Source organism: Phaethon aethereus (assembly GCF_964289735.1).
Source record: "Phaethon aethereus genome assembly, chromosome: 1".
In the NCBI taxonomy this organism is placed as follows: domain Eukaryota; kingdom Metazoa; phylum Chordata; class Aves; order Phaethontiformes; family Phaethontidae; genus Phaethon; species Phaethon aethereus.
Genome location: NC_138575.1, coordinates 64488264 through 64560175, shown reverse-complemented (window position 1 = coordinate 64560175; position 71912 = coordinate 64488264). Strand labels below are relative to the sequence as shown.

At 45.0% G+C, this 71912-nt stretch overlaps 1 protein-coding gene across 2 annotated transcripts; it reads right to left on the bottom strand.

Moving 5' to 3' along the window:
- Positions 1-24399: 24399 nt before the first annotated feature.
- AKR1D1 (aldo-keto reductase family 1 member D1) lies at positions 24400-61046 on the bottom strand (the record flags this gene model as incomplete). 2 transcript variants are annotated; one of them, XM_082003370.1, is made up of 9 exons in its annotated part: positions 60851-61046; positions 42891-43058; positions 38329-38445; positions 33731-33808; positions 31407-31529; positions 29546-29655; positions 28913-29078; positions 28057-28139; positions 24400-24442 (listed from the first exon to the last, which is right to left on the bottom strand). In XM_082003370.1, exons 1-9 carry the CDS (start codon positions 60941-60943, stop codon positions 24400-24402), a joined length of 981 nt encoding a protein of 326 aa, XP_081859496.1. In that variant the 5' UTR covers positions 60944-61046. The 2 variants fall into 2 exon arrangements, with proteins under 2 accessions (XP_081859496.1, XP_081859497.1); XM_082003371.1 differs by lacking the exon at positions 31407-31529.
- Positions 61047-71912: the final 10866 nt, after the last annotated feature.

The window sequence follows — 71912 nt, the reverse complement described above, 5'->3', positions numbered from 1 at the left end:
GTATGCTCCTTCCAGGGTGAGGGGTAAATTCGTGGCTGCTAAAATGGCCGAGGAGAGCTCAGAGGCTGCCCCCAGGAGCAGAGGCTGCTGAGCTAGCATGGCGGACTTCCTGCAGCACCCAGGCTGCCAGCTGGGTAAGTAAAGGATGGCATGAAATGTAAGGACAACCCAACCAAAACTGGTTCATGGTTTTATTAATTAGGCATAAAGTGTTAGAAGCCCTGATTTTGAGCATTAAATACAAGTTTCTTTTAGGGAAAACCCTCTGGGAGAGGGGTTGCTAGCATGTCTTGACCATAGGCCATCTGCAGAGCCAGAGCGGGGATTGTACCAGGTCTCGTAGTGTCACTTCTCTGGCAGCAAGTATAGCTTGGGAGTTCAAAAAATACTTTAAAACAATTAAAATTCCCTTTGAAATCCTTCGGGGGGGGTGGTGGGGAAAGAAAGATTCTGGTTAAGAAACCAGAATGCAAGGCAGAAAGAGAAAGAAAACTAGTGGTCTTCCCATGGATTTCCAAATTCACTTTTCACTCTTCAAATTGTCTTAATTTCTTTTTGTAAACCACACCTCAACCCCAAAGCCATACAATCAACAATTCTCCAGTCATCTGCTATAGTGAAGTGGCAGCCAGAGCAAAGTTAAGGTAATTTAATATTATCCCTTTCTGTTTTTGTTACGATTCATTATCAAATAATCTGTTGCTTAAAACAGAATTACAGCTCCAGTACATCTTTTTCTCTTGGCAGGAGTTAACTGTTCAGGTGCAACTAAGCTCCACCTATTGAGTTTTGAACTTTACATTCAAACACAATTTAAATCCATAAACATTATACAGGAAGGAGCAACACTAAAACCCCTCAACCCTCTGCCCTCTCGAAATTGCCAGAAGGTTAGAAAGCTGACCCAAATGTTGGGTTTGTCACAGAAAGCTGACTCAAGTGGAATTGCTAAAGGTCAGTTAGGCTAAAGCCTTTGTCAGGATGCCACCTGACGGAACAATACCAATTATATATGCTATCTGGTGTGCATTACTCAACTTCACATTTGCCAGTATTAAAATGCAGGTCTTGAGATGGCCATCATTGATACCACCAGTGTGGAAGGTTGTTTGAAGATAAATGCTGGATCTGCAAAATTGCAATTTACAGCAGCAAATTTTAGATTTTCAACAACACTCCCTAGTTTTCAGGAAAGCAGAAATCAAGTTTTTTCAAGTCTAAATTGAATAGAAAAAAAAGTTTTCTTGAATCACCCAGAAGCATTTACTTGCATTGTGCCTGGACACATCTGGTTCCCGTCAAAGGTTCTTGGAGGCAGCAGCTACCTGAATGTGAGCTGGACTCTGAGGACTGAGATACATCACGGACCTTTACTAGTATGTCATTGTGGCCGTTTTATACAAATTTGCTTTGCTCTCAGATAACTGTTTCTCAAATGGCATGTTGTAGTATGAGGACAAACCCCCATCTATTTCTCAGGAGGTGCAGGGGCTATAGAGACAAGCACCTAAGATAAGTTAAGCAAGACGATCTAAATGTCAATAGGTAGATTGTGGAAAATACATCTCCTTCAAATACACCAGACTCCTTCAAAACATCGAATACACCAAAGCAATGTAGTTCTTTGAAGTGCACTCCTCAGTCTCTACTGTTGGTTCATTTTTCAGAAATCCTTGAATATTCCCTGGAGCAGAGGCTGGGATTCAATCGACCATAGCACAGGAAGGAGTGCAGGTCCTATATAAATCTCAAAACCCTTTAATATACCTGGGATCTAATCATGCTTAGTTTTCTTTGGTACATACATTTGCTTTTCTTTCTTCTCCCATTGGTCCCAGTAAGCCTCTCTGTCCTTAGTGTGAATTTCCTCTGTACCTTGTTTCTTTCTTGTTACAAGTTGTTAGGTACTTGTACAGGTTACAGAGGTGTCTTCTTCACATAACTTTTACTACATTATGGTTGTTATCAGAAAAAAAGGGAAAGATATTTAAATACAAACTATTTTTTTTTTTACAAATGGCATTTGAACATATTGCAAAAATACTGCAATTTATTAAATGAACTATGAATTAATTCTAAACAAATCTTATTTGACTACATTCTGAAACTCTACATTACTTTCATAGTAGCATACATAAGCATGTACAATTCATACATGCTTACGTATTCACAGGAAATTCACAGGACAAAATACCTTTTAGCTGAAGAAATCAGTCACTGTATTTTTTTTCCCCCCATTCTTGTAACCAAGCATTTAACAACACGCAGACCTTAATAAATGACATACACAAACATCTGTCCTTAAATAGCAGCAATTCCATCTGTCAATAAAATCGTTGCTATTCCCCCACATTGGGCCTTGAGTTCACAACCCACGGGCTGGGCGAGCAGATGACAGCACACAGAAAGACTCCCATTTAGTGAGACTGGGGATTACCATCTGGTTTTCTGCTGCTGCTACAAACTGAGCCCTAATAATAGCAGAGAGGGCGTGTGTGCTCAAAACGCAGAAACAACACAATGTCCTTTCTCCAGCTGAGCAGGTCTTTTAATTTCTTTTTTTTTAAATAGTATTTTTAAATACTCAATTCATTTTAGGAGGATGTATGTTCTTTGCCTAATTAATTGCTCTTATTTTGCAAAGTTGAGTGAGAATGAGTCTATTGGCTTAGGTTACACTCAGCTGGATCCTATTTACTAATGCTCCTGGCAAACAAATTAGCAAGTGCCCCCTTACTGAATGAATTAATGAGGATTCCCAGTTCACTATACGTTTATTGAGCTAATGGCTATGTTTGCTTTGGGTTTCTTAATGTGGGCAAGGCTCCCAAAAGTGATACTGCTGATTTGAATTCTTCTGTGTGCTATTGAAACGATGCTCTGACCACTTCACTTACCGTTTGTTTCAGCTGTTTAGCAACAGCGACAATGGTCCATCAGATACTCGGTGTCTCCGAAGGGTATTGAAAACTCAGTCATTCATGCTTGATGGCCATACCAGACACACATAGTACCTGCTGGTCTTTCTAATCCCAATGTCCTTTAGAAATAAACAAGAGATTATCTTTGTGTTTCAAAAAGTCTAACCTGTAGTGCACCTAGTATATCTTCCAGGGGTGTGTTTTGGATTTTAACATCTCAGCACATTGCCGTTCCTTTTCTTTTAGATCCTCTCTGATCTCTAAAGTCAGACAGTTTCTTATCTCTCTCCCTCCTTCCCTTGCACTGTCGTTTGAATTTTTCTATTTCCTGACCGTTAAAAATATTAATTTTACTAGATTGATTCTATAACTGTGTATCTAATGGCAGGCACTCATCTTGCTGAACAGCTTTAAACTTGTATATAGATATGCACACATATGGTGTGAACGTAAGTACATATTAATGCAAACTTTTCTTTTATCCAAATGAAACCTGAGCTTTTTTGATTTGCAGTTTCATTAGCAAAAAATGCATTTATTGATATGGTGTTAGGATTTTACATTTCTGTGTGAATGAACCTGAGTGTACACGAGAACATTCATGTTCACAAGAACAACCAAGGTCAGGCTGGACGGGGCTCTGAGCAACCTGATCTAGCTGAAGATGTCCCTGCTCATTGCAGGGGGGGTGGACTAGATGGCCTTTAAAGGTCCCTGCCAACCCAAACTGTTGTATGATTCTATGATTCTATGAACTTAGGATAAGTCTTGAGATAAGGGGATAAGGCAAAACAGAGGGTAACTTATTTCCTCTAAAACCTATAAGGGATGAATGAGTATTCTAACATGAGTAAGGGGACTGTGACATTCACTTAGCCTGGTTTTGGAAACAGAAAATTTCTGCTTACAGCTTGGGATTGTCAAAGGCATATTTTCCACCCAAGGTCCTCTCTTTGCTCCTTCATCTTTCTCATAGAATGGTGGGAGAAGAAATTTGCATTTGTAACTGTGGAACAGCTCTCACAACACAGCCACATCAGCCAATTTTCTTGGTCAGAATCTGAGACCGGTCCATCGCTCTTTTTCACAGCGAAGCAGGAGCTCTGCTGCCATCCCTATCCATAGCAGTCTGCTGGTAGCAACAGGTTTCTGGAGAAAACTCAGTGGTGCAAGCGAGGCTGTCCAGGTGAAAGCAAGGCTGCCCACCCGTGAGGGTGTGAAGCCGCGTGGCAGAGGGACCTTCACTCTCCTGCCTGCCAGGGACAGCGAACGCAAGGGCCACAATTAAGGGAGGTCTCTGGGCCAGACTTTAATCTGGAAAATATACAAGTATACAAAAGAGACTGAGCCACTGTCAAACAACCCTCTGCCTTGCTTTAGGCATATTTAAAAGGCAACCCTCTAGCTGCAAGGGTCAGTTGTACATTAGCCCCTACACAGATCCCCCCCTCAGAAACGTGCCCCATGTGCTTTCTGCTGGGCCACCGCGCTGGTCCCACTGCCTGCAGGGAAGCAACCCCTCAGGCTCAGGAGCTACTTCAATGAAATAGCTGAGGAGGGCTGGTTGTTTCCATACTTTGTTGTATGGTCCAAACCCCTGCTACGCGTATCAGCGGACGGACACCCTCCCCCCCCCCCCCAGTCCTTCCTTCTGTCCCCTGCTGCATCCCCAGCCTCTCCGCAGCCGTGGGTTTGCATCCTGGAAGTGGGAAAAGAGAGTACACCGAGGGGTTGTCCTGCTGCAGCGTGTCTCTCAGCAAAAAAAGACAACGACAAACCAGACAACAATAATTGCAAAATAGCCCTGCTCTAAAATCAGGCACATTGCCAGAGAGCTCTTATGCAAAAAAAAAAAAAAAAAAAAAAAAAGGGGTGGGGGGAAGCTGGAGATTCGGCTCTCCCACGTAAACAGCTTCCTTTCAAAGTCATAGTCCAGTGCACACAGGCACACATGCATATACATGTTGCTCTTCCTCAGCAGGCTTTAGAAACCAAATGCATGCCACCCATTGAGTGTTCAGCATCGCCGTTGTCACAGTCTCGGGCAGCACCACCGAACAGCACAAGCTTGAAATTTGGCCCTGTGAGAGATCTGTTTGGTTTGGGTCATGAATTCATCTTCCCAGGTTCTGCCCCCCCCCAAGCAGGAGGAAAGGAAATGCTATCAGAAGGTGGTGCCTGCTGGAGCACAGGGTGCCCTCCGGCCCCTGGGACCTCGGCTCCACCAAACATCCCCACGCCCTCAGAACAGAAAACTCAATGTTCTGCATTCTTATGGCTTGGAACAAGCAAATATTTCATCACAGGCTGTACGTTTCTAAACTGATCTGTCTTGCACAACATCACTATGCATTCAGGCAGTTCAGTCTAATTATCACTTTATAACATTTTGCATCTGCTTCTGTTAAGGCACTGAAGTTGCTAGTATGTCTCCTTGAGTTGTTTTATTTTTAAACAAATTATTTCGGTGTCTGGCTGTCAACAGTTGCACTCTTCATTTTATGCATTTTATATGCACTCATTTTCTGCAGTGTGTTCTGAAAGTTGAACCCACAGAAATCCTTCGACAGGTTGTCCATTAGGCTTGCGGGTTATCTGCAATTTCAGGTTTTTCCCTAGACTCATGGAATTTGTTCTTGAATAACAAATAATACAATTTAAGCCCTCATAGAAGACTGGCAACTGTTAGGGGGTCTTCTACAAGGTTTTCTCCGTGTGCCTGAGAGCTCTCCAGCCTCAGCCAGAAGCAGGCTGCTACACGTGCGTGAGATGTTTGACTCCCCGGAGTTAGCTGGTATCACTCACTCCATCATTGGCCCCGGCAGCAGCAGAGCCTGCCAGCTCCGGGTGGTGCTCCAGATAACCTCGTTAACATCTAACCTCAGCCAGTGCTAGGCTTGGTGTTATCAGTAGCTCGAAGTAGGGAAACATAAACAATGAGGTGGATTGGGGTTAGAAATCACCAGACAGTGATTGAAGTGCAGGGTTCGGTATTTGATCACTTTGGTTCTTGACACAGTGTGAAAACCCAAACAACAAGTTTATTGTAGATTCCATCCCATTTGGAGTAAAATAATGAAAGACCAAAGAAAACACAGAATAAAAATATGGTACTTCAAAAAAATTGTATTCTTATAAATTTATTTTTATAATTCCAAATTAGATGCATTTTCTATGAAATGTTCAATCATTTTAAATAATAACAGTGTTAGTATCCAATGGACAAACTGTTGTCTAATAATATATCTCTGTAGCAATATCAATTAAAAACAGTGTACTGCAAAGCTTCTGATGTTAAGGCTCACAGATAGTGTTTCTTTCTTTCTGTGGTTCATCAATGCATTTTCTTAAGCGTGAATTTGTTGTTTGTAGTGGGTTTTTTTCTCTCTAAGTTGTACCAATAATAATTTAAGGTGGCACTACACCGTGTTGTGCATTGCCGCAAACCTGGGCTGGCTGGCATCCGCTAACAGTGACGTGCAGTGACTCGGGTATTAAATGGGTGAGGATGCTTGTTATGCTCTGTCATTCTTCTGTTGGTGTTTAACAACATTCAAGACAGCAATTAAGTGATTAGATATATGTCGATATTTGCTTGGTCCAGTCTTCCTGAAAAAATAGCTGGGTAGTATCAGTTTGGACAAAATTCAGAGATCTAAATACCTCAGGTGTGAAAGCTGAAGTTTGAATACCTGAAACACTGAATTTCTCCCACGTTGCTCTGTGTGGCAGCGTTACTGCTGACAATAACAGCAGTTGTTCAGCAGCAGCCAGCACAGTTACAATACTCTAAGCACCAGTCATACATACTGTATTTAATAATTTTCAGTCCCAAGCAGGACACAGGCACCTCTATTTTAAGGTTTAGATTTGGTAAAGTATCATTTTGAGACTGGAAAACAACAAAGGCATATGTTGTCACGTATAGGTGGGATTCCATGTTTTTCATGACTACGTGGGTGACAAAGTGTGCTATGTCCTCGACGGGTGTTGTGGCAGGACGGCTGTGACGGTGCGCGTCTCTGGGGCAGCGAGAGTTAAGCCGCGTAGACTGCCACTGTGAACAAAGGCTCGATTCATGTGTTTTCTTCCTTGAAGGGAGTGAGAGAAAGAAACATAAGTAAAATATAGCAAAAGCTGTTGTGAAACAAGCCTGTTGCTGTTCTCTGAAAAACAAGTATGTGAGGATTCATTTTTAGAGGCGCACTGAAGCAGCAGGGGAACCGGAGGGTGGCCACAGCCGCTCTTCCTCCAGGGGCTGTCACTGCCCTGCCAACACCAAGGACTAAAATCAGCCGGCTTCTTAGAAGAGGACGTGGTGCTGACCATGTGCCACAAAAAATATCTGCTATACAAAACCACAAGCTATTTCCCACTCCAAAGCAAAATCTTTAATAGTAGCTGTTCTTGCAGTAGTTGGAAAAGTTATTCTGATTCCCTTTTTTTTCTGAAAAAAATATCCCCAGTCGCAACTTACGCTCTTGAAGGGCAGTTTGAAAGTCAGTCTAGCTGGTCTAGAAAAACTCAAAATCCATTGGAATAAAACGTCTTCATCGATTGCTCAGCTGGAGTCAGAATAACACTGTCTATTACTGAGTGCTGATTAGTGAAAAATAGAATTAATGCAGTTGTTCTTATTTATTGCACTCAGAAATGTTGTTGGTGACTTCTGTTCCAAAGGTGTCTCTGTCACCAATGATACTAAGTGAAACAGTCCTATTAAGGCTGACATGAGGAACATTATAAACTGGTGTGACTAGACAAGAAGCACAGTGAGATATTATATCAGTAGTCAATGTGTGAATTAGACTCTTAGAAGACTTGTGCAGACTCTGCCCCTGTGCAGCAACAGATCCGCTGTCATCTGAAGTCTTATATAGTTATCCACAGCAGTGGAAAAATAAGTGTGTCTATTATATAGCTCTGACAAATTACCAGTATTACCAGCAAGCTGTGGTAGCACCTCCACAGTCCCCTGGGAAGGTGGGGTCTCTGCTGTGCTTGGCCCAAAGGGTGTGTGCAGGAGCATCCCCGCACAAATCTACGGCAGAATGGTGTCACTGCTGCAATGCAGGATGTTGGATGGTATTTGGCCAAATCATCCAGTCTCTCTGCATTCACGCTTTTGTGCACAGGACAAGTGTGAAGTTGGGCTTTGGCACTTCCTTTGACAACGTCCGTGATCGGAGGCACGAGGGACCATGCTGGAGGGCAGGAAGGATGGGGAGCACTGGCCCAACATCAGCGCTCGCTGGGGTTCGGACACTGCAGAAGAACCCCAAGCCTCCAAGTCTAGGGCGGTGAGTCTCCACAGGCTGCAAAGGTGGCAGGTGAACAAGACAGGAGGTGTAACATGGCAGTCATAGTGTTTTCCAGCAGTATCATCTTCTGTGAACCTGAGAGTGGACACAGTCAAGGCTCGGTTTGCCTAACGCTTACTTCCAGATGTGCGCTCACCTTGGAGAAATTGGGTGTGTGGACGCAAACAGAAGGTACAGGAGGTACACCGACTTGGTGGATGACTGCTCTGCAAAGAGGACTCATTCCTGCCAGCGTGTCCAGGCTTGCGGGGTTTGGGGGTTGTCTGCAATCTCAGACAGTTGGCTCTCAGGTGAACATGAACACTCATTTCATGGCCAACTGAAAGGTCAGTTTCCAGCTGAAAAAAAACTAAATTAAAAACTAAAAAAGCAAATGCATCTATAGAAAACAACGGATGATATGTTTCTGTGGTCCATAGCAGCGCTGACAAATTTTACCGCAGACAATGAGTTTCCTGATTTTGGCAACACTCCTTGACCATCAAGAAAGTAGTTATTACAGAAATTTTTGGTGTTGATCTATTAAGGGGTAGTTATTTAATATTTTGACATTTAGTAATTAAAATAATGAGAAAAGCATGGGACTGCACTTCTTGCAACTGGAGGAACAGTGTGGGATTGTAGTGTGTTGCTTATACCTGCCTACGCAGTTGTTAATGCATGCATCTTAGCATCCAGCTCCAGCAGTTTCTTGCAACTGCACCAGAATGTGCTTCTAAATGAAAGTCAAGAAGCAATAATTACAAATTTCAAATAGTCCTAGGTAAGACCACAAAAAATAATGTGGAACATACAGAGCTGTGGACTTTATGTTTTCTTATATATACATATGCATGCGTATATGTATATATATGTATGTATCATTGAAAGCTACTGAACGAAATCACACTTCACTAGGATAAATTCTGTAAGAACACGGAGGAATATATGTCCTCATATTTTGCAAAAATGTGTTTGTGAGACATCACAACTTGAAAAATGACTTTTATTCTGAAAGTGCCAAAACCCATTAACTTTTAATGAGACTTTTCAAAACAGGATTCAACCTTTTCAATCCAATTGCAACATGTTTTATTTGAATACTCACACTGAAACATAAAATGATGGCAAGAATTATTCCTGGAAGGTATTAAAAAGTTGATCTGTATGCATAAATTGAATTATGACTCTGGCAAAGGGGCATTACAAGTAAAGAGATGCAGTATAAACACTTCATGCTACTGCCAAGGTCCTCTAATCATTTAAATTGGTTCAGACTGTTGGCTGTGAGATAGCCCGCCTGTACTCGATTACATATGCACAAAAGTCAGAAGATTAAAGAAATTGTTGAGAGTACAAAAGCGATTTCTTGAAAAAGCTAGCAAGGGAAGGCCAGAAGTGAAGGTAGTGAAGACTGCACAAACTGCAGTCCCAAGGACTGGCTGTTCAAATGCCTGAGCAACACGGAGAAACCATAGGGGAGCTCAGCTGCCAAGAAGTCTACAGGCTTTTCAACAGCACATTTGTGAAGTGTAATTTTGCAAAGACTTATAAACTGACCAAACTGGTCAGGTTTTCCTGGGATTAGCAAAAGACACAGCCTTGCCATGAAAATTGCTGCTCTGCCAGACTTGACGTTCTGCTACAAAGCGTAGTTTTCCTCATGGAATAAATGTTATAATGTTCCTTGGATATCAATGTTTTTAAATAACAACAATAACCGCATGAAAGCAGCTCTCCAACATGGAAAATTTCAATATTTACACAGAGCAAAGCTAGCTGCAGTGAAGATCAAGGTGTTAGAATAGGAGGGATGAGGCAACCCAGCAGTAGTCAGTGTTATGTCCTCCACCCACCACGTGGACATAGGAGTGTGTATGTTTTGTTGCTATGCCAGCTACAGGTCAGCACTGAAAACTCACTGCCCATCTGCAACTATGTGCTTCAAGCAAATAATGACAATTTAAAAAATGAATAGGAAGGTGTAGCCAAGCAGGAGTTTCTTGGTTAATACTTCGCTGAAAAAGCAGTCAGACTGTCACCAAAAAAAGCATTTTTTTCTTACCCTCCCCATCATCTCTCCACCATAACAAGCAATAAGCATTGCTGCTCTGGTCCCACACCGATCTCGGGCTGCTGAACCGTGTGAGCAGGACCTCAGCACGTTATGGAGCTCATGTGAATGTTTCACAGAATCACAGAATCACTAAGGTTAGAAAGGACCTTTGAGATCATCAAGTCCAACCATTAATCCAGCACCACCATGTCCCCCAAACGATTTCCTGAAGTGCCACATCCACACATTTTTTGAACACTTCCAGAGATGGCGACTCCATCACCTCCCTGGCAGCCTGTTCCAATACTTGACCACCCTCTCGGTGAAGAAATTTTTCCTAATATCCAATCTAAACCTCCCCTGGCGCAACTTGAGGCCATTTCCTCTCGTCCTATCACTAGTTACTTGGGAGAAGAGACCAACACCCTCGTCGCCACAACCCCCTTTCAGGCAGTTGTAGAGAGTGATAAGGTGTCCCCTCAGCCTCCTCTTCTCCAGGCCGGACAACCCCAGTTCCCTCAGCCGCTCCTCATAAGACTTGTGCTCCAGACCCCTCACAGCTTTGTTGCCCTTCTCTGGACTTGGTCCAGCACCTCAATACTCTTCTTGTAGTGAGCGGCCCTTCTCGTAGTTTAGCTGTGGTCGTGACAGTGGGAGCTGGGGAAGCCTGGCAGAAATGTGGGCACCTATGCGTTTGCCCACGTTGCTCCAGTCTTTATTCTCTCTGGGGTTCAGTTCCCAGCCCATAAAAAGGAGTCACTGCTTTGACCCAGATGAATGCTGTGGGGGTAAGTGCATTCAAGACTGGGAGATACATCCATCTTGCAGTAATGAGGAACCACCAAAACCAGTGAGAATAGCCTGGACTGCCAAAGCCTCCTTGCCTCTGTAAAAGTGACATGTAAATGAATGTAAAAGCATGTAGATGAATGCTGACCTTGTTGCACGACTAAATGTCTTGATCAGAAAAGAGGGACACCACCTCACACACATTGAATTTAAGTAACATGATGGTCAGTTTGTGAAAAACAAGTTAAATAACCTAATACAACTTTTTACCTTTGGTCTGTATGAGGTTTACCTAAGGTGCATGCAGCTACTGGCAGCAAATGTAGGATGAATTGTGAAGATCCTGAGCTGGGGAAAAGTACCTACCTACATTTTGTCCAATGTCTTTGGAGTCTTCTTCTCTAGGACATCTTCCACAAACCATGTCCAGAGTGTCAACCACACAAAGAAGAAGCAGGACACTTGGAAACCATATGCAGATGGACTGAACCAATGAGGAAAAAGGGGAGAGAAAGGACGGACAGCCTAGGTAGGTGATGGAACATGTGCTCTACCAGTCCTGACTGCCTTAAGCTAAAGTAAACAAAGCAAGCTGGGGAAAGTTACAATGGTTTAAATTTTCTAAATACAACATTTTTTGTTTTATTTTGAAACAATTTTCCCTTAAGGAATGTCCTTTCATTTTAATTTGCAGAAGGCTGACAACTCATCCTATTAAATTTTTTCCTTTTGCTGGAAAGAATTTTTTTTTTTTTGCTAATCCAAAACTGTATTTTTTGCTCTCATATTCATTGACCATTTTTCGGTATAATTCCTTCATCATTTCAAGGCATGACCCAGCCCAGTACCTGATGGATGTTTGGAATAATATTTCTCCAATGGACAGCTTTTCCCATAGCTGTTCTTTTATTATTTTTGCTAGATGACCTGACCTGATGTGGCAGTTTATGTGCTTTGGGAACATAGCTTTCTCAAGTGCTCAGATGATGTGAAATGGAAATGGTGTCTAACTTAAGCCACTTGGCACCAAAACACGGTGATGAAAGGAGATGGGCAAGTCATTGAGATTCATGCGCCTTTTCTAGCAAGCTGTAGATGCAGATGTTCAAAAGTCTTCGTAGAACATGTACTCCAAGCAGCTCAGAAAGCTTCCCAAGGCCCTCAAGACAACCCGGAGGTCTGTGGTAAAAGACGCAGCCTGCAACTGTCATGTGCTATTTGATGGGAACAGGACAGAGTGAGGGCACCCTCACCAGGAGACCCTGCTGGGCAGAGCAAGGGCCAGAGACTGTGAAAGGCAGCAAGGGAAGATTTGGTTTAGACTTAGGTAAAACAATTTGTACCAATAAGGACAATTCAGCCCTGCTACAGATTGCTGGGGGAAGTGAGGATCCCTTTCAGGAAATTCTTTAAGACTATCTGTCAAAACGGTATGGTTTCTTCATACTGGGGTCGGATGGCCTTCTGTGGTCCTGTCCAGATTCTTTTCCATATTTTTTCTGTAAATCATAAAACATTTGCTAGATGTTTCTCCTTTCCTACCATGATTTATCTACAGAAATAACTTCTGAAACAATTTTCAACCATTTCCTCCAAAACAACATCCCCTGACTGCAAACAAAACCTCTGACTGGGGGGAAAAAATAGCAGCTGGAACATCATCTACCTAAGATCTCATCCACAGGCACAAGAAACCCTCAGAAATTACAAGGAGCCTGGGCATCTCCTGAAAGGATGGCTTTCAAAGAGTTTAGCTGGGTCATGACTTCACACCTCACCTTTCTAACCACCCCAAAACTAGTCTGGGAGCACATCTGTCCCACCCATGCTCAAACCTATCCCACTATCCACACACAGATTCTCCAAAAGCTTGCACTGATTAGCAATTCTCATACAGGTGGAAACCCTCCGCCGTGTCTGATGCAGGAGTCCCTGCTTGCTATCAAGCATAAGGTCGACGCACAAGGACCCCTGAGTGCCAATGACACAGAAGCGGCTTCAAGAGGACGCAGACCTCCACGCGGCGGTGGAGGTCGGTGCAGGCAGGACACTGATGTCAGCTGCAGCCCTGAGAGCCTGGCAGGAGCATTACAGTGTTTTGCTCTGCTGACACTGGTAAAATTAATCACTCTGGTAAAGTCAGAGATTCATTTGTGTGTATAGCTGGGAACAGGAAGAGGAGCTAGTAAATAAGACTGGATCTGTTACGGTTAGCTGTCTTTCGTTCCACTTGATCACTTGAACAGACAGGTGACTGCTTAATTTAAGCTACTATATTTATATATATATATATGTATTGTTATATATAAGGATTCATGGACTTTCAGTTACTCTTTTTTTTAACTTGCTAGAATTATCCCGAGTATTAATTACAATTCTGGGACTCTGCTTGATGGGGGATCGAGACAATACTAAGTATCAAGGCGCCAGGTGAATGCACTGCTCTCTACACTGTGCCAATATAATGCTTCCTTATTTTAAAAGACTATGCAAACTGACAGAAGAGAAATGTGGATAAATAAAATTATAAACAGAATTGTAAATCTAAGTATAAGCACATACATTGTGAAACAGTTTGTGAAACAAAATTTTATAACTTTATTATACATGTATTATGAAAGCTGAAATATTTCCAGAGGAGCAGTTTTCCATTGGAGGAAAAAATTCTTCTGTAGAGCTGCAACAACATAAAAAAACCCTCTACATCTTGTTTGGAAGAAGAAAGTTTTATTAAAATACTGAAGGCCAAGTAATTTTATTCCATGAATTGCTAGAAATGCAGAAAACAACTGTGGGCAAGTCCTGAGAACCGGCTCATCTCAGAGCTTGTTCAGAGAAATAATCTGAACTAATTTATTCACAGAAGGTTCACGCTGAACATCACACTCAGTAACTACCAAAATACGATTTTTAATAATGATCACTTAAGTTATAGAAACAGAAAAAAAGTCAGTGAAGGGAAAGGAAAAAAAAATGAGGTCACTTTGCACATAAATCTCTTATGCATAGCGTTCTCTCAAGAGCTTTCAACAAGGGGCAGCTTGGAGGGGAGACTGATCTTTGCAGGAACGCACTCTTCGGGAAGTTAGACCAACGTACAGTGTTCCCCAGATGGGTGGAAAGTCCCATCATAATGCATCAGAGTAGTTACAAATAAGCAAGAGGATTCTGTGAGTGCTTTTCGGGTTTCCTGCTATAAACAGTAGGCAGTTAAAGACAAGTAAACCTTAACCCTCCCGATATACTGGAGCGCTGGACTCGATTTCTCAGAAGGCTGCAAAGAGTTCTCCGGCAGAGATTGCTGGGATTTGTCTAAACTCGCCACATAACCTGAAAGAGCTGTGGAAACACAGGTTCAGCAGATCTCCTGAAAACTTGTGCTGGGACACTTCCCTTAAAAATGTCAAGTGGAGCAAATGCTTTGGTGTCAAAAAGAGATGAAAACCAAGGTCTTCTATAGCCTTGCTGAAGGCTCTGCTTATTCACTGGAGAACCATGTTGGTTAAAGGGTGGGGGAAATTCCTTTTGTTCCTCTCACTGAGTTTCTGAAAGGCCAAATACTTATCCTCTGGATTTCCAGAAGGAAAATCTTCATGTTTTTCACTGGAAGAGAGGTAAATTGGAAAAGGGAGCTTTCCTACAACAAAAACATGAGTGTTTCATTCATTCTGGAAGTAGACTGAGTCTTACATCTCTTCTCTGAACTTTCTACCGACACACCTGTGCCCCTTGCAGGCTCTCTGAGGTCCTGCTGCCCACCAGAGCCCCAGACACAACCTTAGAGTCACAAACATTGTGGGACCAAAAGTTGGTGCCTCAGTGGTTGACACTGCACCATCCAAGGCTCTCACCCTGCAAATCAAGCCAGATTGTAGCAGTTCTCCTTCTTCTCTCCCTGTTGGGTAGGATGACTCCCAAAATTGTATCTGAATGGCCCAGTGCAGAGCATGGATCCAAGCCCCTTGGACCCACACGTAGAAGGAATTTGGAGTGTTAGATGTTGTTTATCTCAAGCTTCTCTTTTTGCCTTTTCTTACCTGTGTGCTTTAATTTTCAGGATCTAAGGAAATTGCAAATACAAAGCCATTCCAGGCCCAGAAGCAGGGGATGTGCCTGAGGCGTGCCTATACTGTGCTACCCTTACAGGCATGGATTCACCCACTGCCTCCTGGTGCTGTGGGGGCACGTCCAGGCCCCCGACCAGGCAGTGGGACTGAGGCAGCCCGCGAGCACGAGCTGCCCCATATGCCGGCAGCAGCAGAGGTGTCCATGGGCTGCTTTCCTGCAGAGCTGCCTGGTGAGACAGTCGATAACCAAAGGCCGCTCACTGCAGCTTTGTCTTCCTCGACTTGGGAAATAGAGGAAAGTCAAGGGGGGGACAGTTATTTCACAGCGATGCCTGCAAAGAGCATGATTCATTTATTTATTCTTCTGTGAACACCCTAGCTGGATGACTAAGGCAGATCTGCAGACTGATGACCCAGAAACAGTAGAGATAAATTTCATATGTAGGGGAAAGAAAAAATAAGTTAAAAGCCATACACAGACCATTATTTTCCTGAGTTCAGTGGTTTACCTCACAGCCTGAGCCCTAGCCAACACCAAGAATATAGCACAGAGACTTGCTCAGGGGCTTTTTTCCTACCTCTTCCCCCTCTCAGGGTGGGGTAACTGAGATTAGCTGCACCTGTGACTTCTTAAATTAGCAGCACATAAACCCACCATGGCTTCTGAATCCCTCAGGTGTGAGTGGTGGGGTGGCCTGTTTCTTTCCCTGGTTCCGAGTCAAGCTGCTAAGGTTGACTGGTGGTTTTACTGCATCCTTTCCTTCCCTCGGGTGAGGCATTTGGGCTTGCAGGGGAGAGGAAAGGAGAGGGAAGAAAGTGTCAGGTGAAGTAAGCCTGCACTGGTAGCCTGGGCTGCTGAGCTCCCGCTGAGGAGATGGGAGCCTGCCTCCTCCCTGATCAGAGGATGGTGGGATGCAAGGTGGGATGCTGCAGTGATTTCTGAGGAACGGTAAAAAGACGTGGTGAGCGTAGCTGGAAGAGTGCTTCTTGGTTTTGCTTCAGGCCTGTGAAACCGATGAGAAACCTTGCTGTGAACAGAAAGCGTCACGCTACAAGGCAAAGTGAGTGTGAAACGATCTACTGTGGGCTAACCAGTTAAGCTGGGGCTAACATCACCCTGGTGCTAAGCTAATGTGAAGTTCTTTGTTTGAGCTGTTGCAGCCTCCCAGGGCACGTCTCTGGGGTGTGCCTGTGGTGCGAGTGTTGGGTTTAGGCTGTTGTGCTGCTCTCAGCCTGTGATTCCTTGGCACCAGCGAAGTGCTGTATGTGTGGCTGTAGTGGGCGAGGAGCTCTGGGCGCCTGTGGAAGCTGATGTGCCTCATCCCAGCACCTCCCCGTGGAAGCTGCAGTGGGGTGCCGCGGAGGGCAGGATTCCCAGCCCGTGTGTGTGTGTGCGTGCCTGCGTGAGCCCGCAGTCGCAAACACCCTTGGTCTCCTGGCTGAAAAGCCTCAAATAGCTCCGTTTTCTGGCCTTCCTCTTGGAGCACCAGAGTTAACTTTTTTAAAGAAGAGTGTTTTTATTGAATGCTACTTGGAAGTAGTAAGCCCTGGGCAGCGTGTGATCCTGGCACCAGAGAAATCCCTTCTGAGCCCTTGGTCACACAATCCCATGCGCCGCATGCGGGACGAGGTGGGAAAGTTCTTCTCTTCCCACCGTGTTCCCGCCCAGCCAGTGTCTGACGCACGGGTATCGCACACCGGCCATTACACGAGCCGTTAGACTCAAACCCCAACGCCCTTGTTTGGCCTTTGAATGGCTGTAGCCATGAATTCCAGAGAGTGGCCCTGCATAGTTAAAAGCTCGTATCTTGACCAATCTTATGCTCTTTGATTTGTTTGAGTATTTCCTCATCCCTATACCATGATATAGGCTGTAAACATAGAGGTTAATGCGTCTCCCTTATTACATGATTTGCAGTAGGCGAATATTGCTTTTCTCTGTACCACTCTAAACAGGCCAGTCTCCATTACCTGTCAGCTGGCTTCCTTGGCTTCCCCAACACCATTTTTACCCTTTTTCCTCTGGCAGAGGCTGTATTCTGTGGGGCACATTAGGCCTTTATTCCATGCAAAGTTCATAACCCTTCACAGCATCAAAATTACTGAAAGGCATACAACAGTGTTTGCTTGTCCTTTCTCTCTCCTAATTAGTTTTGTTCTGTAATTCTCATGGTCTAGCACAGCATATCCACATTTCCATCATAAATGCCACAGGAAAGACTTACTTCACACACAATGTTCTTTTTAAATGCTGAGTTTTACCATTGCTTAGGTGAGTGACCTTTCCCTGGAGGTGGGCTGTGTCAAGGTCTCTTTCCTCAGTGGATGGGAGGAAACCAGAAGAATGGAGACAAGTGTCCAAGCGATCTTTGCAGGGAATGGCAGTGTGTGAGGGGGACCCTCACTCAGGACTCAAGTTTGATTGAATTAGTTGCTCAGCTATGTGGCAAAATGAAACCTGGGGGAGAGCAGAGAACCTGTATGGATGTGTTTAGCTGCAAAGAGGGTCAAAGAAATAAGGTTAGAAGGAGGCAAAAATAATCACACAAGATCAATCACTAATGTCTGAAGTGCTGGAGCAATTGGGTGAGAGAGAGGTGCAAATCAATGTCTTAATTCAGTTGGATCTGTAGTATCTCTGTGCAGCCTGTGTTTGGTTAAGTGATGCCATAGGGTTTGCTCTCACTGTAGTAATAAGCCCTAATTTTTTGCAGTGAAATTCACATTTACATATATTGTGATGGAAGGGGTATTTACATCATCCTTTCCAACACAGAGAATCCTCTCTGATAATATAACTGGTGTTGTGTCCAAAAGAAACAGCAGAGAGAGCAACTCGCATAGCATAGGAATGAGACATAGTACAAGGGGGGGAAAGTTTTGATCCTTGTTCTGTGGGAGTGTTTTCCAGTCAGCAGTGACCTGAGTGAGGGCTGGACTGCAAGTGCTCTCCTTCCCAAGAAAGTACATTATGTTTCTCAACTACCAAGTCCTTCCCCCTTTCACCCTGATGAAATTTTCATGTAAACTTGAAAAGTTCAGTGGGGTGGATAGAGCCAGATCCCTTCTAGAAGGCTGTACAGCACGGTAACTGGATAAGGTGAGACATGTAGGTTTAAAGATTTGAACCTGACTTGCTGCATCACTTCTCAGTGCTCTAACTGTTGAGGGAAGGCAGCTATAATGCCCCCCTCCCTCCCTCCATGCTCTCTGAGAGCACTTCTATTGCCTCAAACTCTTGTACACCCAACAGACCAATTCTGTGAACACAGGGGCATGAGCCAAGTAACTTGGTGACCTTGGTCCTGGGAGAGTTATAGATGCCCAAGGGAATTCATGACTGCTGGTGTGCTCTAAATGCCATGCCTAGAATAAAATTTAGCATAATTCCTAAATCATATGGGGCTTTCTAATATGTTACCTCTTACTTTCCTGCTTTGTTTCTCCTACTATATATCAGGAGTACTGTACCTCACAGGGGGCAGGGAGGTAGCACTGGCTTGTTGAATGAGAGTTTGGATTTCTGATCCATGACTTAAAAGAACCTTTCCAAATGTTGGAGATTCCTCTTTGAAATTCCTCAAGTACAGATCAATGTAGTCAATGAAATGTAAAGGCAATCTCCTCATCCTATAGAAAAGCAATGCAGGACTTCAGTCCCACCACTGTGGAAAAACAGGGAGGAACTGTGCAAAGTATGTTACCAAACAGCTGGTTTGGGCTATTCTGGACTGCCTGGGGACATCAATACTGAACATGTGGGCTAGTGGGGTCACCTTGCTGGGAAACCTCCCTATTTCACATGTGAGACACTCTGGGTTTTGCCCTGTAGGTGGAAGGTGAGACATGGTGGTGTGAGGAGCAAAGCAGTTTTCCTAAGAAATTGGAGACAAAATACTCTCTGCAAGCTTTCCCCAGAGTCTGCCCTGACCTGGGAGAACAACATTGATCAGGCTGATTGGGGGAACAGAAAACTGAGGATGAATTTCCTTGCACTGAGGGCATGGAGCCTCTGTTTTGTGCATCTATATCAGCATAAACCTTGAGTCGGTAGAGGCACTCCTGATTTGTATGTGCTGAAACGTTAGCAAGAGCCTACCCAGTGTCCTCAACACCCTGCGCTTGCACGGCCTTTTCCTTGTTATGCATGAGGTTACTCTGAGATGTGTTCTAGGTCATAATAAGCTCTCTTGTAATTGAGTGCACATTTGTCCCAGTGCAGGATCTTGCCTTTGCTGTGTTCAATGGCCTTGGACTGATCTGAGGCCTCCATCCACATAGGTCTTCAATCTACAGAGCAAAAACCAAGCAGCTTCATCAGGTGGTGCCCCTCTGTGTGCATGTGTATGTGTTTACACACATATGCATCATCTGTCTTTCCAGCTCCTTCTCTCCCTCCTCTTTTTCCATTTGGTTCTGCTTTGCATTTTATTTGTGATGTGTTGTCCTGTTGTGAGTATTGCTCATGCATGTTGAGTTAAGGTTCCCCAAGGAGTCTGTCTGGCATTGAAAAATTAAAATTAACTTTTTTGTTTTCGCACTCTCAAAGCCCTTTATTATAAGCTAGGGTTTTTGCTCCAGGGTAGTAGTTTGTTGCGAAGAGCTGGAATATGGCACTGCTGAGAATCAATTAGTATAAAAACTGCACTAGTACCCAACTGCGTGCTGATTATCCCACCCCCAAAGGCAAATGTGTTTGCAGTTTAGGTCACAAGTGAAAAAAGCATGTCGAATCTCATTCTAACATGTCACTCTCTTACGGACTTTCTTCTCCACCTCAGTGATTTCCTCTAGATGTGTGAATTGTGTCCTGTTGAGAACTGGGCAAAATATGTCTGGAAACAGCAGCTCACTCCTTTCATCTCCCCCAGAAAATGAGGGAATTGTCTTGCAAATACCAAACATTTATTTCAAAGGGTTTCAATTTGGTGAATGGCAACAACGGGACTTTGGTGCTACTCACAGTGAGGAAGGTGGCAGCTCACATTAAATCTACAAATTGGGCTTACTGTACATGGAGGATCTGAATCTGTCCTCTCTGCTTGCTGCAGAGATCGGAGAGATGTCTTGCATATCCCAGGCATGTGATTGTCTCTTGGAGTCCCTACAACACTGGCTTTGCTTCCGCACTTAAATGATCCACAAACTAAATTGAAGAATCAACTCTGATGCTGGTTATGAGGTGATCTTCATTAGCTAAGGAAAATAGCAGCCTCTCTGCTGTTGAATTCCTTTGCATGTCCCAAGGATATGGTAATGGTTACATATCCTGCCAGTGTGGAGGTGAGCAGCTTTTGGTCTTTGTTGAATTAAAGAAAGGAATCCAGTGAGGAAGCTTCATCAGGTGAGGACTCTGCTGTATATAACCAAAGGCTTTGTCTTTCGTGGCTTCCGATCTTCTCCTACTGTTCGCAAAACTCGCTTTCTGTCCTTGGTTATCAATTACATTTTGGCCAGGAGAAGAGATCTCATTTTTACTGCAGAGCACCCAGCTCTGTGGCACCTAGGCCTTAATGGCAGCAAGGGATGAAAACTATGGGGATACTGACATCCCTTCCCCCGTGTCCAGTTCCGTTTACCCAAAACTGTGTCCTAATTCCAGCTGATGGCTTGGTATAGCCACTCACCCCTTCTTCCACAGGCCACACCATACGCCCTTGTAAAACCTCTTGATAGCTTTGTGGTACAAAAATGTGCGATATAAATCCAAAGGGCATTCTTTAATGTAAGGCTGTAAAATGTACACGGGGCCTGTCCTCCTTTGCCTCTTACTACTCTCCCTATTCCTCTTGTGGGCACCTGCACAGCATTAGGAAAAATGGGATGCATATCCCTTCTGACACAGTCCTAGTCCAGATACTCAGTCTTGGGGAATCTGAAGTTCTGCCTCCCGCTGGGGAAGCAAATTCAGCTAACCGTGTAGTGCAGGGTTGGGTTAATGTCAACGTGGTGTGTGATAGCTGCTTGGCAGTGCTTCCTTGTGGCCTCACCCATTACAGGTGAGCCTGCACGTGCCCAAGGAAGGGCCCTTGTGCTCTGCCCTGAGATTGTGTAGCAACAGGGAGTGCCTCCTCCTCCAACAGCCAGGTAAGCCCATGCTCTAACGTACAGCTGTGGCGACTGCTTTGCTGCTCTGGATGGGAGCATATCATCTGGTTTTCTGCTGGGCAGAGCTCTTGGGCTGCAAAAAGAATCTAAAATGGCACATCACTTTTCTCCTCTTTGCCGTAGAGTTACTTGTGCGTAGTTGAAGCAAACTTCTTTGGTCTGGATTTCATTTCACTTTGCAGATACAGGAAGACTCACAAACTACTTGGGTTACTTATGTGAAAGGGAGTAAGTTTTCCTGGTACACACTTGGGTCTGTTCTTGTCATGTGTGATTGCTATCAGAGCGGGAGGTGCTGGAGCCCGCTCTGTCCGTGCCTGACCCTTCCAGCTGGAGCAGTGCTGCATGTGGCTCTTCCAAGTGACATGTTTCACACCAGGCAGTGAGTTCAACCAGCCTCTGAAATTTGCTAGATGTGAGCAGATTGCACAAGGGGCCAGGGTTTGGGTTTTTTCTGTATCTGTGCAGTTGCTGGTGGAACGCGTTTCCCAAGCCCCCATCTGCAGGCATGTTTATTTTCCCTCCTCTAAACCTTTTCTTTGTAGGGCAAGATGGAGAACAATGGGGAGCAATGGTCTGAAACTGAGCAAAGCCGGGGAAAAACTAGGCTAGACGTCAGTGGCAGTTTCATAACTGACAGAAACAAGTATGGGAGCATTTGCCCCTGGGAAGAGTCTGAATCTTTTTTCATCAGATTCAAATGAGGCAATGCAGAGGAGGAGGATTCTATTAAAATTGGAGGCAGGGGAAAAAAAGGGATTTGCTGGCATGACTTGGGCTGCAGGAACTCTCACAATCTGTCCTGCCTGTTAACTCAGTACAGATTGAAGACTTGATTATGGGGTATTTCCTGTTAGAAAGGCTTCAGCATATCGTCTTCTCGTCTTCCTTACTCACACATACAAGGTCACCTGATTTATTAGAACTTCAGGCACTACCTAACCTCAGGGGGGGATGTCTGGAAAGAGCAGATAGCTGTGGAGGGGCTGGTGTGAGCATCTAAGCTGAGTATTAGTTGACATTTGCAGTGTAGAAAACAAGAGCTTTGCCAAACCCAGCCTGAACATTGGCCGTGGCCGGACACTTCCACCTGGTCAAGTTACAGCAGAAAAATTTGTACAGTGCTACTGCTAATCAGTTGAGCCCCGACAGCTCTATTTAAGGCTTGTACTTATGAAGCAACTGGAATAACACGCTGGGCATGGTGGTAACTGTGCTTCTCTCTGACACTTGAATTTAGACTTGGCTTTTGTTCAGGTTTATGGCCAGGACCTCATCTCTTTGCAACGGGGCAAAGCAGGGCTGTGGTAGTAGTTCTGACCACCCCTGGGAGCAGGGGTCCACCTGACCTTGGGATTGTCCTTAATTCCACACCAGCAGATTTCTAATGTGTTGTCTTCCTCCTCGGCTATACCTTCCCCACCTTTATTTCTCCCTCTAGTCTAAGTGGGTAACAGAATAAAATGGGAATAGCCCGTGGTAACCTCCCACAAGCAGAATGCTCCTCTGACATAGCACTTATAAATACATTTATAAAGCTGTATGAAGGCCACCCCTGGTGAGGGGGCCTGACTTTTCTAGTCGTGCCCACTGAGCTCATCCAGGGATGCATTGGCACTAGACCCATTTGGGAGCCTTGCCTGCTCCTCCTGTGAAATGGTCACCCCTGTACCTCTTTCCCTTAGCTCTGAGGAGCACACCCTGACCCAACAGAAGTGTCTCCATGAACAATACACTCTGGTGTTTTCCTGTTCCAGTCACTCCAGGGATAATAAATAGCAATGGCAATAAATAAAAGCAGATGCTATAGACTGAAGATTATGTATGACCCATTTTCCAATAGCAGTACATATGTTTTAGTAGATTAAATACTCTCTCTGTCTAGTTTAGTTTCTTCTCCAATATCTGTCTAGTGTGCCCCTTCTGTGTCAGGAAACTGGAGTGCTGGGGCACAGGAGGGAGCGAAAGTAGCCTTCTGCAGATGTGGATATAGGTTGATGCAATTATAGGCTGCAAAACTCGTTGGGCAAACAAGTGGTCTGAAAAAGAAATTCATGATGAAGGAGTTAAGTCTTCCTTACTCTGGTGTCTGTGCTTCTGCCCCCATGTTTCAGAGCTGAGGGCAGATTGAATGAAATGTTCAGGATTCAGCCTGGCTGCTTTTGCCCGATTCCTACCTTTTTTTGGACCTGCCAGTGTTCTGCAGTCTCAAAGCACGGTAGAAAGTGGTATTTAACAAAATACATCTTTCTCCTCCTTTAAAATTTAGCTTCCTAATTCAGTATTGTCTTGGTCAGGAATTTATACAAAAGACTAAGAATTCTGAAATGAACAGAAGTTTTCTTGGGTAAGTATCAGTTAGCGAGCAGGAAGGAAGTTCAAGGGATTTTCAACCCCATGAGGTGAGGCTCTTGCCAGTGCTAGCTCCAGGATGGCTCCAGGTTGCATATGCAATGCTATGCAATATCATCCTCATAGAGCAGCTCAAATATAGATGCAATAGTCATACTCTCTCCTGTGTTTCACTGAGGTGGGAAGGGGGGATATGAACATGCTTATGATGCTTTAGGGCTTGAACTAGTTGCATGTGGCGCTGGCTGGGGTGTACCTACAGAACGCAGCTCATGTATGCAACTAAAGAATACACTGGTCAAAGTGAAAAAGGCTTCACTGCATGAAGGAGTGAACATATCTATATATCAATATATATGTGCACATACATATATCTCAAATCCAACTAGTTCCCCACTCCTAACTTCCTCTTGCTTGAGCTGTGAAACAAAATGATATTGCTTCACATCTACTAAAGCAGAACTTCATGTTTCAAATTCAGTGAAGAATGTGCCATTGAGTGAAATGATTTGGCTTGAACCAGTGAGCCTGTTTTCAAGAGAAATCTTCAGTTTTATCAGCTGTCAGTTTTGAAGCTTCAATGCTCACTGTTAAAGCCTCCTAAGCCAAAACCAGAGATTCAATAGGCTAAATAGATTTGTTCTTCAGTAGCGATAAAAGACTGACAAGACAAGAGGAAGTAAATGTCATGTTTTTAATGCTGATTTCAACAGTCTCCCATGAAGTCAAAGCACCAAACATTGTGTCTCTTTCAGCGAAGCCTAATGGCACTGTTTGTTAGGAATGTGCTTGGACACACCTGGTTTTCAGTATTCATCGCTGAAGGGATACTCTGGATGGTCACGCCACCTGTGGATAGGTCAGATTGAACAAGTGAGCTTCTCGGGTGTAGCAGGATATCACATCACTGATGCAGTTGTCCTGTGCCCAGCGATATATAGGTGGCCTACATGGAAGGCTCTTCTACTTATGCAGAAGCTGTCTGCTCTGAATAATCGTCCCTGCAGAGTTGGAAGCAAACCTGTGCCTTTTAGGAGAGGATAGTGAAGGACCATTTTTCAGGCCTACAGACTGCATACCTTAAGGACAGATGGGAGAAACCAACAAGAGTTTGGATGTCAGCTATTCTTGCTGTTTAAGTTGGTGGATTTAGCTGAGGTTAGTAGAAATATCGTGGGGAAGGGGGATGGCTTCCCTATGTGTGTACTGTGGAAGGGGAAGACTTCTTTGTTCAGATGTCTGGAAAAATCCTCAGAAATAAGGGTTATACCTGAAGGAGAGGTGGAGACACCAGACTGTAGTACTTTGGCTTATGCACTTAGAGCTGGCACAAACAGGTCTGGATCTGGTATGGTGCTTTCTCCAAGTGGTTGCCATATCTAGATGAGGTCTGGCTGACCTCATCTAGCTCAGCCTAGACGTAGATGGTCTGCCAGGTTAATAGCACCAATGCCAGAGAATTTACAAAGAGCTTTGGGGTGACCCAGTTCAGGGGAGAAAGGGATGCTCATGGCTGCATATTACCAAAGGTAGAGATGCCTCAGGCTTCACTTTAAAAACTGCATGCTCGGGGAAGATGCATGATCCAGGATCATTGTAAAAGGCAAGAGGAAAATTCCAAGTGCCAACTGCTGGTGAAAAAATAACACTGTTTGCCTATTATTGGCAGACTTGAGAGAGAAGTAGTTGTTTTTTGTTGTGGGTTTTTTGTTTGAGAAGATGATGCTAAACCACAAGCCCTGGCTTGATGAACTCTTTCCATTAGCAAAATCAAAAGTTTCTGAAGACCTTTCTCAGGTGCACTGTGGCAGCTGCCTTGCCTTACAGCAGGGCACAACAAGTACTGACATTTATCCTAGCTGTGAATTGTTCCGGCTTGGGAAGGATAAATTTCACAATATTGAAGTTAACTAACTGGAAGGCATCAAACATTTTGAATTGATTGTGTCAAAACATTTCATTCTAATATTCAGCCAAGCTGAAGTGTTTACACATTAACAGATTGAGCTGGTTCAAAAAAACAAGCCACAACACTTTGGCTTGTTTGGTTTCAGTATAATTTGACAGTGTCTGAGTTGCCAGTGTTACAATCTTTACTTTCCGTCACATGTTCGAAGGTCTGAGTCCTTTGAGTGAAAATGATTCACTCAAAGGAGTCAATGCAGCTTGGAATAACTGGTAAAGAAGAATATCCATAACAGACACTGGGAGATAGATTAATGTAAAACTTGCCCAGCATGATACTTCTAGACTCCTCCAACTGGAGGAGAAGAAACTATTTCAGACTGAGATTTCCTGAAGCACTTGTTTTTACAAAACCTCCATTTTCTTCTCAGATTATGAACTTGCTAACTCATTCCACTGATTGCAATATCCTGTTTTATCCTATGGGCTTACTCACACTATCAGAACAACAGATTTGCACATAGTACTCATTGTAGCTGATAACTGGAAAAGCCAGAGGAAAGATGGACTTTTCCATTCCTGCTGGCATTTGCATCACAGCAGTTTAAGGTTTTGCCCACAGTTGACTAACCAGAAGTCATTCTGTAGGATGTTTTGAATTTTTCACATAAATATTGCTGGATGAAATAAGAAATCTCTTTAGGCTGGTAACTCTTCTGCTGCAGTGTCAATTCCAGACACTTCAGTGTGAGAACACATAGTAGGCAGATATATGTTTAGCTCCTCCTTACATGGCAACACCACTTTTCTGAGGGCATTTTCACAGTTGAGGTCAGACTGTATTTAAGTATTTTCCCCAAACATGGAACTCCTATGAAAAATAGAGCTGGCAATGTTCGTTCTATGAATCCTGTTTTCCTTGTCCTCAGTGGTTTCCTATGACCAAATTTAGGCTAATAAAGCAAAGCATTTAGTTTATTAGGTTTTGGATTGGTGGCTTAGAAAGTTCTTCTCCTGTGGGCATTTTTATACTTTAACTTTACTTCTGGAAAAGGCTCTTGCATTTGCACCAAGGTTATGTTTCATGTATATAATCACTAAAAGTTTAAATGACGTTATAGCCGAACTGAGCTATGAAAACCAAACAATTTCAAATACCAAAACACACATAAGAATCTGCTAGGCCATTTGTGAGAAGCTTTCTAGACCTAAGTGCTGCTAATTGATGGAAGGCTATTTTAAGTTTTAAGAAACTAAAGCTTCAGAGCACCTGGCTGAGCTTAAATGTGAAAGCTGAACCCCATTTAAATTAGTTCATATTTCCTATCATTTATGCAGCACAGTAAGTGGTTTATTTATTCCTTTGCAACATTTCCCCCATCTTTTGAGCAATGGTCAACATTTTAGAGTGCTATTCATGCTGCTATCCTGCTTTTCATTATTTTTAGCCCACACTACAGTTTGGCAAGATACAGATAATCCAAGGTAACAAGAGAAATACATGGAAACGAATCTCTAGCGTTTGGCTACATGTTGAGTGCCCTAAAAGGGAACACATAAAGTTTGGTCATAAACTGTAGATGCTCTTGAGTTGAAGGAAAAAAAAAAAAACACCCCAACAAAACACCAGCATTGTTACCTGGAAAAGGAGATGTTTGGGTCAGTCTGAGCCTTCTGGGGTAGTACAGCTTCAGGTGAAGCAAAACTACATTTGGTGGTAAGCTTTAGATCACGAGCAGCAAGAGATCATGCCTTGTTAGTTCTCGGAAGAGATAATTAGGAAGTGGTCTAGCAGTCAAACAAGCTGCATGGTTTTCTGCTTTCCATATGAGAAGGTACAACTCAACATGACAGCAGGAGAGGGAGATTGCTGAAGAAGACAGCATCAGAGGAAGGGTCAAAACAAGTCTCTGACCACTTGCGGTCACCAAGATGTACCATCTTTTATGAGGAAGTTGGGTAGGCAAATTTTGATGTTCTGACTAAAGTGTTAAGCAAGAAAGAACAGAGCTCTCCCTAAATTAGCCCTGTGGCTTCATTTAGCAGTGTTCTCGATTCTTAGGCTTCCACATAGCAATTTAGGACAAGTTGCCTCTGGAAACACTAGGTTTACAATCCATAAGCCATTGTACCTGAGTAGCAACATGGCTTGCTGAGCATTGGAAGTGAAGGTGGGAAGAAGGGGAAAGACAAGGAAGCGCTCCTATTTGAAGCCCTGATCTCTGCACTAGACAGGAGCAATGCTAACCAAACCTTGTGAATGGCTGAGACTGTCATTACAATATATAGGAGACAGCATCTAATGAGATGGAGCAGAGATGGATTAGCCAGATACAGTCACTTACTACTAGGTGGGCTTTTGACATCTGAGCTGTAAGCAAGAATTGCATGCTTATTTTTGCAATAGGTCCAGGAGCATATTCAGGCTGCATTAAAGATCTCTCATATTTAAGTCTTACCTTAAAATAAGGTTGTTTATATGCAAATTAATATTAAAAAGAAGAGGGTTTTTTAATTCTTAATGTTCTGTGAATATCTAGGATTCCTCCTGGACTTACATTAACAGTTCCACATAACGAACGTTTTTGTTCAAGGCTTCGATTTCTTTCATCTCTTTCTCAGTGAGAGAGAAGTCAAAGATCTAATGGAAGGAGAAGTTAGGAATAAGTTAGCATGTCTTGTCATAATCAACATTCATATGTTCCAGACTTCAGAAGTACAACCCCCCCTCCTCCCCCCTGTCTCCCCCACAAATCCATACTTGTTTGCATTTATAGGCAAGTCTGGAGGACATGAATAAGTCCAGTCACACTCGCTTACACTCTTTGGCAGGAAAAGAAAGGTAGTCTGGCAAGTACTGGGTCGCCACCTTTGAAAGTAGTACATTGGCAGGGAAAGCAGGGAGCAGTGTAGGTACTGAGTGCTGCAAAGGACACAGGAAGAAATTCTTCATCTTATTTGGGCGTGGTGGTCAAGCCACATGCTTTCTGGTGGTGTGGTTATGAGCCTTTCTGGCACACCTGTATGCAGCAACCCTTTCCTAACAAAGCTGCCCCATACCTGAAGACTGGGCAGAACAACTCAGTCATTCCTGAACACCTACAGCCAGCAACCTTGGACTGGTGACGTACCGAATTACTTCATCTTGCTTGTGCTGCTCACTGGTGCTGTGGGATACACCACCAGCTGGAACTGTAGCTACTCCAGAAGGTTAAAAGACACCAAAATGTCCCTTCTACTTTGCTCTATTATTGTCATATGGTACCATTAAGTGATGGGGACAAAAGCATCAAATGTGGCAAAGACTGACATTGATCAAGCCTTATGTCTACAGAAAGAAATGGGAAATCACCTTCTTAGAGGCTAAACCAATGTAAGTGGTTTCATCCATGCACCACTGCAGTATGAATTTACCTGGAAATTCTCTCTGATGCGTTGTGGATTGAAGCTTTTTGGGATGACCACCACCCCTCGCTGGATGCTGAAACGCAAAGCAACCTGTGCAGCTGTCTTGTTGTACTTTTTGCCAATGGCATTCAGCACAGGATCCTTCAGTAAAGGAGGAGAGGACACATTGACCCTGGAAGAAAATTGTAAAAAAAAAAAAAAAAAAAAAATCTGTATCTTTAATGTCAAAACGTAGTCATCTACTTGTCTGTGGACAGAATACTGCACCTTTTTGACAAGTAGTGTGGAATATGGGAGAGAAGCTTTGGCATTTAGGTTGGTGGGCCATTGAAGGCATCTCTGTGTGTGATGTCCTAACATTGACTTAGTTTCTACTTCCTCACCTAAGCCTCAACATTCCCAGTTACAGACACTTGCTTTCTGCTAGAGGATACCTAAGGTGACCTGGGATTTTTTGATGACAGCCTACAGCAGGAGTGTTGCAAGTTTACATTCACAACAGTAATATTTAGACACTGAAGTTCAAAACTACTTTGAAAAATGGGGACAAAGGTATTTTGCACAGAGACCTAGCAGTGGAGAACTATTATTCTTTTCCTAGAGATTGACCTTCTGTTGGAAAATAGCATGGGGACTTACCATGTTTCATCCCTTGAGGTTCCCAATGGGCTGTACCCAACAATAACAATGTCGTGTTGTCTGCAAAATTCTAAGAGTTTGGGTTGGGTGAAGTAGGGATGGCATTCGACCTACAAGAGTAACGTGGAAAGAATGATTAATCAACAGGGCCAGATACAGAAGCAGATGGTGTCCCAATATTTGTGAGAGCTACAGACCAGGTGATGCTTTCAGGAAAGGATACATGTAAGTTAAGGGATAGGGAAACTCAATCTGTAGTTAATTGTACATTGCTGGGTGATGGAGTTTTTTTTGGTGGACAGCAGATCGACATCTGCGATTATAACTTGGCTGCAGGGGATTTTTATCGGCCCCCAGTGGAAAACTGGCAATAAATGAGTGGGTGGGGTGGAGGTGAGGGAAGCTCACTAGAGAAGTAGGCTGAGAAGGCAACCCATCTCATGTGGGTCAGATCTTTGTTTCTCTGCCTCTTGCATTCAGGATGACTAATCTGATCTTGTTTTTAGGGGAAGTGTTGGCATAAGTTGTCCCAGACAGAAAGGCAAGGCGGGGCATATGTAAAAGGTGAGACATCTCCATAGCGGTTATGACCTTGTTACAAGCTCTGCCATCCCACATTGCAAATGCATTCCCTTACAGGCAGGGACTTTCTGGCTGCATTTTCAGTCTCTGGGAAAGGGACATCTACAAGGTGACAGAGCAACCACTGTCTGCAGGCAATCTGAAGCTAGCTGGCACATCTATGCTTGCTGGCTAGCTGCCCTAAACTGGGCTTAATCTTTTGCCTGGTTTTCTTCAACCCCAGGAAGCAGCAGCAATGCTCAGTGCAATCTTAGCGGTGCACCAGAAACAGCAATTGCATTTTGCACCCACTAGGCATGTTAATAACAGTGAAGAGTGCCAGAATTTCCTTCTCTCACAGGCTGCCTTTACCTGCAGGCCAAAGACAGAAATGAAAGCTACGGTTAGCCTCCCTGCCCTGCCCTGCCACATGTCAATCCTAACCCTCCAGACCACGTGTTGAGGGTGGGAAGCTGGTCCCAGCTGGTCTCTGGCCACTTCTCTGATACTGTTAATGTGGATATTTGTTTGTGCCAGCTGAGTCACAAGAGCTTCCCAGTGATTTCTAGGAAATGCAGTGAGCTGCCAAATGCCGGAGTCAAAGGTATTGGGCATTCAGATGGGTCACTGCCACTTACTGCCTTCTCTGAGTCTTGCTACTGTAATTTAACTTGGAGATGCCTATCATCTTCATGGGCTTGTTCAGCTCAAATCAGTTGCTTAATGGTGTCTCCTCTTTAATTTAGGTTTTTCTCTAACTCTTACTGATGTCTTATAGGAAAGTCATGACAGAGCAAGTACAGGAAATTTAGGATTTACTTCTACTGGCTTTTAAACTTGGGAAGCTTAGAGTGACTGATGATCCTTGATACTTAAGGCTGTTTTGCTTTGATGTCAGCTGAAGTAGACATGGCTTCATTGAGGACTCGTTAGCTCTGAATGGTTTGTCTTGGGAATTTTTTGGACTTGGAGTAAGGTACATGGCAGAGATTTAAGAACTGAATTAACTCAGCATTCAACCTTGTTATGGAGCTTTGGCACAGAGGTACCAGTTTTATAGTCCTGGAGCAGGAACTGAGGAGACCAATTGTTCCAGCACCTTCAAATATTTATCTTTAGCCTAAATAGGACAACTAATATTTTCAAGCTAGAAATGGAAGTGTGACAGTATGGAGGGCAGAATCTGTGGCAAAGCCTATGTTGCCTTGCTGCCCATGGTGGCTTAGGCCACACGTTGCCTCTGTGTTCCACACAGGGCAGTGGCACCGTGGCAGGCACTGCCTCCGGCTTGCAGTCGTACCTGGTTGCTGACAGGTTTGTACTTAAGTCCTGGCTTGTTCAGGATCATCTCCAGCTGCCTGCGGTTGAAATTGGATACTCCAATAGACTTTGCCAAGCCTGCATCTTTACAAGCTTCCATAGCCTGCAAAGAAAGCAAAGACCGGTGGAGTCGCACATGTTGGCTTGATTCCTTGGAGCATGAGTTTTAGAGATAGATGGAAGATAGTCCATTCTTGACGCTGCAGAAAAACCTTTGCTGCAGCAGAACTAACAGCTCTATTAGCATGGGCGCTGGTGCCGTCCTCCTATTCTAAACTCCGTTCCCATGTAGGCCTGCTTTCCAGAGCAAGCCATAATGTTTTATACCTCCTGTGACGGTCTGGAGAATAGAAAGATTAATCTGAGATATAGATACTTAAGCGTCAGACATCTGCTTTCAAAGAGTTTTGCTTACTTTATGCTGCTTTAGCACTGCCTCAAAGCTGGAGAAGGGACAGTGAACAAAACAGATTGCTTTCCTGAAAAGTCAATTTATTCCTTTTGATTGTACAACAGTTTTTCATATGAAGTCTCTATCCAGAGAAATCCCCTAAATACCTGGCAAGGCACATCACAAAACCAGCACAGAAAACTTCAGTACAGTATAAACTAGAAAAAGGAGGGGAGAGAGGAATTCTAGATATTCTGCACTTCAGACAAATCCTAATAGCTGAGAAAGCCTTATCATAAGGATATGAAAACCTTATCATACTGGATATGAATACATGCCCTGGTCTTCATTAGATTCATCTGCTGGGTTGTTAAGGGGAAAGAGGGTCCTTTCCTACAGTCTTCCCCTTTGCTCCCACAAATCTTGCGCACAAATGATTCGGTGGGTATTTGAGGCAGAGCAGATCCCACCGTGGAGCTGGATGCCTCTCCTGCAAGTTTTGTTATTCCTTTCTGTCTCACAGGAGCTGAAAGCAGGGAGGTAAGAGGCACCATGCATTTGATGACCTCTAGTTGGCCTCATATGCTTTGTATCCCTCTGTGACAAGTCAGCAAATGTAGTCATCTGGAGTCATTTTTGCTTGCTAGCACCATACTGAGAGAGTGAAATTATCTGGATTGAGTTTAGACAGTTTTACTTAGACTGATACTATTATTTGCAGGCATTCACCACCACTTATTTTGCTCTCGACTTACTAGCTGCAGAGTGTGACCTGCTACAATACACCCTTTATAATAAGCACCAGTTTGAAGATAAAAACATAACAGTGTTCGGACAGCTGTTGCTTCCAATGTTTGAGGAACTAGCCTGTGAAGGAGAGGAATGAACTGCATCAGCCAAAGGCAAGGGTAACATAAACAGCCGATGTGGAAGTCCCCATTCCCCCTGAGACCCAGCCTGGATGGGGAAAGCCCAAGCCTGTCCCAGGCTCTCTCCCACTCTGAACTCTCACCCATTCTCCATCTTTATCTGCTGCACCTTGAGTAGAGGTGAACAGGGACACAACTGTCCAGCTCTGGACAGTGCAAGCTGAAGTGAAGTAGCCCGTGTCCTCTCTCCTGGTGTGAACTGGGCTGAATCAGTAATGCTCTTGCAGCAGGCCTGGTGCAGAAAGAGAGCTGACCCGCTTTGGCCATAAATTAAAGTGTCCAAGGCTTTGAAAGACAGGATCGTGAGGAGATTGCTAATCTCCCTTTCTGCCTCACCTGAGATCCTGAAGCCAAGGGGCGGTAGGCTTAAGGAGACCTCTGGCTATAGGACTAGAGTGCATCACAAACAAATTTAGGATGCAATCTTTCAGGAAAATGCTATTTCCCTCCAAGTATTCTTAGCAGAAAAACCTTGCATTCTCATCTGATAATTAAATTTAGAAGCGAGTGAACCTGTTCTGAGGGAAAGGGTTTGGGAGTTTTTTGCTGTGTTTTTTTTTTTTTTTTATGGTGAGCTTTAGGGCAAATTCTGTTTTTTCTTGAAGGTTAAAATCTTCCTTTTTTTGAGGAGGATCCAGTCACTTCTTAGGGGTCCAACTTTCTCCTGCTGTAAAGATCTGATAAAGAGGAGAGATTGGTGAAAACCTACAGATACCTCAGCTAGCAGATGTAGAGTGCACTCTCTGAAAGATGGAATGCGGATGTCAGATATTTCAACACTTTATTTTGTTACAAAAATAATTAAGGGATGGCAAAAAGCTACATCCTTAGGGACAGAAGTAATATTTATCTATGGAGCTAGTAGAATTTGATCCACTTGCCCTGTTAATATGCTTCAGCTCTGTTTATGAAGGCCACAAGTAAAACCGAGAATGAGGATCTGTGTTTTTAAAGCGTATATGGATGGATGTTGTGTTTGCTTACCTCCCAAGTGGCACATAAGTCTGTCTTATGGTAGATAATTTTTCCATTTTCATCTTTTGGGTAGATTGCATCTCCGGGCTGAAAAGTAAAACCACACTTTTGTGCTTTAAAGAAAAATTTTCACTCCTCAGAGCAAAGATTTTTTTCCACAGACTCTGTTTCTACTAGCAAAAAAAAAAAAAAAATCAAAAGCATTCTGAAACACCTTAAGTTCAACAGGTCATTTATGTTGGACTTGCCACCTCATCCAGTACTAGATCATCTTTGGATACACTTGTGAATTGTCACATGAGTGAACACTCAGGAGTTCCTGGATGGCCTTGTCTTTCAATAAACTTTTGACCTTTATGTTACAGCATCCAAAGGACTAGTCTCCTTCCAAAGGTTAGAGTACCAACCTGTATTGTCTTCCACTTCTTCCCTCCTTTCTTCCCAACCCTTCCCCTCATACTGCTTGTGCTCTAAGCAGCTGGGAAGAGTACCAGCTCAGTCCAGCTCCCAACATCTGGAGGGACCACTTCCAAGAGCTACTTACTAGTAGTAAAGGCCTACATGTGTAGATACTGTACAGGCTGTGAACCTCTTCAGTGCATTATACCCCTTTCAGCACTAGGAACTCATTCTTTCTATCTCTGTACCCCATAAACAAGACTTCAGAGATGAGTTATGAGCTACTATCTCATGAGCACAACTTTCTCTTATTTGCTGGTCATTTCACTGCTGTTGCAGGCAATGCACTAATACCTCCCTTTTGTCTGATGACAATTTCACTATTTTTTTTCATAAAAACCCTTCACTGATGTTTGACACTTGATCTGACTGCAAACTGCTGCATTTCAAAGGCCTGGGTACAAGATGTTGGCATGGTAACTCCTTGGGAACATGCAGCTGTGACTAATATGATCAGTAACTGGTGCCTCCCGATTCAGTCAAGAAGTTCAAATTCAAGGCATTTCATGGGAAAAAGTGAGCCTAAGGAAAACGCAGCCAGATTTCAGAGGCCAAGGTCTAAGTTACAGGCATAAGCCTGTCCCCTCCAAATGTGCTAGTTTTCCTCAATGAATTCCACAAAGACAGCTTGTTGCCTTTGTTGCTGTGTCTTGCTGTGGGGAAAAAAATAAATCTTGACTGGAAGGAGGTAGGTGGCTGTTGGGTACATTTTTCTGTCAGAAGGCAAACTGTTTGCCATCATAAGTTGAGGTGGAGAAGCCCTATTTACAAAACCACTGCATGGTATTTTGGAACAAACCATTCATCCCCATGGTATCCCAGCAAACTCTCCAAGGACTGCAAGCTCAACACATAGCAGTTGGACTTCTCTAAGTTCAGGGGAGGAATCTGAATTCAAGACCTTTTTACTCTGTTCCACTTCTAATTCATTAACTTCTGTTCAATGTTACTTTTTTATAGCAGTCAATATACAGAAACTACATCAACTAATTTATCATCCCCCCATGTCCCTCTATTTCTATCACTTGTGTTCTAAAAAGCGAACAAAGTCTGGATAAACAGTGCTTGAAGATGAACTTATCTTGACTGAGAAAAGCGGTGCCAGCTGTTTTGGATTTCCACAAGGATCAATCCTTCCTTCTATCTCCAGGGAACTGCACAAGGTGTTGCAACTGCAACAAGTACAGTTGTCTTTGCTCAGCAGTCTCAAGGCAATAATTTCTCTGCCAAGCTACCTTTTTATGCAAGGCAGTTCCTGAATGGAGGAACTGTCTGAGGTTTGATAAAGTGCTGAGGGAAAGGCAGTGATTTGATGGTGACAGGATGGTGGTTATTGGGTCTTTGAAAAGGTCTTTCAGAAGTTCGTCACACTTCTCAGCTTTGGGTTCTCATGGACTACACTGCACCATTCATTCCCACAAATGCTGTTGTCTTCTCTTGCAGTTCTTTCGGAGACAGCCATACACCTTAGACTGAACATAAGGTGTTTTTCTACCATGTTGCCATATGAGCACTGAAATAGGTGGGACAACACCATACAGTCACTGCCACTATGCAGGGGTCACATCGTATCTTGTCGTGTTCGAAGTCTGGAGGCACTCCAAAAGCTACCAGACAACTTACTTGGATATTTAAAATACAGCAGTTGGTAACCAGTGAGAGGAAAAGCCCTGCTCCCATTATAATAATTTCCTCACCAACACAGATGGAGGAAGACAGGTCTGCACATCCCCTCACTTTCACAAAATGGTCTCTGACAAGCGGGCTTTTGCAAGAGAGCAATTTTAAGAACTTGTGAATGCCTATTGTATAAAGAGAAGGCAATAGGTAGTCAAATAGAGAGGCCATGGGTCTGTTTTGATTTAGTCTCTTAAAATGGCAAGAATGTACTTGGATGAGACTTGTTCAACATAAGGCTAAAATACCCACTTTCCTGCTAGATCACAGAATGATTTAGTTGGGAGGGATTTGGAGATCATTTAGTGCACAGGTACCTGCTTACTGATGGATCAGTCATCTGAGCAGACCCTCCTAGAAAACCTGCCAGTGGGTGTGAGCTCCTCAGGCAGAGGGCACATGGTGGCCTGGAGAAGACCTGTTCTTGCTGGTCATCTGCCTTTCTAGGGCAGAGGGGCTGAGCACCGCTGCTGGACTAAAGGGAGGAAGGACAAAAGCCCTGAATGGGGAGTCTATGTGAGGCAAAAAGTAGAGGGAGGTGTGGTCTAATGTTGGTAGGTCAGTGAATAATGCCATCCCAGATGTCAGCCGTTCTCAGTCCACCCAAAAGTGCTGACATGGTGGGGCTCTCCTTTTCTAAGAGGTGCTCTCCAAAAACAGATTCCTCTTACTCTGTGTTTAGGCTTTTAAGCCCTTATGAGAACTTGCACCACTGGGGTCTGCAGGAGTATGTTTCCTACTGGTTTCAGAGTGGGACAGTAAGCTTTGTGTCAAGGTCTTCACTGATGTCCAAGCAGGCACTAGTTTTGCTAGGAGGCTTTTGGGGAGATGGGAAAGCACCAACATTTGCAGACTAGGGCAGAGTAGGAGTTTGTTAGTGTTACACCTGCACACTCCACCAGAGGCAAGCATTGCATGTGGGATGGGTGTATTTGTGAGAGAGAGCGAGCAAAGAAAGGAAACCTGTCACCGTTGCAAAAAGGTGGTGGTGGGGTTCCTTTTGTATTTGGTACAGAAAAATGTATCTTTTCCAGGCAGAAAGAGACTTCTTTTTTTTCCCCCCTCTCAAGGGGGACATGAATGAATCTCCAAGACTGCTACTCCTTCAACAATTCAGATTGTTGATACAGGCCGCAGGGAGTCAGATGTACGTTACTTTAAAGCCAGCTGTCTATATCTTTATATTGTGAGACAATGACCTTTACTATGTGGGAGAATGAACTACTAGAGAACGCAAACACAGGCAAAGGGAAACAGGAAATTGCAAGTGGTGGGAAATTTTTTAAAATGTACCCAAAAGGATTCCATACGTGGGACTGTATAAATACAGTTTAATATCTGAGTCCATTCACTCTTATACAGGTCTTAATGGGATATGACTTCCTGGGGGAAAAAGGAACTGCAGGTCTAAGGTGATTGCTTCACTGGTAAATTGCTTCCTATCTGATGCTTCTGGCAGTTTGGAGTCTGTAGTAAAATACAGTTTCAATAACCAGAGGACTACCTTCTTTGCAAAAAGAGGCCAGCCTAGAGCTTGTAAACATCCTGCAGAAACAATTAGCCAGCTAATTGTCTGACCCTATTCTCTCTAAGAAAAAGGAGTTAATTGGCTCAAAACCACTTAAATACGTTTTGAATCTCATTCTTCTAATTTCAGTATTATTTAATTTGCCTTTATATCATGCACTTGCAGAGAAAAATTGTAAAGCAAGGTACAAATGGCTGTGAAACCAGAAAGTTTGGGGACTTGCAAAAGCTCATTGCAAGGGAGGCATGTAACTGCGATGTGAGCTCCTTGCATTCAAAAGTTTTGGCTACAAGTTGCGCAGAGCCAGCAGTATGAAGGAATATCAGGCTTTAACTTTTTGGACATTTCAGAGTGGGATGGACAACCCATGTTTGGGACAAACTGTGATCTACTGAAGCTGTCTGAGAGGAGCACTGGAGTTGAGGAGATTAAGATCATAACCATGATTTGCCCGCTGGCTTTAATACTACTGAGGCTATCCGGTTTTTGGGACAGAGTAAGGAAGTCAACTTGGTGGCTCTTTCCCTTCTTTCCCTTCCCTCTTTCCCCTCTCCACCTCCAAACTTTGCCCCTAACCCTTTGCTGCTTTGTATAACCACTTTCTTCCAGTGACTCCCTCCTCATGGCTCAGAGAGGATTAAGACACGTGCTGCTTCAGCTACAGTAATTCTTCAGCATAGGAAGTGTTCAACCCCAGTTAGGAGACCTGTCCTTCCAGTGGAGAGACCCCGTGTTATAGCTGTCAGTAACAGTTCTCACACCACCTGTAAGTCTCTCTTTGTGTGGGTAATGCACAGAAATCTATGCATGCAGTATATATCAAACATTATCTTGCCAAAGTGCTATTTTCAACATGGATTGGAAACTGCAAGCAAGATGCTAGATGAAGACCTTGGTTCAAGCTAATCATGTACTTTTTTCAGACTTTTTTTTTTCTTTTTACCTTGAAAGCCATTGGCAGCTCAATAATGTAGAGGTCAACGTAGTCCAGCTGCAGTATCTTCAGGGTTTTCTCCAGCGTAGGACGCACCAGCTCTGGGGGGTGGCAGGTATTCCACAGCTGGGGAGGGAAGCACAGGCTCTTTTTTGGGTGCCAGGAGGAGCAGTGAGCATCCTCCAGCTGACATCATCCCCCGACACACACACACACACACTCTCTCTCTCTCTCTCTCTCATCCTTCTGTCAGAGCCTTTTATGGGCAGCGCAGAGACATTGTGGTCTACATCGCTGCAAGACGAAGGTGAGGGGCCTTACCCTGCCCTCTGCCAGAGGCAGATGGAGAGGTTAAGACCGGAAGCCTTGCCTAGGACTGTCCCAGTCTCGATCTGGCAAAGCCATTACGTATTCATTTATTACAAGACAGGTTCTTCTGACTTGAGTACATTGCAAACTCTTGCTCAATGAACTTAGGCAGATTCCTTTTGTTTTCAGAGCTTTCCAAGCATATGCTTTCACTGGAAAACTTTGTTCCCACAAGAAATATGTGGTCAGTTTTATGCTTGAAACAGAAGCTCAGTTCATGTGAGTTAGCTATTGAACAGCCAAGCACCCGGCACAAAGAGAATCTTTTGGGTTTCTCCTGTGGTCATGGAGCCTGAGTGACTGCCTGACCTAGGGAAGTTTTAATTTACCCCCCAGTCCTCACTGGAAGATGTATTATTGTTTAGTTACTGTAACGCAGGTGTGACTAGTTAAAGCACAGTCTTTTCAACCTCTTTAATCACAACTGCTTCCTTGGGGGGGTTATGCCCTGAGGTTGCTATGGAGTGTGCTTAGTTAATTAGCTTTCAGTACTATCTCTAACTGAACTCTGCTGATGTAAATCTCTTGCAAGAGTAAAACCATAACATGATAATTAGTAACCAAGAGCTCTTTGTAAACTGATTGCTGCAGTTAAAATTGACAAAACCCAGAATTAAGACACAATAGAAGGTTTAAAGTGCCATTTGTTTGCACGTAATAAGCTGAGCTATTTTATCTTCTTTTGTCAATGCACAAAACTGGCATGTGGAGTCATGTTGAGGGTTTTGGCATCTTTATTGTCTGGAAAAAACTGCTGTTTGTTGATATGGCCATTGTTCTAGCCAGTTCTGCCACCAAAGCTGACAGTCACCACATGCCAAGGTACAGAATGAATTCGTTCTTGAGACACAAAACACTTGAATTGCCATTTTCAGGAGAAGATAGTGATTATACGTGTCAAAGAACGTAGCCTGGGTAAGTTTTAAAGTATTTTAGATCTTTGGTTTTTCTTAAACCAGATTATTGTTTTCCCAGGGAATAACTATCCATCTGCTCAGTTCTGCCAGCAGAGTCAAGGACACGTTATCTTGAAGTTAAGTTGTACTGAAATTCATGCTAGGCCTTCCCCAGCTGTATGTTGCAAGGCGTGAAGAGTTTATGATCACCAGACAGTGGTTACACAGGCTGAGGTTTACTACAGTAAAGGGACCAAGGTCCTGCTTCTCAGAGTTTTAAGCTGTTCCATGGGATTTCCTGAAAGCCTTTGGTCTGGGTGTTTTTTAAGTATTTTACATGTAAAATGAGATGTTGTTTTAGACTTAAATATAGGTAAGGAAATGAGTCTGTATACCCTTTGTGTTTAGTTTGTTTCATTGTTGTGTTTTAGCAATTTAGTAACCTGAGGTATGTTGATAGTTTAGAAGCAGTTTTTCTGCGTGTCCTTTCTAGCCCAGTGCTAGTGAGCTCAGTACTTGCCAGTGAATATACTTCCCTTCAAAAAACTGCAAAGGTTCTAAAGAAACAGCCTTCAGAAATAGCAAACATTTGTACTATGTTGATAGATAGATGCCATGGAAACTTAAGAGTTTCATAATTGTTTTCATGATTTGTACAAGTTATTGTATTATCTACCTAAGTAGAACCCATGTAGACATTTGAGCAGTCAAAGTTGCCAGCTGCTTTTGGCATTTCAGGACACCACATTTCCTGGAAATGTTACTTCTAGTTTAATGAAAGAAATATCCTGGGATGAAAGAGGAGACCAGAAAGGTCTCGCTATATAGGCCAAGTGAGATGTTGGCAGTTGATATAAAACCTCTAAAACTTCTGGATGCTGAGCTGCTCTGCCTGGTCAGCCAGCTAGCAGCAAGAGCCAAGTGCAAGTGCTGATGATTTCAACTGGCAGATGCAGCCTGATTGCACCAAGTCACTATTCCAGTAACGCTGCCACTCAGCAGGGCTGTTCTTGTTAGTCCCTGCTGACAGACCAGCCTTCAATTTGCGTCATCTTTGTTTAAGAAAAATCTGCATGAGGGGCTTGAGTCTGAAGGGTCTTGGGAATTTCCAGTACTTCTGATGTCAGTAAGGCTGAAAACAAAAACAACTTTTGTTGTGCAGACTGCTTCCAAGAATGGTCTGCTGTATCTACCACGTTTCTCAGAAGACGCAACAGTTCATATCAGTCAGCTACCAATCAATGGCTGATGTATCTACTGGTGGCTTGATATTTGCCTGTAGTTCATAAGATACATAAGTCTGTGAGGTACATAAAGCTAAATATTCATAAGCTCATAAGGCAAGGGACATCCAGTCACACTCCTCCTGGGAAGTTCAGAGCTGCTGTGAAAATGTGCGGTCAAATCTGTGAAAATCCTGGATTGTGATGCATTGAATTGGTTGGAAAATATTTTCTGCTTCTGTCTTTGAACTCTTTAAAGACTACAGATATGTTCTAATGAACTATCACCCTGAGCACCTGAAGTTTTGTCGAGCACGAACAGGACACCGCAGAAAGATAAGTTCACGTGTGTCCCATCTCAGTCACAAGGCAAGCTGGAACAACAGGCATTGACTCTTGTGGTACTGCGCATTGCAGACCTGTAGCTTGCAGGATCTGCGGTCTGGGGAACAACTGAACTTACAATCAAGAAATCAAATGTAGTTTCACAGATGGCTCAATGCTTAAGTAGTGATTATCAACTAGGAAAATAATCTAGTGATTAGATCAGACAACTGAATGGCTTAATAAAGTATGTTTGGAAATTTTACCGAGAGATGTGCTTTCTCAGAACGTAAAGGTTTATATGGGAAAATAAACTGCAGGGGAAGCAGTTAGGAGAGTTAAAAGATTCAAAATTGTTAGGACATCTGGTTCTAACCTTTTGGCACAACTTTGTGGTTTTGATTTGAAATATTACTGGTAATTTGCAGTAATGAAGCTATAAAACAGTTGAAACAAAATATTTTGACTGATCCAAATCAACATATTTGGCATATGAGAGACTACCCTGATAAAGGTGGAAAATTTGAGGATGTGAAGCTTTTCTCAGGATGGCAAGGTTGTTACCAGTAGAACCAAGCAGGGAACTTGGAAAAGAGTTGCATACTTTACAGATTGGAAATTGCTGTACTTGAAAATTGGTCTATATTTGCTGAAAATCCACTTGGTCTGCAAACTACCCAATCCGAAGCTTAGTTTCCCAGATTATAGAGCTTAACTAAATTGCTCACAGCAAAATGGACCTTTTATCCCATGGGATCTTTCACTCTAGGAACGGTGGTATATATTTCCAAGGTTGTTGAGTAACTTTCGTGGATTACGTCTTATTTGGGAGAGGAAAAAGGGAAAATATTAGGTTGATATGTTCAAAGAAGCACTGCAGGAAGGGGAACTTCAGTCCATAAACTCCATTAGGAACTGGACAGGCACTGTACATTTTCTGGGGCCATCTAATCTTTATACTGCAATGTGCAATGATCTCTCTTATACCTGGAATATAGTCATCATAGCTGTGACAGCTTTTGTCAGACACTTCATCAGACAAAGGATTTCATTCTTCTAGGAGAGAATCAACTCTTAGAGCTAAGACTTTAAAGCATTAACTAGCTCATGCATTACTCTGGCCTCGTTGCTTTAGAGCAGAAGCGTGATGACATCTTCTCCAAGTAAGTTGATTCATCATGCTAGAACTTTTTTTAATGACAGGTGATACAGTAACTAAGGGTGTAGCTTGATGAGTAATTTTCTGGCAGTAGTACCACCATAAGCACTTGCTGTTCTCCTGTACACAGACACTTGCGTGCACGTGCTTGCTCCAACCCCTTTCATTATGCAATCTCATGGCAAACCTGTACAAGGAATTGCTCTAACAGAAAATAACTCATTTTCAGGGTCATTGTCCAGATCAGGCTCAGTGTGTGACTATACAAATGTGTGTGCCAGCACAACACGTGGGACAGACACAGCTTAGGCAGCACTGCTGAATGTAGCAATGGTCTCAACTTGCAGGTACCTACAATACTAGGCAGAATGGATGTTGCGTGGTTCCCATTGCTAACAGAGCTTTACACTGAGAACAACAGTGATTCCTGTGCTTAACAGCAAATTTCATGCTCGTAAAGCTCTGCAGCTTTATGGTAATGCTAGGAAAGAAAAATAAAGGATGATGGATCTGCAAGCATGCCAGACGTTGACCATCGGCATTCTTAAGAAAGCCTATTCACAGAGATTTAGTGTAAATAATCTGAGTGCAGCTTCTCACCTTGCCACAGTAAAAAATGTCTTCTCGCTTGATCCTTCCTTCAGCAATCTTCTCCCGGATGGCTTGTCCCACTTCATGCTCATTGTAGTAGACAAAGGCACCATCGATATGGCGGTAACCAGTATCAATGGCAATCTTCACTGACTCCAAACAGGAACCTTTTGGAGTCTAATGGAAGAAGAAAAAGAATAAACATAGTTTCAGCCTCCTGCTTGCCTTCCCTGCAATGCTATAGAGTCGCTGAGATATGCACAAGGTTCATGCTCGAGTTCAGCCAGTCTAACCATTCCTTACCTCCTCAGACACCTGTGTTTCAACTTGCAAATAAAGACGTGCTATGCACTTTTTTCCAAAACTGTTGTGAATGTGGAATTAGACTGGGAAAAGGAGCAAAGCAAAAATTTCTCTATGTGTCTGTGAAACAGAGAATACTAGAGTCCTCAGAAAGTAGGACTGAAGGATAGGAAAATAATTTCAGAATTTCTTATCTAGAGAGCAAGGGCTTTCCTAAAACAGCCGTTTGATAAAAACCCTTACTCAAGTGGAAGAGGGCTTTTTGGTTGAGCAGAGCTGGTGGTCAGAGGCTGTTTGAATACCTTATGGCCCAGCAGAGCTTTCAGCAGAGCAGAAATCTGAATTGACTTCTTTCTGCTCAAATCAACTTACTGATGGTGTTATCACAATCTGAAGGGTGGTAGCTCAGGACTGTCTACTGGTATTCTGGACGGTTGCTTCACTGTGTGGCTAAGAACCAGTAGATGCTTTAGTGTACACCTCTATACACCTTACGGCTTCGGTTTGAGCCCAAGAAACCTCTTAGTAAGTTCAAATGGCATTTTTGTACTGCGTGCTGCACTTCTGTTTGCTCATCTTTGCTGAAATTCTGAGTAAGCTTGTTTTTTTCAGAACAGTCATATCTTCCATTAGCCAATGTGGCAAGCAAAATGCATGTAGGCCAAACCAAGCAAAAAAGCATAAGACTTGTCCTGCTTGACCAACCTGATCCCTTTCTATGAGCAGGCGACCCGCCTAGTGGATGAGGGAAAGGCTGTGGATGTTGTCCACCTGGACTTTAGTAAAGCCTTTGACAGCGTCTCCCACAGCTTCTCCTGGAGAAACTGGCGGCTTGTGGCTTGGACAGGTTTACCCTTTGCTGGGTGAGGAACTGGCTGGATGGCCGAGCCCAGAGAGTTGTGGTGAATGGCATTAAATCCAGCTGGTGGCCGGTCACAAGCGGTGTTCCCCAGGGCTCGGTTCTGGGGCCAGTCTTGTTCAATATCTTTATTGATGACCTGGATGAGGGGGTCGAGTGCTCCCTCAGTAAGTTTGCAGATGACACCAAGTTGGGTGGGAGTGTTGATCTGCTGGAGGGTAGGAGGGCTCTGCAGAGGGATCTGGACAGGCTGGATTGATGGGCAGAGGTCAATTGTATGAGGTTTAATAAGGCCAAGTGCAGGGTCCTGCACTTCGGTCACAACAACCCCATGCAATGCTACAGGCTTGGGGAGGAGTGGCTGGAGAGCTGCCCGGCGGAAAAGGACCTGGGGGTGCTGGTTGACAGTCGGCTGAATATGAGCCGGCAGCGTGCCCAGGTGGCCAAGAAGGCCAACAGCGTCCTGGCCTGAATCAGAAAGAGTGTGGCCAGCAGGAGTAGGGAAGTGATCGTGCCCCTGTACTCGGCACTGGTGAGGCCACAGCTTGAATCTGTGTTCAGTTTTGGGCCCCTCACTACAAGAAGGATGTTGAGGTGCTGGAGCATGTCCAAAGAAGGGCAACGAAGCTGGTGAGGGGTCTGGAGCACAAGTCTTATGAGGAGTGGCTGAGGGAACTGGGGTTGTTTAGTCTGGAGAAGAGGAGGCTCAGGGGAGACCTTATTGCTCTCTACAACTACCTGAAAGAGGGTTGTGGCGACGAGGGTGTTGGTCTCTTCTCCCAAGTAACCAGCGATAGGACGAGAGGAAATGGCCTCAAGTTGCGCCAGGGGAGGTTTAGATTGGATATTAGGAAAAATTTCTTCACCGAGAGGGTGGTCAAGCATTGGAACAGGCTGCCCAGGGAGGTGGCGGAGTCGCCATCTCTGGAAGTGTTCAAAAAACGTGTGGATGTGGTGCTTCAGGACATGGTTTAGGGATCATGGTGGCGCTGGATTAATGGTTGGACTTGATGATCTTGAAGGTCCTTTCCAACCTTAATGATTCTGTGATTCTGTGAAATAATTTGACTGATCACTGAAATTGTACTGAAAACATCTTATTGTTGCCATGCGTTGTATAATGAGAGGGCAGCTCTAAGGCGTGGTGGTGAAGAGCTCTCGGTGACATGTGGCAACACTATTCTCCCGCCCGTTTCATACGCACTGCTCTGCTGCGACAGGAACATCTGATTCACTTAAAGGAAAACTGAAATAGGGTGAATCAACCTGCTGCGCTGCTGTCTGCCAGCTGCAAATGCCGAGAGATGAATTTTGCTACCTCCAAGTGAAGGGCCAAGACCATGCTGCTTCTCCTATGAAGAAAACATACCAGACACCTCTGGAAATGAGACAGGGTATGAAGAGACGATGTCAAATTTGCTGGTTTTGCTGATGCCAAGGAGCAATCAGTCTCCTTCCTCTTCCTCCAAGCTGCCCTTTTACAGCAGCCACTGGCTTGGTTGTCCAGGAATTTGCTGTAAAACAAGCAGCTGCTCTTCCACCACCTGCTGAAGTAGAAGGTGTGAAACTCACATCTGCCACAGGATGGACACTGGTCTCCCTTCCATGTTGGTGAAAGAAAGATCTATGAAGGACTGCTGAAGACACATGGGGGCCGACCTCTCTGTCTTTCAGTCCCAGAGCTGTAGGTTGGTGGGAGATGGGGTAATGGGACCGTATCCCAGCCTGCTTGCTCTGCTCTTCGGTGTCCGATCCAGGCTGGCTTCTATCAGGCACGACTGGACCGACTTCTGTTCTCAGGGGGGACGTTCTGCTCCAGCGTGCAGTACCTAAAGGTTACTTAAAATGCAAAGCTGCTCATGCTTGCCCTTGTTTATTACAGACGTGAGTCAGGGCTGAGAGGCAAAACGGCACAATTTGGCACGCTAAAGTATTTACAGCAGTGACAATGCAATATTGTCTGCTTAATTGAGAGAGACAACGAAACGCTTGTTTTAATGCTTTGCTGCTTTCATTGTGGGAGCCTCCTAAAGGCATGCTCGGCCCCTGCCAGAGCTCTTTCCTAGTTGTTAGTAGGATGTAACGAAGACCACAGCAGCTAAAAGCCTTTCAGGCGCAGTCAATGGCTAGTTTTCACTTGGGGCATGTCGGGCAGCGTTACAGAAGCGCGAGGCGTGGAGCAGTGACAACCTCCGACGTGTTCGCCGCTTTGTCCCTGTCTGAACCTGCAAGGAAGGATTTGAGGAAGGCAGCAGGCAAAAAGCTCTGACACGAGTACTACGAGCCTGCAGTTACTGATGAGAGTAACCTCAGACCTTTGTCTCGGCAACGAGCCGCACGAGGCTGTAGCCGCAGTTGCAAAGCTCAGGCTGACTAGCACAAAGCAGCGGGGCTCAGAATGAAGGTCTTGTGAGCTCAAGTCTAAGTGATGACTAGTTACCCAAAAGAGAAACCTATTTTTGAAAGGGTAATCAGTGTTTTCTCTATGAAACCTGATTTTTCAGTGTGACTTTTAGATTGCTTCAGCCAGTTTGACTTCTACCATTCAAGTGCATGAAAGCAGAACATTTAGAGTACAGTGATGCATTACCTTAATACGTATTTTTTAAAGTTTTTTCTTGTTTGGTTTTTTTTTTTTACTTTTTCTCTTTTGTTGAAGAGCCTGAAAATGGGGTGTGGACCTGATCCTAGAATTTCCTCTCTCTTCTCTTTGCACTCTTGGAGGGATTGCATGAGCATGGCTCACAGTTGTTTCCTGAAGCTGTAATCTCCACCAAACAAGGAAGTGTCGATTACTGAGTTGCATCTTTTCTCAAACATCAGCGCCAATTTAGTCAGTAACAAAAGCAGAAGGAATAGGTGAAGAAAGGTAGTCTCACATATAGGGGAATGGCATAATTGCAGACTTGGGAGGAGGGTGAAATAGAAGAAAATGAGAAAACTTGCAGTTACTTCAATTGCCTTTGGCTGAATTCCGTTAACTTATGTTAGAGCTGAACTTCTCTGTATTACTTAATCTTTTGCATGGGACTTGCACACATCTGTACAAATAATCTTGTGAAAGACTCCTCCATCTTGAGGAATAATCTTATTCTTTAGGGGCTTGAGGAGGCTTTTTTTGGATCAGGCCTTGATTACCAATGGTCAGAGATTGGTTTACATTAAATATAAATATTTTCATAGCACTAGTTCACTTCATCTGATGTGGTATATTAGTTCTGACAGATTCAGGTCTAAGGTGCTTCATATAAAAATGTAAGGCAACCTAGGGAACAGTTTTTGGAAAATCCTGCCTCTATTGAACTGTCCCAGCTGAAGGCCTGGGACATCTGTGAGTCTGGAAACTTTATACCATATGTTTATTTTCATTCTAATGGAGAAACTATAATTTCTAGCATTTGACATATCTAATCCTTCCAAATCCTGCAGTAATGGGCTGTGGTAAACTGTGCTGATGAGTTGCACAGGCTAGTCATGTTGTGGTTTTGCCACTTTTTAGAAGCGTTGCCTTAAGTGTCATATCTTATTCCATTGTTTCCTGACAGACCATATTAAAGCTGGATGACTCAGATCGCCACTGCTCATCCATCTTTCCATCAGAGAAGGCACAAACCTGGACCTTTCCCCTCTACCCCACTGCTCAGCCTGAGGCATTTTAATCTCTTCTGTCTTTCATGGAAATAAAGTCTTTAACTAGTAGTGACCAGATCAGAGATTACCAACGAAAACCCAGCTTTTACTTAAGTGTAGATAGAAGTTCGTGGTGTGACCGCTCTTACGTCTGGTGGTGTTGTATAAGGGTCAGCACTTCAATCAGAGCAGCTGACAGAGCAGTGCCTCCCAGGCTGCCTGGCCATGGAGCAGCCACCTTTGCTCTACCGGGAAAGCCAGACCTCCTCCTCCTCCTCCTTACGGCAGGTTATACTCGTATCATACGTTATCTAAAGCATGGTTGCCTACGCTGTCTACTCATTTTAGGTAGGCCTTTAATCTCGCACCATTCCCAAATAAGCAGGGCTCACATTTAGAGGAGCACAAATGCCGGGTGAGGTACTGGAATGTCTCCATGCTATAAACATTTGTGCTTTGTCAGTAGTAATTCAGGACACTTTGGCCTTAAGACAAATCTTTGCTTCTTTATTACTTTTTATTTAAGTGTAGATAAGAGGTATGCTTGATCCTTAGCTGTAATTAATGTTTCAGCTTCTAATCAGTGTGCTCTGTAACTATGCTACTTTGATCAAGGACTGTTGTTTTAGAACTGGAATTTTATAACCACTTGTACACTGTAAGTAAGTCAGACTTTCATCTTTAGTGCTCTTACAGTGAGTCACTAGTTTGTGCCAAAAAGGGCATTAAATTTATTACATGTTTTATGATAAAAGAAAAACTGCTTGTTTGACTAGAACCACTTGCTCAATCACTAGTAACTTCTTCAATAGCATCTAGGTTATTTTTAAGATCATAGAATTTAAGGAAACAACATACACAATTATTCCCTCTATCAATCAATAGCTTGTAAACCTGCTGATTTACTACCAGGCATGACATTAAACCAGTATCTGTTTCCTTCAGGCTCCATGGTAAGTAAATCCGGCAGAAGGGCAGGGGGAGCCTACTCAGATTTGCACCTTCACTGAAAGAAAGGAAGCAGCAATTTGGCCCCTTCTCCGTAGATGAAGTAGCCAACTGGCCAGTTACCACATTCTATGAGTCTGAAAAAGCAATGTGCTTCATCAGTTCTGCCTGTCTGAAAGGGTCTGCTCTCTTTTTCCTCTGAGACCATGAACGTTTTTATTTTGTAATGTTTATTCCAGACACCTTCCATCACATCCCACTTTGTCAAAAACTATTCTCCCTACCACAAAAAATGTACAGCTTCAGTTTTGCTCATGATTGCATGTGACCAAGTCCCAGGAGAATATTTTTCATGCAGGCATACCCATGAATTTTACCGTTCCCTCTCTAGTAGAACAGTATTTGCTTAGCAGTATTAGTGGTTGTCCTACTCATTACTGTTATTTAGTGTCAGCTGCCCTCCAATTCTTTTCCTTTTTCTATAGCATCCTTTTCTGGTCAGCAATTTCCATCAGCTTTCCAGATGATAAAGAGGGATTCTGCTTACCTCCAAAGACAAAGCTAACAGGAAACATTAGCAGCAGATCGTAATCTTGCAAAACCATGTGAACAGCTACCATAGGCACTGCTTTTATGAATGTCTTAACATCACTATTGTCATTTATTCTTTATCAGCGCATACAGTAAAGGAAAACAGTCCTGACTCAGGCCCCCAGATTCTGCTCTGGCTCGTTTCACATACGCAGCTTTACAGAGTTGCACCAGTCTCGGCAGCGTGTGAGGGCTGAGGAAGCAGAACTTCAGCGGAGACATTTACCTTAGTCCTGAGCACCTCAGAACTGGTTAGTGCAATGGTATCCAGTCCCTCAGCTGGGAATAATGATCCTGGGAGGAAGAGCTTGAGGTGTTGAGAGAGACAGGGCCATCTCCTGGAAAAATCTGAATTTAGCTGCAGCTGAATTACACAAGAGATCCAAACTGTGGGCTAAGCACTCCAGTTCTAACCTATAATTTAAGATGTGGAGCCGCTGTTTAGGAATCTTAATCAGCTAAATACAGGAAGGAGAAAGTAGGTACATTCCTGGGCTCGGAGCCTCCTTCGCCAGAGCTCGGCACTCACACACAGATTCTTATGCAAGTTTCTAGAAGCCCAATTGCTTATTTCCATTTGCCTGTTTTCCGGACAAACTGGCAAAGAGGACTGGCTTAAGATGTTAGGAACAGAGCATAGAAAACATGTGTACTGAAGGCATTACAGGAAAGCACAGGTCAAGTTTACAAAGCCAGAGGATACAAGCCACACAAGGGTACATTCTTAGAATTGTTTAATCTTGTAAAGGAGAAGCTGTACTGTACACCTCTTTCTTGGAAAATGCAACCGCCAGCACATCCCTCTCTCTCACACAGGAAAATCTGGCTTTCATCCCCTGGAAGCATTGGCAGCCACCATCCAGGAAGCAAAACCCAGCAAAGGGATCTCTGCAAAAGCAGGTAGAGCTGAGAACGGAGGCAGAGAGCACAGCTGAGAGCCACGAGCCGCTATGCCGGCCCAGAGCTTTGTTTTATGCCATGCAGCACGTTGCCTTAGAAAGTGGAGGACAGCAAATGCCCCCCGAGAAGATGGGGGGAATGGTGATGCTTGCTGTCTTGTGTCTCACTGTGAAGGAGCACGGGCGAGGGGTGCCTTTCTCCTCTAGCCTGATGTCCTGTCAGTGGCCCACAGCGTGAGGTTTGATTGCCTGTACAACAGAAATTAGATTGCATAACTGCAGATTTAGCTTTTCTAGAATTCCTGTGACATTGTTATTCTAGGATTTAGCCAAAGCTGTCTTCAGGAAAGCCTTATTATTGTAGCTGGCAGAGGCTGCTGGAGTTATTTTTACCACTTGATTGCAGAATCCTCAGTTTTAGGATCACCGCAACTTTTCACTTGATGCAAATTCAGTTAATGCTAGCCTAAGTTAAAGGGCTGCCATGCCTCTCTGTTGGCAGGTAGAGGATTAAAACAAATGATGTGCACACCCAGGCCCAATGATCAGGGTGCCATGGGGTGGACTGGAACAGTTTCCTGAAGAGCTGGAGGACACGATAGCCAGCTGGCCTGCCCTGGAAAGCGTGGGTCTAACTGGAAGCGTGGATGCTATCAAAACACCCTTCAGACAAGAAATGCGATCCCAGGGATGCGTGAGGTATAAGCGGAAGATAAAGCACCAGCTTGTGCAACAACAGAGGAGAAAGAAAAGGCTGCCAGTAGTTCTTCTACTTTGTTCCCTTGAGTTAAAGGGGAGAGGCTTCTGGCGCCAGTTCGAAGAAGTGTTTGCAAAGGCAGATGTAAAACTTGGGGAATTCCACCACCTAGTTAGCTGAACCAACAAAAGTTGGCTTTGATGAAGCCTGGAGAGGCATTTTCTGCACAGTGTTTTCAAGTTTTGACAAATGCGGCCTCCTAGGTCAACTGAAGACACAGCCCAGATGTCAGCTTCCCGCATGAGCTGTAAGAACATGCTTACGCTGTTCTCCGGAGATCTGTGGGGAATCGGGGACTCATGGGAGTGCGCAGCCATATTTAATGTATGGAGTCAGTCAAGGATGTTTTAGAAAACAGAGGTTTGTCTGGAAAATTGGGCTCTAAGTGTTCTTGATGAAAAGCGTATCTTTCAGTTGTGTTAATTCAGATTACTCACTTGTTGGGTTTCCGTTTTTCCCCTCTTCAACAACGCCAGTGATTCCCTGTCTCATCTTCTGTAAAGCAATCTTCATAAGTTTTATTTACATAGGAGGGCTTTCCCTGTGGCTTTTGAGCAGGGTTAAAAATCCAGCATGTTTAGGAAGCCAGAGGAAAAGAGAAAAAAATAATTTTTTTATATTATTGCATTGGTAATGGATAGCTTTGTAGTTTTTGTACAAGGGGTGTATTGAAACAGCTCATGCTTGCCACTGCAGGACACAGCTATGGCATGGAAAAGGTTTGCCTTCTGTTTGGTTACTTTTCAAAGAAGAATTCCTATGACTGGTTTTGGGTAGTGGTACTGTCCTAAAAGCTTATCTGGATTAACCTTCTATTAGTTTTGGATCTGGGCTGATTAAATGCAATTCTACCTTACCTCATAGCTCAGTGGGTGATGCTGGCACCTGATACCCACCGTCCAAAAACCATACACACTCCCAGACAAAGTTGTCATCTCCTAAATGTCACCTTGATCTGGGAACGTTTTCCTCTGGAGCACTCTTGCTGTATCCAAGTCCGCATGTGTCGGTACTGCATTCAGGAGCCAAGTGACGCGGTGCCAGGTTGGCTGTAAAAGCCAGCCCCTCTGCTTGGATTAGGCAGGCATCGCTGCACGGGGCCAGGCGATTATCTGGCTGTCAACGGTTTCATCAGTAGAAGTCCTCTGTTCTGCGAGGGATATGTCTCTTGGTCCTGGCGTTTTCACATAGCAGCTGAGATGTTAACGTAAGTTAAAGGCACTATCTTCTCAGGAATTTTTTTTTTGGAAGGCTTATAGTTTAAGGCATGCTCAGGGTTGGGGGGGGGAGTCATTCTGAGCACAATCTACACCTCAGACCAAACTAAAAAAATCCACCATTTTGCAGGTCTACTAATTTTGTGGCTATTTTGCTCAGAAGTCCTCCATAAGTTGATAAACTTCATAGCTGGAAAGTTAGTCTTTCATTCACTCTCATCTACAAGGCTGAGCCCATCCTCATCAGAATTCTACATGTTGACCATTTCAGTAAATGCAGCTTTTAATTTGCTGCACATGATTAGACACTAATTGTGTTCATAGCTGGAAACACCACAGAAGATGTTGGCACAAAATAGACATTAGTCATACTATCAATTTGTTTTCTGTTAAGCTTCAGGATTCATAGAAATGAAGAACCACAGATATTTTAGCAGAGAAGATACATGGAGGTAAATAAGCATTTCTGAAAGTTCTACAGTGTCTTAAAGCCGTTTTGTGCAAATTGAAGTCATAAGAACAAAGCTTGTGTCCCCAAGAATGTTGCATGCAAGAATCACTGCTCCAGCTTGACAGAGTGATAAGTCATTTTGTCAAATCCAACTTTAAAATCCGACATTAATGGTTAAAGTACAGTTCTTACACAAAAGCTAGGAGCTTTTGAGCCTGCCACGTTTCAGAAAAAAATCAGTTACCTTTTCTGATTACCTGTTTTTTCTAATTAGATGACTTAATTTTCCTTTCTTAATGAGATAAAGATGCAATCTTGCATTTACGCAAGCCAACAATCTTCCATTGTATAACATGAGATTACAGGGAGCTAGCAGGAATTGAGGTGTTGAGGTGGTTGCAGGCAGGGGAGGAGAGGTCATGGCTGAGCACCAAGAAGACAAAGTGTAGAAGGCACAGAAATGTAGAAGGACTGTCCCAGTGGCAGAATAGAAAAGTTATATGGCAGAGCAGAAAAGGCGAATATAAGATAAATGAACTCTGCTTTTCATAGGTGGTAAATATGCCATTAAAGCATATATGAAAGGGAATTTTAAAATGTGTCATGCAACATAAAATTTTTAGCAAAAGTCATTGATGAAAGCAGAATTAGTTAGAAACTCTTTTGATTTAGCGCATTCTTCTACTCTGTACCCTCACCTATTTGCTCTAAGAAGTCCTACTTGTGAAAGCAGTATCTTAAGCATTCATCTGTTCATCCCTCATCCTCTGGCATATTTGCCATCTCTGTAGCAACAGCAGGGATTGATTAAGATAATCATAGAATCATTTAGGTTGGAAAAGACCTTTAAGATCATTGAGTCCAACCCTTAACCTAGCACTGCCAAGTCCACCACTGAACTGTGTCTCTGAGCCCATCTACATGTCTTTTAAATACCTCCAAGGATGGTGACTCCACCACTTCCCTGGGCAGCCTGTTCCAATGTTTGACAACCCTTTCAGTGAAGAAATTTTTCCTAATATCCAATCTAAACCTCCCCTGGCGCAACTTGAGGCCATTTCCTCTCGTCCTATCACTGGTTACTTGGGAGAAGAGACCAACACCCACCTCACCACAACCCCCTTTCAGGTAGTTGTAGAGAGTAACAAGGTCTCCCCTCAGCCTCCTCTTCTCCAGGCTAAACAACCCCAGTTCCCTCAACCATTCCTTATAAGACTTGTGCTCTAGACCCTTCACCATCTTCGTTGCCCTCCTTTGGACACGCTCCAGCACCTTAATGTCTTTCTTGTACTGAGGGGGCCCAAAACTGAACGCAGTATTCAAAGTGCGACCTCCCAGAGTTGCTGCAATTTCTTGAATCCTCACACAGACTCCTTCTCCTGTATCTTCTTACTCACGGTGCTTCTGATCGTGTTTCCAGCAGGCAGTGGCCCTCCTGCCCGAGAGCCGTGTTCTGATGCCTGCCTGCTACTGTCCCTCCTCAAGGCATCTGGGGACCAAATACCAAGAAATCCTGCCTTTATCTGCTCTTGGCAAATGCGTCTTGCCTGTAACTGTGACTTAATCAAGGAATAAGAGTAAAATCTGAGACATTAAGAGGGCATCATTCAACACCACGATACCAGCCACCGAAGGAAAGGCGTGCCACCTGCGGTCTGCGCAAGCAGAATTGTCTGAGTATGGTTTAGTCCTCCAAGTGTGAAACTAACCGAGTCACGACTTTGTCAGTCAGGGGGTTTCAGGATAAATGCTGTTCAGCAAGAAGGCTAGGCTAAGAGTTTACCAACAGGCAGGCAAGGAGCCCTCCAGGACACAGCAGATCTGGCACAGTTCTCCCTCTGGGCTGCAGTACCATATCTCCTTCCCTTCTGCCCTTGCCTCAAGCATACAGATCTCAGTTCGGGAGTGCGGTTTTAGGATAACCTCAGAGACGAAGGGAACATAAGGCCACCCTGTGAAACATCTCAGAAATCCCAACCCTGAAAGACCGCGTGTTGCTATGTGTCGGCCAGCTGTGGCTCCGCCGCTCCGGAGAGCTCCCTGAAGACAAGAAGAATTAATACCGCATGAGGTAATACTGCTGCTTAAGAAGCAAATGGCTTGAGAAAGGCAGTGGTGGTTACCGAAAGGGGCACAATGTCCTTTGGAAATGCTGGTCAGGGCATATGGCCCAACAACTTTAAAAGAACAATTTCATTTTGGGAACTTCTTTCACTTCTTAAGTTCAGGGCATAAATATCCGTAGCTAAATATCCCAGCTGACTTCCCCCAGCTCTGTTCAAATCAGGTTTCCAGTAGCGTTTTTAGGGAAGAAAAAGGGAAAATATCTCCCTGGCCTATATCTGTGGTGATTTCATGCAGGTTCATAAAGATCACTTCATTACAGAGCTAACTTCAGCCTCGGCACTTGCTGCGTTCAAACACATGAATTGTTCACATTAAAAGGGCTGTGGTATTTTCTTTATATATTTATTTTAATAGCGTGTCGTGGGAAGTAAGCTAAAGCTGTAAGGGCACTTGCGTGTTAGGGCAATTCCTGCTCTTGCCACTGCCTCTCTTATCTCTTTCAAGAAAAAATCTAGAAATTGAGTGGGAGGTTTACCTCAGGAGGAAGACAGTTGTCTGAGTCAGAGAAGGAGAAATGTGGAGGAAAAAAGATCAAGAAGGGGAAGCTTTTAAGCTTCAACCCTGTCTCCAGAGATGTCAGGTGCCTGGGACTTTCGATACATGACCCATTTTGTAGCTTTGGGTCAGGCCAGGTGACTTTCTCAACAAATCACCTGAAATCATTGCTGTCTCCAGCTGATCATGTTTCACAAGCTGGTGATGGCCAGGAGGAAAACAAAGGGAATTAAATTGTGTGTAATCCTCCCCCCTTCCCCTTACTGCAGCTCAGAGATCCAGATTGCATCATGGGGACAAGTCACTTGTTACCTCTTTTGTCTTAAGGGCAGCCTGCAGCGGAGGGGCAGCCTGCTCCGGCAACAGCAACTGAAATAGTTCGTGCGTGCGCATCCTTGTGCAAGGAACTTTTTGGCATAAAAGGTCCTATGAGGGCATTAGGGGCTGTTAGGCTTGTACAACGAAAAGTTACTCTGTTCAGCTTCTAGCTTTGGTGTGAAAAGTAATTCAGGGTGCCAAAACAGTGTTTCTGCTTATCCAAAACAGATTTTTTTACTTGGTCACTCAGATTGGATATGGGAGCCCTGGATGAACTTTTCCTTTCCCCCATTCAAACCAGCAATTTCTTCTTAAACAAAACCCAGACTGTCTGGGCGCTCACAAGGGTTACTTTGTGGTAATTAAGGATTTGGGGAAATGGGTCTCTCTTCTTCCTGGCTGGATGCCATACCGAGCTCTTCAGCATCCAAAGCTGTGGGGCTGGTGGGCAGCATGCTTTCCCGTGGGGAGTGTGCCTCTCTCGCTCCAGCCTGTACGTGTTTCTTCTTGCCTCTCTCTAGCTATCACATACCCCCATGATCACGTTATTTCCCTGGGCTGTGTGATATGAATTTAATTCCCAGAGGCAGAGAGGAGAACTGAATCTGGTTTCCCACCGCCTGTGTGGATTCCCTCACCAGCAGCTATTCAGGGAAAGGCAACTGCTACCTCCAACTGCTTTAATAATCCTTGGATTCCTCAGCTTGTGCTGCCAGTGCCCAAAGTGAAATGCTTTGCCATTTGTTTTGCCTGAAAATATTCCACAAAACTGCTTCCAATTTATGAATGGATTTGGCTACCTCAGAACCTCATTTTTAGCAAAGTCGCAACTTGCCAAAAACCCTCACCCAGTGCTATTCTTGAGCACTTTGCCCAATCTTATGTTTCAGAAGCAGCGCCTGTGTACAGTGCGGTTGCTACAAGCTTCCCTCCAAGCCCTCTCCTCCCTCAGTCAAAACAGGAAGGCAGGAGAGGAGCTGTGGCCAAGGCCCCTTGACCTTCCAGGGAGACAGCGAGTATTTATGTGGAGGCACTGGGCTGACGATCTTAGCTGTGTTGACAGCGATGAGTTATAAAGTGAAGCGGGCATAAGTGCCGTTTTAACGAGCCTTAGGATTTCCAGGATTTAGGAGTGTTTTTAGCACCTTTCCCCTCTGAGCTTGCTCATCCCCGTGCCCCATCCGCTTCCAGATGGGTACCAGTACCACTCGCCGGGCTGTGCTGGGAACTGATGGCGGGAGCCCGGGGGGGCTGATCCACCTCTGATGCGGCACAGGGCCACGCCACGGGCTCACCAAGGGGGCTGTCCTCCTCCACCCTCCCCTGTGGGGCTGCCCTCTCCCTCCTCCACCCCCATCTATTTAATACCCCGGAGAATTGGGTCAACGGCTCGGGGGCCCTCGGGGAGGGAAAGCTGGGCACGGCGCATCTGCTGGAGCCTTGGCAGAGCCGCTCCTGCACGCGCGGGGCTTTGCCGGAAGGATCCGCAGAAGCAGAATTGGCCTCAAATTTTAAAGCCATCTGGAGGACCTTGATAGTCCAGATTCACTGCTCCCGCTGTGGTTCCCTCCCAAACCCATGAGGAGAAGGGGGTATTTGGGGAAGGGAAGAGAGAATAGGGGAGGGAGTCAGTGACTGAAATTGTCAGTGGTTTGCTTGAGTCCACCCTTGCTAGGACAAACAGCCTAATTTATGTAGGCAAGACTAATGCAACTTACACATTTCCGTCCCTGTGTGAAGGAAAACGCAAAACCAACTTCAGTGCACTGAAATCTGCACCAAAAAGCAAACCTAGCTTTTTGGTTATACAGTTATTCCTATCCTTATTTTTAAGAGAAAGGTAAACACGAATTAAAGCATCAAAAAATATTTCTAAGTGCTTTTCTTGACAAACAACCCAAATTTATGACTAATTCTATGACCCAGTGAAGACTCCTTTCTTTCTGCTAGCAGATGAGCTGATCGCAAATGGATTCCTTGCACTTTCTTGCTGTGCTAGGAGAGTAAAGCAAAAATAAACCCCCAGCATTGCACTACCACTCTTTTCAAGTCTCAAAGAATTAGCTGAATTCTTGTCATCCTGACCTGTATCCAGCAGAAGAAAAGCTCTCTTACCCCTAGGGAGAAGGAGCATTCAATTAAAATTAATCTGATTATCAAATAGACCTTTTCCACAGTGGTCAAGCTCTGCTCCAGTTGAGTGATGTACTTCATTGAATCATTAAACTTGTACATGGGACCAAATTCTGGTCAATAGATGTATTTTTTGTTCGGTGTTTCACAACTGGAGAAGCATGACTTATCTCCCAAAGTTGTCTTTGGGAGAACAATTAAGTTATTTAAGACAAGCAAGGCAAGCTGCTGACACATGTCAATTTTGAAGGCTGTGCAGTTTATCCAGACAAAGCCCAAAACATGAAAGCTGGACTGCTGCCTCTGTTTTCTTATAACCAGCCGTCAGAGAAGCAGATTTCCCTGCTCCGTAGCTAACTAGATCTGCCTGGTTTGCTTAACCAGTGAGCTCATTCCTGCACTTCAGGAAGAATACTCCGGGCGCATTAGGAGCTACTGGACTATAGCGCGAGATTGAGAAAACAGATTTGTTTTGGACAAGCTGCTCTGACGTGGAGGTACCAGGGTGAATAACCTTTGAAGAAAAAAAATAATAGTACTAATCTGCCTCCAAGAGCAAGATGAATAATCTGACAAATTAATGGCTCTGTATTTTATATCAAAGCACAAAATGACTAGAAGTCGCAGAGATCTGACTCATGAGCAGAAATAGCGTGCTGGGGACGGCTGGCACCGTTGCTACCACCAGCTGCCTGCCCCCACTGCTGGAGAATGGGTGGCTCAGATGCTGTTTCTTAAGCAATTCAGCCACAACAGGCTACAGCTGAGCATTTTAAGGGAAACGTGTCAGTGCTAGTTTATAGCCTCACTCATTAAGATAAATCCTGAAACGGTCCTGAGTTGCCGCAAAACCTTTCGGCTGTCGAGGCAGGAGGAACAGGACAGGAGCCTCACCAGGCATCCCGGTGGAAGTTGCACCAGGCACAAGTCAGCGCTCGGCAGAGCAGCTTGTCCCAGCTAAGCAACACTTCTCTGCCACGGCACAGCGTTGGCAGAACCCCCCCGTCCCCCTGTCAGCAGGGCAGCCTTTTTGAGATGGGCAAGCTTTAAGCTGTCACCTATTCAAACATCTTGCCCCATCACCAACCTGTGGCTGCAAACAAGTCGGCAACAAATCCCATAGCACCCTGCTACCGCATTTGCCCAGACGCCCTCTGCAACAAGGTCCCCGACTCGAACACGCAGTCCTAATCCCAGCGTAAAGCTTCAGCCCAGCTCCTCCAGATAAACCATATAGTGTTTCACCTGGTCTTCTGCAAAAATTAGACTTCTGCAAGTGCCTTATCAGTGCTGCTTTCTCTACCTCTTCTCAGCTCCTCCTCCCACCTGTAACTTTCTAAGGGGCTTATCATGTAGAAAGAGAAAGACAGCTCAGAAAACTCAAACTCCTACAAACGCAGCGGGAAGGAGAATGGGTGGTTGGGTATATGCACCCATCCCCAGAGGGTGCGGTTACACAGCAGCTTCAAGTGCTCTAAATTGGAGTTGCTATAGCAATGCCCTGCCTGCATCGTCCTGTCGTCCCCCCCACTTCTGCCACCAGAAAACAAAGGAGGTACATGCGGAAAGGAAAAAGCCGCTACCCAGGACTGATTCGGCTGAAAAGCAACCCTACTGCAAAATGATTCACTTTTGCTGGATGAGCTCCGTGCAACGGCTCGCCATCCACCTCAACCTGCGGGAGGGCAAAGGAGGTGGCAGGAATTCGCAGGGCTGGGAGAAAAGGAGCAGGATTGTTGCCGTGCTGATTCTGGGACATTTGAATTTCTGCAGAACGAACTCTTGGCAGGGTTATAGCGTTGCCCAGAAGCTGTCTCCGAAAGGGGAATCCCATCTTCCTCCCCTCTCAGCTCTGGCAGGTTACTGGCCGCTCTGAGCTCCCTGCCTGCGCCTGGCTAATGCCACAGTGTCGGGCCACGGCTCACCTGGGCTGCAGGCGGGAAGCGCAACAAGGCAGGAGCACCCCTTCTGCTGGCAGCCTCATTTTTCTCAACTTAAAACTAGTGTAAAAGTGCAACTCGAGGGTTGGGGGCTATACAAGTCTGGAAAGAGATGCTTCAAGATTGCTCAGAGCTATTTTACCACTGAATTATGCAACGTTCTGCTTTGCTATGTTAAAACTCCTGTTAAGAGAGTTTAATTTTGTTTCATTAACCATTATTCAAAGAATGCACTAGCTGAAAATATCTCCAGATATTCTAGTGATGTGGGGGACTGCCCAGCCTCTGAAGTTGCAGATTCCCACTGATTCTCCCCATGTAAACCAGCATTGTTAACTAGAGAGATCTGCAGCCCTGGGGATTTCTTACACCCTTTCTGCATCACTCATGTACCGCCTGCAGCAGCGTTCATTGAAGACCTTCTTCGATGCTGTTATTAATATACCATAGTACAATTAGTGGTCGCTAAATGGCTTTAATAAAGAGTTTTCTTTTTAAAAGCATTTTTAAATACCTTGTGATATATGGAGTCATACACACAATATTGCATCTCAACTCTGATACTATTACACAAGCAGGGTTCTGGCCATCATACCTCTTTCCCTACTTTTCAGACAAACAAACAACAAAAACCCATTAACGGCCGAAAGATCAGGCAGTTTGAGAGCGCGAAAGGCAGCAGCTAGCGAGTTGCCTTTGCGCTCCCAGGTGCGCAGAGGGAAGAAGCATCAGGTGTGCTTCCACAGCTGACAGTGAGATGGGATGCCTGCCCCGGACATGCAACACCGAAGGATGCAGAATATTTGAGAGTGGTTTGGCCGCTGGTAATCAGCTGTGGGAGCCGCAGGAATCAGGATGCAGGAATTTGGGTCTTTGTTTCAGGAACATTCCTTGGAAAGTGTCGGGGCAAGCTGCAAGACGGTCCGAAATCCCTCATCTTATCTGGGCTCAGCGCAGGGGGGCAGCGGGGCCGACCCGGGGGGCAGCCGGCACCGTCGCTCCAGGCCGCCCTGCCAGGCAGCCGGTGCTCACTGGGGGTCCCGTCCCGGTGACTCCCCCGGCCCCCTTCCCGGGCACCCACCCGCGCGGAGCCGGGCGGCAGTTTTGGGGTTTCTCCCACCACCGCTTTCACCTTTTCCCTCTCCCGCGAGAGTCGGACTTTGACTTTGCACGGGGAAAGGAGCAAAAAGAGAAGCAGCCGGGAAGGGAAGGCAAGGAGGGGGAAGCAGGCGGGCAGCCCCAGCTCGGGGGGGCTGCAGACAGGGCGGCGGAGTGGGGCGTCCCGGCGCCTCCGGACTTACTTTCTGGGGGTCGGCGTAGGTGCCCAGCCCCAGCAGCGGGATGCTGTTCCCATCGCTCAGCGGAACGCGGTGGCTCTCGGCTGTCAGGTTCATCGTGCCGGCAGGTAGGGCCGCCCCGCGCCCGGGGCTGCCTCCGCGGGAGCGGGAGCCGCCGCTCCGCAGCCACCGACCGACCGACCGGACCGACGGCGCCTCTGCAGGGGCCGAGGTACGAACTGCCCGCTCCCGCCGGCGGGGAGTGCCTTTTTGGGGGGCTGAGCCACGTGTGTCTGTGGCGGCCCTGCACCGCGCACCGCCCCGCGCCCCGCCCCGCCGCGGCCCCCGCGCCGGCCCCCGCGGACCCCCACGGACCCCCGTGGAGCTGCGGGCGAGGGGTCCGTCCCCTGCCTGCCGGGCTGTCCGCCCTGCCCTCCCACCTCCCCCAGCAGCAGGGCACGGGCTTCCGGGCTTTGGGGTGGCAGATCTGGGAAGTTTTCCCCCAGGGGTGTAAAGCCCCCATTTTTCAAAAACGCCAAATTCAGGGTTACCAAGGACACTTTGTGTCCTCCGGGGACAGTTTCCACCTCTCCCTCCCAAAGGCTGCAAGGCCACAGGTTGAAAACCACTGCTCTGAGGGGCAAGGAAGGAATGAAGAACATCCCAGACAGGAGACTGGTGAATAGTTCCGCTGCCTCAGTGTGAGTCCCAAATTAGAGCGAATGGGCTCAAGTTCTTCACAGTCTGGTTCTGTTCCACTATGGAAAAAGTATGTTTCCTATCGTTGATATCCCAGAAGGGGACAATGCCCTTTATGAAATTTAATCCACAGGTCTTTACTGTCCTTTCTGCCCTGCATAGAACGCTCAAGGCTATGCCTTCACACCACTCTGCAGAGATGTATCCTGTCCTGAGCCAGCTACTTCATGTCCTGCAACTGTGTCTATCCTGAGTTGTCCCCATTTGATTTTGAAGTGTATGGTCTTACATGTCTTCCTAGATCAACATGAAATTAAGCCCTTGGAGAAGATTATTCCTCAGGCATTACAATGTCTTTTGTCTGGCAGATTATTTTATCTCCTGTAATACTCCTCTTAGCTTTCTGTGCGTGGTAATAGTTCAGCAGGTTATGCAATTCCAAGAGGGGTTAATGAATCCATCATGATAAGTTATCTTTGCAGGGTTCTTGAAATCAATAGGAGTGCACTAGTTTGCATTTGGGGAAAGGGTTAGTGGCTGTAAAGGCTGGGGACCTACCTGAAGAACATCCTACCAAGAGATCCTTTTAGCGTTACAGGTTAGATACCTGTGTCTCCAGTGATGATGGATTGCTCCTTTTGCTGGTAGGAACGTACCAAGCAGCTCATGACTAAGTGCAAGCCCACTTGATCCCTGCCCCAAAATTCCTGGGTAGCCAGGACATCCTGCAGGACAAAGGTAGCATGCCGTGGTGTAAAATGGCACCTTGGAGGTGGGCTGAGTGTGGCTGAGGCATTCCCGACAGCCTGTGCTTTACCTGGGCAGCACAATGCAAAGAACTAGCTGTAAGGTGGCTGGGTTCTCATCTAAGGGGGTGGGGGGAAGCTGGGGCAAAATACAGCCTGGCTGTAGTTACTGTGGGCAGCCTGGACCTGCTGGACCCCATCCACACATTATTGTAAGATAATAATAATACCACCACACCTGTGGGTGCAGGTATTTACATGTGACGTGGATGAAGGGAACCCAGTGACCTCCTCCATGCCTCCCTGTTGTTCCCATGTAACTGGCTACCAATTTCTTGCTACAGGAGAATCTCTTGTCTCCTCTCTCCGTGCCAACCATGCTTAAGCACACGTTGGGTGTTTGTAGAAGGACAAGTTAATGCCAGTGTGTGGAATGAACTGCCATATCTCTGAGCTATAGCCCTCTTTCTGCACATCTCTGCTATAGACTCTTGTTTCCAACAGAGGAGCAAAAGCACGGAGAGAGATGGAAATGGAGTGAGTAGAGAGGAGTCTGATGTGACAGAGAGTGTTCAGAGACCTCCCCATTTCCAGCCCCATGAAGAGGCCCTGCTGCCAAGTGGCTGATTCCTACCCCTGAGCTCCCACGCTTCAAGTCCACCACTTGAACCCATTTTTCCATAATTCCTCCCAATCCAGCAGCTTGCAGGGGTCTATCCATAAGCTTGAGGGTTTTTTTACAGCACAGCTCACTCATTTGCTTCAGACTCGGAGCACATCCAGCTCACTCACGTGCTCTGGCATCAGAGCAATGCGTGCCCTGAGCTGCGCGTGATCCTGAGCTAAGCAAAGCACGACTGTGTCCGCGGTGCCCGTCCTGGGCAAGTGAGCAAGTGTAAGGAGCCTCTCTGGCCGGAGAACACCAGGCTGATACACGATAGCCCTCAACGACAACTGGGAAAGAAGGATTGACGGACTTGCTGTAATTCACAGAAAAGGGAGCTTGGGCAGGAGAACAACTCCTGCTTCTAGGAACAGCCAGGCAAAGCGGTCTGTCACCCGGCTAGGCAAACCAGGCAGCCTCAGGCACCCCTGCCCTGCTACAGGCGCGAGCCCCTGGCACCCTGTGGGGTTGGGGTGACAGACAGCTGTGGGGTAACAGGCAAAAGTCACCTCTTTTCTAGATTCACTGCTAGACTGGTCCTTATAAAATTAATCCAATGTGCTTGTCAGAGAAATGGGAGAGGCAGAGGGTTTTACAAGTTCTTCCCTCCACCCCTGTGCCTTAACCGACAGCAAATAGCATGAACGTTTTTTACACATGTGACTTTTTAATTCTCATAGCAGCTCCCTACCCCACTGTTTTAATGCCTTTGCAGATTTTATATTAAACCCCAGAAAACAGGTAGGAAAATGCATTTTTTTTCCATTGACATCTGAGTTAGTAACTCGAAATAGCCTTATTTCATAGAAGCTAGAAATACTAGCGGGTTTTGAGCGGACAATTAATATCCTTTAAAGAACAAAGGAAGCTGAATAACTCAGCCCAGAGCCTGTTGCATATAATTCTTGTTAGTAACAATTCCTGCTAGCTGTTCAGGGGAGTACGGTTCTCGGTTTCAGAGCTTAAATGACTTAACCAGATTTTTTATGAGGACACAGTATCTAGCAAACTCCAACTGCAAAACAATGCAAGTTTCTAGAGGCAAAGCTTTGGCTGCTCGTTGTTGTTGATCAGCAACTATTCAGGAGCTTTTATAAAATGCAGATGTGATCTCAGTTCTTTCTCTAGGAAACAAAAACAATGAGGTTTCAGCCTGGCCTTACTAGCAAATAATGAGAATTGCCATCCTATCGACACAAGTCCGCAGCCTCTAGCAAAGCTTGTAAAGGACACAAAGACACCTTCAAAAACAATAAGATGGGTTTGCGATTCCTGCATCAATGGCGCAGAGTTTTATAGCTGCATTAGTCACCTCAGACAAGTAAAGAGCAGGGATTTGAAAAGCAGCATCTTACACTTAAATGTGTGTGGGTTTTTCTCCCCTGTATCCACACACAAACAAAATAGGTTAAAAAATACAAAGAAAAAATAGCTCTAAGTTTTTACAGGAAAAGTATATCGAACATCTGAGGTTTGTAGAAATCTCAGGTAAAGAAAGTACTTAACAGCCTCCTTACCTGAACAAAACTTGTCAGCAATCTTTTAAAGTAAAGAGGTCACCCTTTTGCTCATTTTATCTCAAATTGCCAAGTATCCTGGGAACAGGAGAAAATGGGTGAGGCCTCTAAATATAATGTTCCCAGTTCTTGGAGGATAAAAGATGAGAATGAGGAGGAGTCATTGACTGAGAAGGACTGGCCTTGTCGTCTTCTATGTTTCATGGTTTCTCTGAGATTTGTGGGTTCCCTCCCCCCTTTTTTTTTTTTAGCAAGCTGTTGTTTTGGACAAGGGAAGATGTTAAAAATAGTATTCTCCTGGATCTTGTAAATCTGTGTGTGTTTACACATTGTAGATTAGATTAGTGAGATTCTAGAGGTGGGTGACCTGTAGTGCCTAAAAATTAGCCTTTTTTAAAAAGGAAGATAGGAAGTACTTTTATAATACATGTATTCCTCTATTAGATAAAAACTGCACATTGCTATACCGTTTCTATTTTCTGTATGAGCCGTGCCCCACTCCAAGTGTAATTATCTGCTAGAATGCATACTCTCCATGTGTTTTTAGTTAAAATTTCTTAAAACACGGTCTTAAAGGCTGCATATTTTCAGCCTCGTCCTTTAATAACTCACATAAACTAGCATGTGTCCGTTGTGCATATCGGTGGAATATCTTTTTATAATATGTATTTTCAACTATTTAGCTTAGAGATTTTGGTAGCATATGTCATGACTAATAATTCTTTTCCTTTTTTACCATTAAATATGATAAAATAATACATATCAAGAAAAACTTCTAGTTTCACTTTTTAACTCTAAGAAATAGGTCTGTGTTAGTGTTTTGTATGGGGACTATAAATGAAGTGAGGTGTTTTGTTTTTTCTTCCCGATACTTTTTTCAGGGTGGAAACGAATGGTATAAACTGAGCTGGAGAACACTTCTCTCGAAAAAAATACTGTAGCATCTTCTGACTTTTTATTCGCAGATTCCATCACGTTATCATCACGTAAGTCACAGTATGGTTCTCAAGGACACCCAGTGAGAGGAGTGGTGCCTTATACTGCCTGCTTGATTCCCTCCCTTAGTGGCCAAGGGGTTTTCCATATGGAAGCGTTTGTGATCTTTTCCCTTTGATCGTGTTTGTTGAACAATGAGGCTGATCACAGACGGGATTACAGCCTGGGCTTTGTTGGGAAGTGCGGTATCACAGGCATTCTTAGCAGTTTCTATGCAAACACTTTTTTCCCTTGCTCCCACTGGTACATGTAAACTACTTGGCAAGCAATGAAACACTTAAGTGATGTGCTCTTGTTTGTTTAAATAATTTTTGTATCTGCTAAGGACTTGTTCTTGGTAAGCCCCTCTTTGAAGGCCTGAAGTTTGCTTTCAAATTGTGTCTGACTTACAGCTTGTTAGTAATGGGAGTGTAATATATGTGCACTTTCAGTGAAACTCTTCACTGCAAGGTGCACAAAGAAGTACCTGACCTCCAAAGACCTCCTCTGGCCCCATGTTTCCAGCACCGGTACAGCACTTCTGCTGCACCCTAAGGAGAGCACAAAGGCAGGGAGGAAATGTGCCTTCCCCTTGTGCCTGCAGAGAGAATTAGGAAAATACTTGACGGCTCGGTCATTTATCCCTTCTGCTTCGTATAAACGATCTGTGGCTACAGCTGCAATAAAAGGGAAATTCCTAGGTATGCTTGACGCTGTTCCATCGCTCCTAGTAACACTGGAGAAGTCAGGCCGCTGCTGGGCTTTGATGGCTCCTGGGCTGCAGCAGGAATGTCAGCAGCTGCCCCGGGTTACCCTCCCGCCGCTTCCGGCAGCTGCAGAGCTGCGCTCGCACCGCGGCGAGGCACGGGGGCTTCCCCGCGGGCCGTCCCGGCCATGGCCATCCCGCTCCGTCCCTGTCCCCGCGCCGCCGGGGAGCAGGAGCGGAGCCCGGGGCTGCGGCCTCACCTTGAACGCGGGCTGCCGCAACCCTCACACCCGCTGCCGTGGGGAGCCATCGGGCGCGCTGCCAGGGCCGGCGCTTCTGCGAACGGCGAGCGGCCGCTGAGCTGTTCAACCCTCCTCTTGTTTGGACTGTAGCAGCCGAATGCGCCTGCGGTGGATGCTGTACCAGCGGCAGCGGCCACGCGGGAGAGCTTGCCCTCTCCGCAGCGCGGGGAGAGGAGAGGAAGCAAAACCTCGCAACAGGAGAGCCAAGATGAGCCGGGCGGTTTACACACCACCACTGCGTCTCCTGTGGCATAGCGGGAGGGCGGCCGGCCGGCACCAGCAGTATGGCCCCTGAAACGGGCCCTTTTTCCCTTCAGGGTCCACCTCAGGCGCTGGGTTGCTCTGTTAGCCTGTGGAGGACCAGGAGCTCCCTCGGAGGACCAGCAGCTGTTGGGAGAGGGAAAGAGATGCTGTGTTTGAAAAAGTAATCCTCCGAATGCTTTGGAAAGGTAATCCCCTAGTCCTTTACCAGTGTCATTTACATAGGCGCTGTCTCATGAGCCTGGCTGTCTTTTGGGCACTTGTCCTCATGCTCGAGTTCGATGTTAGCAGGGCTTGCAGTGAATGAAGCCAGAGCCAGCTTATTTTTTCCCCTTGGTCTGTTTACTGATGTTATCACTTTCTTCTAGCAAAAGTATCTCAGTTTCTGCTCCAGGCTGCCCCTGCTATGGCACATGCACGACCCTGGAGCTGGTGAGCACTGTCTCTCAGGTCCCCGGGCAAAGGTCAGTAGCTGCGTGGTGGCCTCTGGATTCCCCAGATACCGACCCTCGTCATGTGGGGAGGCATTAACCTTTGGCCCTGAGTGAGTGTCCTCATATCTCACCTCAGTTAGTCTGGCCTGCTATTTGATCCTGTCCAATATAAAGCCCTTTCCTTTGGCACCCCGCAAAGCTAGCCCCGTCTTGATGATCCATCTGATGTCGGTGGAAAAAACCCCCGGGGCACCCAGTTCTGAATAAGTGGTGGCAGAAGGAGCAGCCTGAGAAGAGGTGGCCATGTATGCACAGCCCCTCTCCCTTACAGAGGCAAGGGGGCCAGAGGAGCGGTGGTGGGTCCCTCCATGTCAGCTCTCTTCTTCACACAGAAGAGGGATGGCCACCGTGGGAAGATGCTGATACTGCCCGTGTCACGCGACTCAGGTGTTTTGGGAGTTTGGGGTTCGGTTTCTTTTTAACTCCTGCTTCAGTGGGAGTGACTCGCTGAGAGGGCCATGCCCCCGTGTGACACCCTCCCTTCAAATCAGGCTCTTGGGACAGAGTAGGATGTATCACCATATCTCAGCTTGTTCCAAAACCGTGAGATTTCTCTTGTCTCCTTTTAAGACAGAGCGTGGTCAGGGCTTACCTCAGTATACCACCACCTTCCCAGCCATGTCCCATGTTTACGTGACACATAACCTCACATGGCTCCCTTGGGTCCACCTCAGGGCTGTACAGGAGGTCTTCTTAGTTCAGCTCTGATGAACGATCATTTGTCTTCCTCCCGCTGGATAAACAGCCATTTTCGGTGTTACCTGCTTTAAGGGCCTCGCCGACACGTTGTTTCTTTCCTTGCCTCCAGCAAGAAGCAGACACGTCTGACTAATTGCAACAGCTCGGCGCTGGCACCTTCTTGCAGTCGGGACAGCGTGCAAAAAGCACAACGTTTTTCCACAGCACACCACCTGGCAAATGGTCCTGAGATAAAATAGCAGAGAACAAGGCACTTGCAGTTTCTCTCCCTTATCTTTTACTGTTCAAAAGGGTGAAAGCAGCACAGGCTTGGAGATGAGGGTCGGAAATGATCGCAGCACTTTCAGCTTGAAGTCCCTTGGAGGCTCTTCCTTTGAAGTACATCGCACTTGGGCTGGAGCCAGCCTCAGAAAGAGGAAACTATTAGCTTCTAAAGAGAGCCCTGCAGGTAAAGTCTAACAGCCTGTTGGTTTCTTTGCTTGCAGGTATTTCCTGTGGATGCTTTAAAAATAGACGGTGGTGTGGGTTTTGCTGGTGTCGCCTGCTAGCGGGCAATGCTCCCAGTGGAGGCAGGAACTGGGAATTTAGAAACACAGGCTTTAAAGCATCCTGTTGATGCATTTTAGTCTACCTGCATGCTTTTTAAAGTGTGCCAGAGTGCTTTAAAAGGCCAGTATAAGCTCGGTTTTGCCATGGGTTAGTCCTTTTTTTGGAGCTGGCGTGCCAGAAGAGCTCTCTGTGCTCTGAAGGGAGCATCTCGACAGCCGGGGAGGAAGGCAGTGCTGGGGGGGGCGAGCGGCACTGCCGAAGGAAGCGAAATCCCACTTGAGCGTCTGTGCGTTATGAACAGAGGTTTTATCAGGGCCGGCAGGACTTACCGCTGCGTTGACTCTTCATTCCACATTTAGGACCAAGGTGCTGCGCGCTGACCGCGAGGTGATTTTTCCCTCTCGGTACCCTCTCAATTTGCAGCAGCCATTCTTTTTGTCTGCTTTGCAGCAAAGGTAAAAAAGTTCTTTTTTCATCACCTGCTTTGCTTTTCCCATTGTTGCCACTGAATTTTTGATGCTCACATGTACATTGGCAGATTGGGAAATCTCCTGATGGATTGTGTAACACGCTTATCATATTCGCCAAGATCTACCGGCCTATCACTTCTTTTCCGTACCACCTTGCCCACTGGAACTTCATTGTCAGGTTTATTGAAGCTAATGCCCAAATACCTGCCTTTTAGGAAAGGCCCACCCTTCTACCTTACCTCTTTCCATTCCTCGCATCCTCTTGTGCAATGAGGCAGCACGATGTTAAGCCTCCTCTCTCTGGGGCATTGTGTAGCATCTCTGCAAATCAAATTGTAGTGATCCAATTTGGGATTAGGAAATGGAGGCAGATGAGCAATTCCTCATTTGCGTAAGCCTGGAAAAACAGTCAGGGCAGAGCTGGGGCTAGAACCCAGAAAAAGTCATGGGGCTGCCTGTCATAACAAGAAAGGGGAGCTTGCAACAACTTCTTTTTCTGAGATGATTTACTAAACTAATTGCAGAAGATTTAATAAACAGTAATAGGTAGGAAACAAAGGACAAAATGTTCTCTTCCAGCTTCCATAGGTTACTTGGTATCTCTCATATCCATGAGGGATTAATGGTGGCCCTAGGGTAGGATTGTACCATAAAGCTTTTATTAAACATTTTAAAACCAATTAAAGAGACATTGCCAATTTGAGCTTTTTTAAATTTTGCAAAGTAAATCTTTTGCATTGTTGTCAAAGCATCTTTGAAGTGCTAGATGCTGAAATTTTTAATCATATTTAAAAAAAAAAATAGCTATGTGTGCTCTGCTGATGCTGACCCTATACTGTGACAGCACTTTAACTAGTTATGCACCATACTCTTGTGGGCAGACGTCAAATAAAATGCCATGAAATGGAAAATAACCTTTCCTAGCTGCCTTCATTTATAGAAGTATTTTATATCTTACTCGTAGCCTCAGTAAGTGACACTTTTGACAAGAGGACTTGGGTTCTCCTACCAATCTGATGACATCTCTTTCAGGCTATCAAGTCTCCAAACCGAGAAATGAGAAAATGCTTTTGTGAGCTTAACAATAATTACCAGGTAGTCCATATGTCTGAATTTCATGAAAACTGGCTTTCGTGAAAAGCCAAGATGCCATTTCAGGTATATTGTTCTGCTGATCGTAGACATGAGTGTAAAATGTCCTTTTTTTCCATGGAGAGCATTCAGCCTGGATTTCCAAGGAACAGGCAGCCCTGTGAAAGGAAAAGGCTCTGCAGGGCTCAGTGTTTACAGTAGAATGGAGACAAATGGATGTAGATGCAATCACAGTTGGTTTTCATCGGTGACACCGTACATGCAGCAATATGAGAAATATGTAGTGGAACTACAGGGAATCATTGATGCTGGAGCATGGGATTTGCCTTGAGTTTCATGCAGCATGGGCCAAGAGACAGAGTGGGAATAAAAAGTTAGAGGCTCCCAGAGCCTTGTGCTCTCCTTATCATCATAAGGTACAAACCTATCCCTTGGGATGCAAACTTGAAAATAAAATAAACCCCCTTGAGGTTATGGTGTCCGCTGAATGTGCAATAAGAGAAGATAAAGAACAGCTTTTTAGACTAGATAACTTCATTGTGACAATTTCCTTTACACTTTGATTTTGAGACAGAAATTACTTTCATTGGGATCAATCAAAATGAAAAGTGTGCATGCTCTTTTAACTGCCTCCTCTCTCGCTGGGAAGCGGCTGATTCCATCCACTCTTTATTCCCTGCTTATATTTGTGCCTTGCCAGATCCACACATATCTCTTAACAACTAAAAAGGGATTTAGAAGTACCTGCAATTAAAACTCCTTGCTCTTTAGAAAGGAGCCTGTCAGGGCACTTCTTGGCCTGCTGTAGCATCTTCTGAAGGACCGAAGCATCTCCTTGGTACTTAGCGTCCCTCGGATGTGGTCTGCCTCTGTCTCTGAAAGGACAGCAAAGGCTACGGCCGCAACACCTTGCCCCTCCTGCCCAGCCTGCTTACAGGACGCTCTCAGTGCCCGCCTTCAGCTCTGCACTTTGCAGAAGGTGGACGCGTCCCTGCAACGCGCCTGGGGCTCCCTTGCCCGCCGGCCGGGCTGACGCGTGCCGTGGGGAGCCCAGCGAGGCTGGGGGGAGCGTGCCCTGGCCCGCCGTCACTGCCTGGACTCGCGGCTCGTGGCTCGCCCGCAGCTGGGACCCGACAGACCTTTTCTTCGGCTCTGTTTTGTGTAAATCCCCGTCGCCGTAGCACTTCATCTGATGTGACTAACATGCGCGGTTTTTCTCCGCTCTTTCCCCTGAGGAAGGCGGGGGGGGGGGACACTAGTGTGAGCAGTGCAGTATTTCTGGTTTGGTCTGGTTATTTTAGAAACAAACTTAAAAACACATGTTCATTTCAGTTCGTTTATGTGACAGAGACGAGGTCGAAGAGATAGGCCTGGAAAGTGGAGCTGAAACCTCCCTCAGAGCTGGGCTGTGTTCAGGGATCCTGTTACACGGGGTTTATTGCAGGCTGGTACTTAAATTCACTATAGCCTGCCCCATCATTGTATTTTTAAAGGTCTCTTTCTTTTAGAGATCTCTTTGTTTTGACTCCTTCTCCTTGTTCACTTTCTTCATTTGTTGTTCCCCTCAGGACAATTTCATTTTTGGAAATACCCTCTGTTCAGCAGAAATCATCATATATACTATAGAAACACATTTGTACAAATATTGATAGTCCAAATTTTCTCCTTTATCTAGATCCTTGTTGTGTTGCATGTTGTGCCCTTGCTCCACAATTCCTATCTAAACTTCTGTTACTGTCAAGGCTGTCTGTACCTCTGAAATACATTATGTGCTAATAAGGCAACAACTGGGGTTGGCAGGAAATGGCGGTGTGGGATTTTTCTCATGAAAACGTTGGGATTGGCACGTCTGGTTTTCATTCTTCATCAAAGCAAAAGGAGAGTTTCATAAACGATGTTGGGAAGAAACCTG